Here is a 72,089-nt window from a genome sequence, read left to right on the forward strand (position 1 = left end):
ATAATACCCAATATAAATTTGACGCCGAATTATTGTAGTATATATATTATACCTATTTGCAAGTATACTAATCTTAATTTAAATATACCAATTACTAACAGTTATTATATTTATTTGTAGAAATTAAGAAAGTTTTTATTTATTTCTAATAAAATCAGTCAATAGTCATCAATTTTCTACCCCATTCAATGGATTCGTCTTAAATATATAGTTAATTTAGAAACCATAGTTAATAATATAGTGAATATAGAAACCATATATACCAAAAATTAAATAACTGTCCGCCCTTATAAACATCGGGCATGTACACGTATAATATAAAACAATACCCAATAAAGCCTATAAAAATGCTCAATTACAATTATTCTCTTCAAGTATTTAATGTGAGTATACGTTACCGTTAAATTTTTATGTATAGATATAATTCATGGCCGTACGATAAACGACGGTTGTTTTTCTGAAACGAATGATCACTCGAATAAAATATGTCACAGTTGCTACTCAAAATTACAAGCGACAGATAAATATTTATTGGGCACCTACTTACGATGTCAAAAAATTGATAACAGGATTTTTGGTCATTAATTGAAGATCTCCCGTTACAATCGTTTGTATTATTTTTTTCATAGCTTAAATAAGATATGAGAAAATTATTGACAGTGTAGGAATTTCAATGCTTTTACGCGGTACGGTTTATAGCATAAGGCAGGTAATATGTGATGAAAAAGAAAGCTAAATCACAAATGTTTTTTGTTCAGTTTTGTTCAAACGCTTTTAAAAATTTTAGCTTCATAAATTAATATTTTATTTTCAACATACAGGCATTTGGATACATATTTCAAAATGTAGTAAACAATAGTTGTGTGAAAATAGTAGTAAACTACATAAGAACATCTACTACCATTTTGACTATATAACCTTTTAGTTGATTAATTAAAAAAAAAAACTGTTGTGTACTATTTACTCTTTATAAGCACATTATTTCATATGTTAGTATATATACATATAGAACAATTAAAGTATAAATTGAAGTTCATGTAAGTAATTTCTTTATAAACTAGGAAGAAGCCATGAAACCGGGTTAGTAAGTAAAAAAATATATATTAATGCTGTCAAAAGGACACGTGCATTTTCATTCACACCGGCCGTCGAAGAACAAAAATACGTTAATGTGAAAGAATCATAATTGTTTCAATGGTTTATGAGAGTCATATCGACGCTCGTTTACATTTTATGATGGAGAGGTATGTAACAGAAGATCCAACGGCGTGCCTACACTCGTCAACCAGGAACAAATTCTTATTTATATAGAAAAAAGTTCCGTAGTCCGAGAAATCGAGAAATCTTTGAATGACATGAAGATATTATATGTATACGTTTCCATTGACAGTATAAAGATTTGAGTTACACATTCTCTTGTAGAAATACGGAAAGTGACTAAAAAAGAACAGATTTGTTACAAAAACTTATGTATACTTAATACGTATAGAGTAGTATAAATAAATGAATAAATAAAAATAAGTATATTTAACGGCATTGTAAGGTATTTAAATATATACGTGTAACTGCCAAAGTACTTTTGGGTAGGTACATATGTAAAAGGTAACCAAAATTAAATATTTAGTTTTAGTGTTATATAAATAAATAGTCTTACCATCAACGAAAAAGTTCCCTTGTGATTAGTTGGAACATTAAAATGTGTTCTTCCTTTCCCTTCCTTATTATCTAAACATCATTTCAACTTTAATGCTATATTCAATGTTACATCACAAAATGATGTACATGTGGGCTTGTAGTATACACGATGACTCTGCAGCAGTAAAAAGTGGTAAGACACCTACCTAGCCACCAACTTGGCCCGTTGCCTCAATCAGATAGTGCTCTCACGCACTACGCATTCATCTTGGGCATTTATCGCCGAAGAACGGATGCTGTCTACAACTTTTATATAAAAATCTTGATGCGTGGAAAACTGGCGCACCACTAGTTCACTCTTAATAGTTAGAATTCTTTATATATTTTTTCTTGGAATGAAGAGCGGCTTACTGAATGAGTTTTAATAGTTCAATCATAGGTAATGAATGAAATCGCCTTTTTTGTAATGAGGCTCTTGAACGGTTTTCACACTGCATTTATGCTCTTATTAGTCACAGCATTTATGGCAATTTATGGCTAACTCTTTTTTTATAGGTCCGCAAACAAGCTTACGGCTCACCTGATGTTTAGCGATTACCGTAGCTTATAGACGCCTGCAACACCAGAAGCATCGCAAGCGCGTGGCCAACCCTACCCCGAAATCCCCCCAGGAGTTCAAATCACCTTATTCACCACAGGAATACAAGACTGCTTGAGAGAAGTATTATTAAACTGTGATCTTCTGTAAGGTTGAGGTACTTTCCCAGTCGGCCTGCTCCAAATTGTGCGCAGGATATGTCCTGCTATGCCCTACCTCAGTTAAAAGCTCAACTCAGACGTTTGAAGAACGTCTTTGTAGTTTCCCAGTCGGCCTGCTCCAAATTGTGCGCAGGATATGTCCTGCTATGCCCTACCTCAGTTAAAAGCTCAACTCAGACGTTTGAAGAACGTCTTAGTAGGTATCTAAACGTATCTACTTATATATTAAAGAACAATTACCAGTGAATGTAAAAAAAAAAATATCTTTTACATTTGACTTAAATACTTAAGCGATTAAATTTCGACACAAGAATGTCAATAACTAATTACAATCGTTTTCAATTTACTTAAATATCTTTAGAAAATGAATAACAATTTATATAAATGGCTTAAGAACAGCTTATTTAAAAAAAAATTATCACTATTTATATAAAAAAAATACTTAAAGTGTATCGATCTGATAAAAAACTCTATAAACTAATCAACGCCATCGTGTCTCCAGAGATAGTTTATCTATATACAAGCTCACTAAAGATAAAATTTAAATTTTAGATTATGAAGTAATAATACACCTTAATAAAAACATTATTTTATTCTGCCATCAATCTTGTAGGTTACTTTGGATGTATTTCCATCAAGTGTGATGTTAACTATGTCCTTATTATTTTCTATTATAAGCGATGATGAAGCTTGAAGACTTTGTAAAAAAGTCAATGAAATTAAAGTTAATTAGGTTGAGTTTACGAAACAAAGTGGATAAAAATATAGAAAGCTTTTTTGACATAGATAAAAAGTTTATTACAGTAAGAAATAAAATTATAAGCACTTGATTAAAAAAATTATACCACACTTTTATATAGATTTAAGTTTTGCGAAGAAAAATATTAATAAGATGTGGAGGCTAATATTTAAGTAGGCAATTTCTTCTTTAAAATACTGTCGTAGTTTTATGCTTAAAAATTTAATAGATTAAGCGTAACGGCAAGTCTGATGTGCATCTCTGTTTTTTAGGAAAAAAATATTTTTTTAAGTTTTTTGCGATGAGTAATAAACAGAAATAATAAATATTAACAAGCGATCTTTAATTGCTTAAATTAGTTTCTTATCACTTTTAACTGGTTCTGGTACCTTTTAAGATAATAACGAGTAATCATAAAATTATGATTTTATCTGTTCTATTTCCCAAAATCATTTTTGTCATGTCTACAAATTATGTGTACATACACATTAATTTATCTAGTAAATATTTTGACAACTCGAGACGAGGTCTATTTCCGTTTTTTAAGCACGGTAAATGTCAACTCTTTCTTATATCGTGAATACGATCACCTAATCTTATCTTTTAAAGTTTTTATCCTGTGGTTATTGTGTCGAGTTGGATTTCGAGAGTTGTTTGAGATAGGAATATTACATATTTTATAAATTAATAAAGAAATAAAATAAAAAATAGTGGTTATATTGGTATTATATAAAGTTGCTATATTACATATTATAGCACTGGCTGTTACGTTAGCTGTCGCAAGTTCGATTCCCGCTCACAACAGACATTTGTATCGGCCATATAGATGTTTGTCGTGGTCTGGGTGTTGTGTTTGTGTATTATGTGTGTTTCCGGACCCCCAACACAGGAGAAAATCCTACTGGGGGTCCGTTGAGTGTGAAGCCTTTATTAATTATTAATTAATTATTCTTAATTATATCCATATTTTTTATATTACTGTCATAACAACTTAATTTTCATATGAAGGTTAGCAGTAAATTGTATGATAAGTCTAAGAAACCTCTTATAAGATATTCATACTGTTAATTTCACGGCGTCGAAGTTGTTAAACAACCAGATCGTTAACAAGACAAGGTGTCAATCAATCTTTAAATTATGATTCCTATCTATTTTAGTTAGACAGAATACATTTTGCTAATGTTGTATAAAAAATAACTACGTACTTTGTTACCAAAATAACTACGTACTTTTGTTACCCAAGATAAAAGAAAAATATATATCAATTTAGCAACTTGTTGACAGATATTAAATAACATTATAAACATGTTATTTGGTTTCTTTCACTTTCTATGACGAAAGTAAAATTAAACTATTTAACGATCAAAATGTTTGTTTTCTTAGAAAAGGGTACCATTCTTTCGTGTAATCCTAAACTCTTTTTCCGGGAGGTTCGTCGAGGGATCGAAAGTCAGGTCTCTGTTGACATCCGTTGGATACTGTTTGGTTAAAACACTTAGTGGCTACCGATTTTTGAATCTTTATTGACATTTAGAGGTCAAACTTTCCCATTGTTTAACTACGACCTTTTCATTAACATCCGATACATCAAAATGTACGACTATTAGTTAAATCATAGTTTTATAATAAACTTGTCAATAGTTTTTTTAACTGTTTGGTGTCGACGCTATTCCTTAAAATGTTTAAAATATGAGAATATTTTTTTAAAAAGTCGGGATAAATCGAAGTCAACGATGGCATATATATTATAGTTATCGTTATTAAAAAATGCGCGCCAAAATAAATGGGCTCGGGCGTCCCCGCAGTCTCCGCGTCAGTCTCCCTACGTGCGGCGGTGTAGAGTCTGACACCTGGTAGGTAGGATGCCGCCTCGTCCAGTTCGCATTCCCCAGCACCTATTCACTCCACATGAAAGCACACAAAAATAAAAAAAGGTATACACAGCGGCTGCACGTCCTCCCACTGAAAGTGCACCTCTCTAACATCCGAGGTCTGCACTCCAATCTCGAATCTGTCCACCACCACCTAGAAACAGAAAAACCGCAGCTGCTGTTCCTCACTGAGACGCAGATCAGATGTCCGGCTGACACGGCGTACCTCAGCTACCCCGGGTATTCTCTGGAGCACAGGTTCATACCTCGTGCCGGAGTCTGTGTGTACGTCCGTGATGACATTTGCATCAAGCGTCTTAAGCACCTTGAGACATCCAGTTACTCCATCCTATGGGTTCTGGTGGACACAGGACAGGAGAAAATCCTGTATGCCTGTGTCTACCGTTCGCACAGTGGAGACGTGGAGACAACTCAGTTATGTGACCATCTTACCCTAACGACGGATAAGGCTCGAGAGCGTTACCCTTCGGCACAGTTAGTCATCCTGGGGGACTTCAACGCCCACCACCAGGAGTGGCTGTACCCATACCAGGTGACCGACCATGCTGGGAGAGAAGTGCGTAAACTAGCCTTGACGCTGGACCTCACCCAGCTTGTAAATTGTGCTACCAGGGTACCAGACGTAGACTCTCATACCGCCAACTGCTTAGACCTATTTTTAACAACTGATCCAGACAGGTACTTAATAACAGTTTCTGCACCACTGGGTACTTCTGACCACTGTCTGGTAAAATCAATATCCGTCTGTTCCCCACCCGAAGAATCCCCATGTGGCCCAAGACGGGTGTGGCGATATAAGGCAGCGGATTGGGATGAGATGCGTCACTTTTTCTCGTCCTATCCTTGGCGAGAGGTATGCTTTTCTTCTGATGATCCGTCGAGCTGCGCTGAAGCCATTACCGCGGTAATACGTCAGGGTATGGAATATTTTATACCATACTCTGACGTAGCGACGAATGGAAAAGCTCGCCCATGGTTTGATGCGGAATGCTATCGTGCAGAAGCCAAAAAGCGGTCGGCATACACTGCATGGGCTGAAGCTCGAGCGCGCAAGTCTCCAAATTCTCGGAATTTGAAGAAAGCTTTTAACCAAGCCGCCAAGGCATGTAAAAGGACGTTACGCAGGACTAGATTCAACCATATCAGCCGCATTGGGGCCAAACTAGCTTCTTACCCTTCTGGGAGCAAAGCGTTTTGGTCCCTGGCAAAAGCCGTTGAATCTAACTTTTGTCGGCCGTCACTTCCACCATTGCTGAGGACTGATGGATCACTGGCCCACTCTGCGAAAGAGAAAGCGGATTTGTTTGCATCTTTTTTTGCTGAGAACTCGCGTCTGGATGTTGCAGGAAAAGCTCCACCAATCTCAACTCGTGCTGACTGCATTATGGCAGAAGTACGCATACGCCAAAAAGAGATCCTTAAAATCCTGCAAACTCTAGACGTGAACAAGGCCAGCGGACCGGATGGTATACCAGCGATAGTCCTGCGTACCTGTGCCCCTGAGTTGTCTCCACCCCTTACACGCCTGTACCGCCTGTCACTTAAGACTGGCAAAGTGCTGAAGTCTTGGAAGCTTGCCAACGTGCAGCCTGTGCCCAAAAAAGGTAGTCGTGCAGACCCTGTCAATTACCGTCCCATCTCGGTCACATCCATACTCTGTAAGACTATGGAACGTGAACTTAACAACAAACTCTTGGCCCACTTGGAAGGTAACGATCTCCTCAGCGACCGGCAGTACGGTTTCCGCCAGCACCGTTCGACTGGGGACCTTCTAGTGTATGCCACACATATTTGGAGTGAGGCCATTGACAAACACGGCGAAGCACTTGCCGTGTCTCTCGATATCTCGAAGGCCTTTGACAGGGTTTGGCACGCGAGCCTTATAAGCAAGCTTCCTTCATATGGTATTCCACCTGGCCTTTGCACTAGGATTTCTGACTTCCTGAGCGAACGTTCAATACAAGTTGTCCTTGACGGGTACTCGTCGGACCAAAAGGCTATCGACGCTGGTGTTCCTCAGGGATCAGTCTTGTCCGCTACCCTCTTCCTGCTGCATATTAACGATCTGCTCGTCCCCGGTACCTTTGGGTACGCTGACGACTGCACAGTGACGGACAGATACTTTTCGGGTGCGAGGGCTAGTAAGGATGTTATCCAGTCTTGTCGAGAGGATATGGTCAGCCGCTTGAACGTCGCCCTCCAGGCTGTCTCCGAATGGGGCGATGCCAATCTGGTCACGTTCAACGCTACAAAAACTCAGGCGTGTGTGTTCTCCTCTAAACGGAGCCCTTTACACCTGGCTCCGACTTTCCGGGATGTTTCTGTGGAAATTACCGACTCCCTACAGCTCCTCGGTGTAGAGCTATCGTCCAATCTGAACTTTGGGCAACACATCGAGTCCAAAGCAAAAACTGCAGCAAAAAAACTAGGTATTCTCTCTAAGGTCAGGCGATACTTCACTCCAGAACAGCTGCTTCAACTATACCAAGCACAAGTTCGGTCTTGTATGGAGTATTGCTGCCATCTTTGGGATGGATCCGCCAAATACCAACTGGCAACTTTGGACTCGGTGGAAAAACGAGCTAAGAGACTCATAGGTGACCCTACTCTGACAGACACCAAGTTGCAGAGTCTCGATCATCGGCGTAGGGTAGCTCGTCTGTCGGTGTTCTACAAAATATATTTCGGTGAGTGTGCGAAGGAATTACACGATCTAATTCCCCCAACAACCTTCCGCCATCGGGACACTAGGCGCGGTCGATCGTTCCATCCTTATGTCGTCGATATGCCACCTACGCGCACAAAACGCTTTGGCTCTACTTTTCTGATGCGCACAGCTAAGGAATGGAACTCGTTGCCCGCGTCTGTGTTTCCCGAACGATACAATCTGGGTGCCTTCAAGGCCAGAGTGAATAGGCTGTTATTAGGCAGGCATGCTCCACCTTCGACCGCATCGTCACTTAACATCAGGTGAGATAGTGGTCAAATGCCTGCCTATTTGTCATAAAAAAAAAAAAAAAAAAAAAAAAAAAAATCTACGATGCGACCACCACCGCCGCTTCGCACATACACATCTCTTTCTATCGCAAATACCCACGCGAAGCCGAGGCGAGTGGCTATGATATATAAGTAAGAAATATCCGCTAAGCGTAGACACACTTGATTTAGAGAAAATATTTTAAAAACAAATACAACTAAGCACTGAAGTATCCGATCCGTCAGATTCCTAAGCCAATGTCACACACGACAAGTTAAATAAAAACTATAATGTCATTGCGCAATCTCATAAAAAGGCCTATTCACACTACCCCGGTAGATGTTTTTTCAATGTCAAGCCGGGACAGGCATGCAATTTTGGACAAAAAACGGCAAAATCAATAATGGCCCCGTGCACGTGTTGCCGAAGGATTATAGATTACGTTCTTGAAGATTTTCTCAGCGTTTCGTGTATCTTCGCGTCAGGTATGAGGATGGGAATCTGTAGAGTAGTATAAGTTTTGTAACGTGTAAATCATTTAGGTTGTGTAAGAAGTACGTGCCAAAAGTTTGGTATGGTATTACTAGAAGTAATAAGGTAGTTATGTTGACAATTATTTCAAACGAAACAGAAAAAAAATTGTTGTTTTAATGAAAAAAATCCCAGATGAATACTTTTAAAAGCGTTTATTCTGTAATTAAGACAATAATCTTTGTCTTTGGCATTATATATAATACTAGCTGTGCCCGCCATTAATTTTTAATAATAATAATATTATGGAGGATACGGGTTCTATTCTCTTTGGCGCCGCTCTAGCGGTGCACCGCCTTGTCGGAGCCAAGACCCAGGAGTCTGGACGCGCTACTCATAAGAATAGCGACGTACCAGCCTGGAAGAGGAGAAAAGAACGCCGTATCAACCTGGCCAGGGCCCTCATTGGTAGGCTGCTAGCTTTCAGGTCGGGCAACACAAGGCCAAGGATTGTGCGCTCTGTTAGAATGGCCTTCAACGGGCTAGGCATCAGCCTCGATCAGCCTGACATAGCCGATAAACTAACGGAGCGCATCGACGGCCTGAAGCAGAGAATCGCGGCATGGGGAAAGCGCATTCGCAGGTACTCTGAGAGAGTTGAGCGCTTTCGACAAAATCGCCTCTTCGTGAGTGATCAGAAAAGCTTCTATAGAAAGCTGGAGAACCCGATATCGAGCTCTGCTTCCCTAAAACCGAGTACGGTTGACCTCGTCGCCTTCTGGCGCAACATATGGTCAGGGGAGGTGGAGCACGAGGAGGGCCCTTGGATTGCGGCGGTTCAGGACGCATGTGCTAAAATCGAACCGATGAACCCAATCGCCATCTCTACGGAGGACGTCAGTGGTGCGGTCCGGCGGGCTCCGAACTGGAAAAGTCCGGGGGCCGACGGTCTGCATCACTACTGGCTGAAAGGGCTCTCGGTCTGCCATGCGACCTTGGCTCGACAATACCAAGAGGCAATAGATCGGAAGACACTCCCGAACCTTTTCACTACCGGGATCACTCACTTAGCTCCTAAGTCCACCAACACCGCAGATCCCACCAACTACCGCCCCATAACGTGTCTGACCTCCATCTACAAGACACTGACGTCCGTTCTGAGCTGTAAGATCTCACGACATATTGGTGAGTTTAATATCTTGTCTGCAGCTCAGAACGGATGTCGTGGAGGCGGTCGCGGTACAAAGGAGCTCCTTCTCATCGACTCTGTGGCGGGCCAGCTTGTCAGACGCAACCGTCGGAACTTTTCGGCCGCCTGGATCGACTACAAAAAGGCTTTTGACTCGGTGCCTCATTCATGGCTCCTGAGGGTCCTCGAGCTGTACAAGATTGACCAGGCAGTTCGAGACTTCCTCGGAGTATGTATGGGGCAATGGAGCACGATCCTATGTCTCCAGGGCGAGCGACTGACGGGTGCGGATGACCCAATCAGGATACGGAGGGGTATTTTCCAGGGTGATTGCCTGAGTCCACTATGGTTCTGCTTGTCCTTGAACCCTCTAAGCACCCTGCTGGAGCGTTCGGGGACAGGCTTTCAGTTTCGGAGAGGAGGTACTAAAGTCTCCCACCTTCTCTACATGGACGACCTCAAATTGCTGGCACCTAACGCTGCACGCCTGCAGGAACTGCTGAAAATCACTACGGAGTTCAGCAGTTCCATCAGGATGCAGCTTGGAGTGGATAAGTGTGCGGTCGTGCATGTGGACAGGGGTCAGGTGACTCAATCGTCGCAGCTTAGTCTCGAATTAACATCATTCAAGACCCTTTCCGAAGCTGAATCTTACCGGTATCTGGGCATGTCACAATGCATAGGGGTGAAGGAAGTGGACATGAAACAGGCAGTTTGTGAAATCTTTTTTGGACGGCTGACAAAAGTTCTTCGGAGCTACTTGTCTGGAGCCAACAAGGTCCGAGCCTATAACGCTTGGGTCATGCCCACTCTCTTGTACACCTTTGGCATACTCAGATGGACTCAGACCGAACTTGACGCCCTGGACAGGAGAGTCCGCACAACTATGACGTACCATCGCATGCACCACCCTAAGTCGTCGGTCATGAGACTGTACATCCCGCGGAAGTGTGGTGGTCGAGGCATGTTAAGCGCTAAGACTATGCATAACCGCGAGGTGTGCAGCCTCAGGGCCTACTTTGAAACGAGACGGGACAGCGCTTTGCATGGTGACGTTTCAATGTGTGACAAAGGACTAACCCCCCTAGCCTTGGCCAAAGAGAAGTCCGGCTCTACTGGGACCTGCCTATCGCCACAGACAGGACGATACTGGCGAACAAGCCTGATATCGTGGTAATGGACAGGGCACGGTCGAGGGTATTTTTAGTGGACATCACCGTCCCGCATGACGAGAACCTCGTGAAAGCCGAGACTGAGAAAAAACGTAAATATCTGGATCTGGCGCACGAGATTGTCGACATGTGGGGTGTGGGGTCAGCTGAAATAATCCCTATCGTAATATCTGCCAACGGTTTGATCCCGGTTAGCCTCGCTCACCATCTGAGGCAACTGGGGATCCGGGACGGTTCGCTCGCAGCCAGGATGCAGAAGGCGGTGTTACTTGACTCGGCTAGGATTGTCCGCCGGTTTCTCAGCCTACAGCCCTAACCCCCGGCCGTTTGATCTCCCTGCCGGGGCGTATTCCTCCACCCGCTTATATTTATATATGTAAGTATAAGTAAATTTACTATATTATTTATATAAGTAGTTATTATAATATATGTATCTATTATGTATTGGGCGGGCGGAGTGACATTCAGTACAATAATAATAAAAATAAATAAAATAAAAGTAGCCTATGTTACTCCTTACTACGTCAGCTATCTGCCAGTGAAAGTCCCGTCAAAATCGGTCCAGCCGTTTCAGAGATTAGCCGGAACAAACAGACAGACAAAATTTATAAAAAATGCGATTATTTTAATATTACAAACAGACACTCCAATTTTATTTATTTGTATAGATTTATACAATACCAATGAACGATAACTTCTTTAAATATAGTTCGCTTTCGCTTCGCTTCAACCTGTAATATTCCACCGCTGGGTATAGGCCTATTTCGCCATGTAAGAGAAAGATCAGAGCTTAATCCATCACGCTGCTCCAATGTGGTTTGGCGGATATATTCCCTACTATTAAAAAACGATCGCTATCAGATGTACATGATAACAATCGGGACGTTAAATATAAGTAACAGGGTAACAAAAATTATGTACACTCCACCGCTTACTCTGTCGCATTTTTGATTCCTGAGCTTTACAAAGCAATTCTATACAATTATAACGGCCGAAATTGTAACTGTCTCTTAACAAAACTCCGATGTTATACTTAAAGTAAATTCTACAAAAGCAGGTAATTTTATAAGGAGACGGTGTCTTTTGTGTTCATAAAAAACCGTATACAGTTATTTCATTCAGATGTAACCCGAAGATAGGTCTAATAAATAGGTCAGCGGCATTGCGAACTAATTCATGTTATTAACCTTTCGGCGAAAAGTACTTATGAGTTATTTATAGTTTTATAATCAATAGACATACACTTAAAACATATGACTCGGGATTTTCAAAATTACTAGAATTCAATTTACGAAATAGATACAATCTTCAGACTGTTATAGTTTTTTTATTAATAGGTAGAATATTACGTGTCATTTCTGATCGGAATTTATTTTTATACCTACTTTTGTTTTATTGCTTTCCATTTATTTCATATTCGTTTTCACTAAAGATTGAACACATATACATGTAATTATGTATTATATACAAAAATCAAACAAAATATTTGTAAAGCAAAATGTAATATTACAATGAAAAGTGTGTTGACCTTTACGATTAGAAGAACATAAAGCGAAACAGTACAACATTCTATAATTTAACCTCATAAAATTTTATGATGCACAATTTTGACCCTTATTCTTATCATCTCCTTACTTAACCCATCATTAAACATTCCCATAAGCTTACTTCAGTAGTACAAAAGTAATTCACGTATGATTATTGTTTGTTTGTAAGGATACAAAACGAATGATCGAAAATATATAAATCATATGATATCTCAAAACTTAAGCATCGAAAATACCTAATATTTCTAAATTAAATTGTATGAAATGTTTGATATTTTATTATCATTTTATTTGTGTTTTATTTCTCGGCTTAAACTTAAATCTTTTTATCACTTTTCTCGCATTAATACTTCATCGTTGTAATAATAATTATAAAAAAAGAGTTGTTTTGAAGGAAAAAGCCACAAGCCTGCCCATTGTACTTCACAGTCAGGAACTGTCTTAAAATATGTTCAATGTGTAAAGTGTAGTTGTGGTGTACAATAACGTGTAAATAAATAAAAAATAAAAAAAAGTTAAATTTCTACAATATAAAGCTATATAATAACAATATTAATAAATAAACATACAAACTCGACAGTTTTTTAACATTCTTTTAATCTAATTATGCTGAAAATATACGAAAATGTCATTCTGAATATCTGCTACATGCTTTTGAAAAAAAAACGCGTAATCTCTATAAGTCCCTTCTTCTATTTTTATCACAGGAAATGTCACAAATTTTTCTCAGTTCAAGGATACAGTTTGAAAATCCGTCTGCATGCCTGCAATATCGTAGAATAACGTTTCCTGTGTATTTACTTTTGTGGTGTACCACACATGTACAAACTATTTATATCCGAATAATAACCAAATCTCATTTTATGTTTTTGTATTATTTATTAAACTATTTTTTGATAGATGTCAAGATTTTTTTAAAAAATCTTCTTTATAATTTATATTTACCGTCAACTCATCATAATATTATTCTATACTAATATTATAAAGCTGAAGAGTTTGTTTGTTTGAACGCGCTAATCTCAGAAACTACTGGTACGATTTAAAAATTCTTTTAGTGTTAGATAGCCCATTTATCGAGGAAGGTTATAGGCTATATATCATCACGATCAAAAGGAACGGAACACCATTGAAGAATGTTTCAAAATCGGGGGTTCTTTTTTCCTTTTGAGAGCTTTCGCTGTGTGTGCTACGGAAACAGTTAAAGTTCCGCAAAAATAATGTATGACAGAATTGTTCCCCTTTAAAAAGAAAAACCTTTAAAACCCGCTTAAAACAACGTTTATATTACATGTATTAAAAATAAGATAATCTTTGTAAATTATAAATTATAAATATAGTAGGTAAATGATAATATAAATATAGTTTAAGGGATTGTAAAATATTGTCACCAGGAATGTGATGTTTTTAATTCAATCGTCTGTTACAGGACTGTATCTTTTTAATAGTAATGTCATTTACTGGAAGTTTTTAATAGCAAACAATAAAAATGAAACATAGCTAAAAACAAAATAGATACATACAAGAACCGCATAATTTTTTTGTGATATTTTTTAATGAAAATAGTATAAAGTGGTAGCCTTCATGCAGGAATTTAAGCCTTAACTCTTTGGATTTTTTAATCACACAATTATATCTAGGTAGGTATAGTTATAATACACTTAATAAATTCTTAAAACTTTTACTTAACTCGAGGTGGTTGATTCTATATTTCATGCTAATTTCTATTTATTAAGCCTTTTGCACTTAAACTTTACTATATCGTGTGCAATAAAGTAAATGATAATACTATGCCGGGAGAAGTCATTGGCTAAAAATTCAATTGATACCTGATGTTTGCGAGCTTAAATCAGGGCTAACTGATCTTTGGTCTCTTTTAAATATATTCGTACTCTGTGCTGAGGGAAAATACTTTAAAGTACACGTCTCGGAAGATATTTTGAAGTAATTTATTATAAGTATCCTTGTAAGCTTCAATTTCAATCCTTCTTAGGAAAGGACAGTGGGGTGACCTTCACAACCATGTCCAATTATTATAATTACTGATCATTATCTTACGATTATCGCGACAAATAAAGAATTTCCATGTCTTTTTTTTCAGTTCATTAGTAAATAAGTAATTATTTGGTTCAATAATAATAATAATAAACAAGTTTAAAATTAAGTCACTGTATTAACTAATTGAAGACATAAATTTCAAAAATGACAGTTCATGTACGGCATGTACAGGCTTGAAAAAAAATTGACATTTTACATATTTCATCGGTCGTTCGATTGAAAACGCTCAGTGTGCCAACGGGTTATTGAAATATCTCAAGTGAACAGGATAAGGTCATTGACATAAAAGTAGCAAAAAAAATTTGGGAAAACGTCAAAGAGAACGAGTCGTGTCAGTTCGCGTGTGTCGCAGCAATGTCAGCGGCGGCGCGGGCGCATCTCCGAATAACAATAATCGTGAATGAATTGTAATGGCCGCTGGTTTAATTGATTCGGCGACCCGCCGGACCTGTCTCTGCGGTAGAGCGGAGAGGATTATTTTTACGACATCGATATTTCATATGGGAATTATTTATATTTATAGTGATTACTGAGATGAGAAATTATTTTGACATACGTAAGCTTATAGAATATTAATAAACAATCATATAAAATAATTTCGAGTTGGGAATAATTTAAAATAAATATACCTACCCTTTGTATGGTGAAATTTACTATTGCGGTATATTAATGGAAGAAGTATTTGATTTATATTATAATTTATTCAACAAACTACAGTGAAAGAAATAAAATAGAAAAGAGAATATGTTTGTATATTCTGGATGATTTTTAATTGCGTTTAAATTGATTTATAATTAAAGGAAAAAATTTCACTCGAGCAAACTGAACATCTAATCTTAATTAATATTTTAATTTTGTATAATATTTATAATACACATCGTGAATGACAAGCATGCGGGATGACTTCATCTGAACAATCTTGAAAGAACCGGACTGGTCCTGTATGGCAAATTGTCTTCCTTATACGACACGAGCGTCATACACCGAGTGAGTCTTGTCTATTTAGCTTTATTGACATTAGCATTAATAGCCTTGACACCTAATCGGAAGTTGAATCAATTGAAGGCGCAATTCTCTGCACAATAGTTTCAGGAGACAATTGCATCATCGAGTGATGCGTCGAGTCATCGGCCGGCCACTTACCGAGCGGATGTAGTTAACCGTGCCTTGATTAGCCGAGACGATCTTAAACGGCAGCCCGGGCAAGTTCAAACAATTAACTGTATACAAGTGTCCGACTCTAATGAATGATACAGACTTGCTCCATTTTATTATACAAATACCGTGACAAGACGCTGCTTACAAATTGAGATTAATTTCAGCCTAGGTTCAGCATAACTGTCCTGTCTATAAATGTTATAAGCACTTGTGCACCTAGCAAACGATTCTGATTTTTATTTTGTTTGACATATGGATGACATTGAAGTGAACCTCTATTAAGCATAGTTATATAATAATACTGTCAGAATAGAATGAATCGCAAAATAAAACAATTTTACTTAGTATTGCTATGCCTTGTGGCTATGTATATAAACAGGGCACTTAAGAGACCCTTTTTTAGATTGCAGCCTATTAAGATAAAGGAAGTAAATTTTCTTTGTGATATTCACGTATTGTGAGTACGAAAACGTAAGAGAATATGTATTGTAACGATCGCTAGAATTCACGGGTTCATTGATTTTGGAGTATGTAAACACTACTCCAGATACTATGTTTTTTATTACACCGATGTATTCTTAAGGTATTGTAATTTTCTTTCTCGTCCATTGTGAGGTGTATCCAGGTATGTACATTGACATTTCTTTGTGAGTGTACACATTGGTGACGTTTTTTTAAATAGATACTACTTTCTATAATAATAAGTAACAAGGTTAATATACCAATGTATTTGAAATGAGAAAAATTGAATGAAAATCAGGAAAATTTATGCGTTAGATACACATACGGGATTATTTGTCAAATGTCTTTTATGTTTATTATTTTATTTGATTATTAAATTTAATTAATACAAAATACAATTCAATCAGCAGCTAAATCTAAATTTACATTGTCTTATAATTATGTTGTACCTAAACCGGCACACAAAATAATGAAATAAAACGGAAGCATGATAATAGAGATACCACACAAGCGCTGTTATTGTACCTAAGTAATATATTTTGATAGTCGTATTAGTGGACGTAAATTGTACAATTTGTCATGAGACCGAAATATAAGCACTTAGCAGTCGTGAAGACGGTCTTTAGTTGATAATGATTACAGCATATCGACACTAACGCCCACGCTTTGTAAATATTAGTCCAAGATATCATACATGAGGTAGAGGAAGTATTACTAAGAATATTTCGATAAAGCTCGCGTTTTATTATGTTTAAGTAATTCTGGTCGCTCATTCATAAATTACGCAACGTGTACTAAGAAGCACATAATACGATACACTGTGCGCTTATCGTTACTGGAAAATAGTTTCATGAAAATGCAATTTCAATTGTACGTAATCTATGAAAATAGGTTCTATCATATTTGTGTTTGCTTAAGAATGAAAAAAAATATCGACTTTGGTTTACATCGGCAGCTAATACAACTTAGGTAGTCAAAAAAAAAAGAATTTAATACACATTATTAGTGATAATTCAAAAAGTACTAAACATGTCCATATAAAATTGAAATGATCTTTTGATTAAAAAAAAAAGTGAATAATCAAAATCAGTACACACAGTATAAAGTTATCTATACTAATATTATAAAGCTGAAGAGTTTGTTTGTTTGTTTAAACGCGCTATACCCAGGAACTACTTAGTCGGATTTAAAAAAAAATTCAGTGTTAGATAGCTCATTTATCGAGGAAAGATATAGGCTATATTTCATTACGCTAAGATCAATAGAAGCAGACCACCAATGAAGAATGTTTTAAAATCGGGCTGTTTTCCTTTTGAGAGCTTCCGCTGCGTGTGCTGCAGTTTCGCAAAAATCACGTATGACAGAATTGTTCCTATTCCACGCGGACGAAGTCACGGGCAAAAGCTAGTAAGGTAAACACATAAAAATACAGTCGAATTGAGAACATCCTCCTTTTTTTGTAATCGGTTACAAATAAGATAAATTACTAGAGATTTAAAAAAATGACAGGTTTCGAATTTTTTGACATATAAAGTTTCTATTGTCACTAGTGTAAGCTATAGGAGGATATTTATAAACAAACATTATTAATTAAGTTTTAAACAAACTTAGTCTTTAGCTTTGATTTAAGTAATAATTAAATCATAAATCTTTAATTTTATGTGGTTATATGCAGCGGAGTAGTGACCTTCAATATTAACCAATCTGATAAGTATCAGTTCGTGAAACCACGAGACGTCTAGTATTACACATTTAAGTTACAAGTACTAAATATGCAAGATTAACTCAATTATTATTAACTTCAATGTTTATTGTTTTATTGACTATTAATGTTGTACGACTCGCGTAATTTCGCGAAGTCGGTGTTTTTATATCATAAAGGTTTTCTTCAGATGCTCCACTTGTCACACGACAAAGCCTATTCATTCGTAATTTAGTATTATAGGGACAATTACAAGGTGTTGACGAAAGAATTTAACTCAATGCAATGAGAACCTTATTTCATAGACATAAGATTTAGGAAAAAATTGATTTCGTATTTGTAGGGACAACTTCAAACAAACATTACGTCTCCTCGGGGAGCCGCCTAAAGGTGATAATAATGGGAAATAAATGGTCAACTTTGCGGCACAATGGTAAGAATAAAGATAATGAATGAATTACACGGAAATTTCGAGGCGTGAACCATTGTCAATGCCTTGACTAGATAACAATTTGCACTTGAAGTGTCAGCCTTTGTGTTAGTGACATTAGAAATAAACATTACAATGACTACCAGATGTGTGAAGGAGCTTTTACACGTGCTTCGGCGCACGCGCAAGCCTTTGAACACATCTAAAAGGGCAATGAAATATTGGACACTCGGGACCAACTGATGAATTATTTGTTACGTTTTTCTTTTTGTATGATTAAAAATAGTATTTTTTTACCTTAGTCTTAAATACCTATATATAAATTAACGACTAATCAGATTTTAAATATATAATAAAATGCTTTATGGATGATTCTACAGGTGAAAGTAATGAGCCTATATATATAATATTATATATATTTTTTTTTAAACATAATATACAGTATGCACGATTTTTATTTTTGTGTACCCACACATTAGGAATTCTAAACATTTTTGAATATCATATCAAAAATTGACCGCTCCAGCGGGATTCGAACGCCGCCACGGTTCGCTTAAACCGAAAATAGAAATCATCATATCAAGAATTTCGCTCTGGCGGGCACATCGTTCCATAGCTTAATTGGCTAGAGCGCCGACACGGTCAGTCGGAGACGCGGGTTCGAATCCCGCTGGAGCGGTCAATTTTTGATATGATATTCAAAAATGTTTATAATATACAGTATTTTATTACGTTACGTAATTTTATTATAAGTACTCTCAAATGGTTTTAGTGATTAAAACATAATACTTTAAAAAATACAAAACGGAGTAGTATCTACTCTTACACAGACTATTCTGTCACAAGTATCAACACACATAAAGATATTTTTATATATTTTATTTTTATTTTACAACATTAGATACCATATTTTTATCATGATTTATGTGTGTTTAGGAAATTCAATTAATTCATTTTGGACCTACTTGAGCATAGTAATACATCTGGTGAGTACAAAAAGAAAACTTATTGATTCTGAATTGAATCTTCTCGTCTCAAGTACCTTCAACATATTATCATTATACATTTTACTTATTTATGACAACAACCGCTCTGGTGTGGTGGTGCCTAAATACACCAGTATTCTTTATTATTAATATTTATTTTTCTATATTATTAGTATTATTAGTAGTTATAGTATTAGGGTTCAATTCTTGTTCGGAACGGTTATTTGGATTTATCTTGTCTGGGAGAGCATGTTGAGTTGTCCGGTCTTGGTTGTTATATTTAGTGAAAAAATTATATAATATATATTACATGTTTTTTTTATTATGGTGGATAAATAGACGACAGTCATAACGAATATAAAATATATATTTTGATTAGGTACTAGTTTATTTTCGTTTAATGAAATGTAAAACCATATTTTATTACCGATTTACAAATTTCGCAACGAATCTTAGCAACAACTTTGGTTGATATCGATTGGGTACAGAACTCTAAAACAAATTAGTACAAACAAATTTGCATAAGAGGTAGCACGGCCATGTAATCTAGTTTTTATTTTTATTTTTATAATGATCAAATTGATTAACAATATCTAAAGAAACGAGTTAAAAATATTTCTCTCTAAAAGTTTAATATTCAACAATATCATTAGCTTTACTTAGTAAAATTTATTATTTTTATTTTTTAAGTTTGCATTACTCTATAATTGATTTACATTTCTCTTAATGCAAAGTAAATTTTATAACGAAACACTTGTGTTGTCGATTGTATCGATACATTTTAATCGTAATGGTAACTCAGAAGTTAAGAGATGATTAAAAAACAACAACAGAATCAAACTCAATAATAGCTCGCATTCATTTGTTGAACGGAGATGAAGTTGTTTCCTCATTAACATCGACCAATCCTAGAGGCAATACAATGTGTTGTTATTAATTTATAGAAAGTCATCGTGGGCCCATTAGTCGAGATAACCATATTGATCTCTCCGATAATATTTCGAGCTGACCACTGCTCACTGCCTCCTTCTTTGTATGTGATTGCTCTAATGATCACGTGCTGCTTGTTAGTGATGATCAGCGCTTATTATTACGATTGATTTTCTATATCGTTGATGCCACCGTCGGCATTTAGATTTATGGCGTTCACAAATTTTAATAGTGCAATTATGGATACAACTGAGCCCGCTTCCGACTAGGTTTATCTAGTTAAGACACCAGTAAAATCTTAGCGGCGTATGAACAAAAAAAAAACGCATCCAAGAAAATTAAATTGTAACTATTGCTAATGATTTATTTTTGAATATTTATCACCGCGGACACGATATCGGAAGTCACTCATTAATGTCACGTAAATGCACCCAAAGGAGTTCTGGTAATTCTTATCGTTGAAATCTCTACAATCTTAACGGTGATCTCACGAATTAATTTCTTTACACCTCATTAATGTCTTATAAGATTCATTAACAATAGAAATGCAAATCCGAATTGATATTCAGGCGAGCATTTTGGTTCTTAGAGTTTCACTCAGTCCAATTAACATCTAGTATAATGTTGTATTTTATCGAAATTTCAATGGGTTTCCAACAAAATAAATTAGGAGGGAGGCTATTAGTTTGGCCGTTTTGTGTTAGCGGCCGAGAGGTCGTATATTTCGTTTCTAGTTTTCGATCGAGTAACTTTTTCTCCGGATACACAAACGTCTTAATTAAAGTTTGGATATTTCGACGTATAAAATATTGCATCGTATCTTTTGGCTTGAAAAGTGGACACCGAATATTTAATTCGACAATGTTTTGAGATAGAGAGATCATTTCCATTCCAATAGATATCGAGATGTGTTGTAAAAAATTGTTGCGTTATCATAAAGTGAAAATAAATATTCAAATGAAAATACCGAGTCGATGCGTTTAATGCGGATAGTTCATTTACACCGTGGATTGTAAATGTTGATAAGCGGAGGTTTACATTTTTAATAAAAATTAACGCGACTATTAACAAATCAATGACGAGATTCCAATTAAGTAGCGAGCGTTGTTCAGCGCTGGTTAGCAATTCTCGCCCCCTTGTCGATTATCAAAAAATTAAATCTTAATATTGGAACGAACGCGTTGTATGAATACGATATTAATTCGTATAGTTTTTTTAAACTCAACTTAAGTCTTTTTCATTTGTTTATAGTTATAATATGTCAAGCTAAAGTTAAATTATACGCATTTAAAAATATTATTTTTAGGCTGGTAGGGCCATGAAATAAAACTAAAATGTAATCATTCCTTCAGCATCATTGCGTTCCGTGAAGCCGTACAATTGAACAAAAAATTAAAATGACCATAATTATGTTGTTAATCTGTTGCAAACATTTATTTTGTAGAAAACAGGACTTTATCTAATTCCATCAAACGAGTAATTCTTGTATATTTGTATATACCTATAAATATATATTTTCTATCCGACCCTTTCTTTTTGCAGTTCAGTTTATTTAATCAAAAGAGTTTTGCACGATTCGCAAAAGTAGGTATGTTAAAATCGAATTAACTAAATTAACCATCTAATATTTTAACATGTAGATACATTTATAGATAAAATTAAGAATTCAAAAACATTCTTTAACATAAATTAAAAGAAAAGTAGAAATTGTATTAATGAATACACAAATATGTATTTATAAAATATTTTTATTTACTACGAATATAAATACCATTATTTAAAATAAACAGTCACACTGACGACAGGTAAATGTATTTCAGACAAATACTTGTCACATTATAACCATTGACCCTTTAACCTTAAGCTAAGTTATTAAAGTTGACCAAAACGTTAGCGGTTCAAGGTATAAAAATATACATTTATACGAGGATTTAAGAGTTATAATGTTGGGAATATTTTATTTGGCTATACGTATAAATTATATTTCTAATATATATATGTATGTATAAATTTCTTCTGAAAATGCATATGTATTTTTAAAATTTTATGATCTCATAGCTATAAATTTACCGTAGTTTTCGCAGTATATTTAAATAACTATTAAATGTGAAGCTTAGTTTTAGAAGCGGCGCCTCAAAAGGCACCTGTACCCCTAGCTGTTAAACAAATAAGCAAAAAATGAACGTTTAACGTTGCCATAAATATTAATAACGCTATTTCTAACCGTTAAATGAAAAATTAGAGTAACCATGGTTGTCTTGTAACAGGATAATACTTCAGATTGTATTTAGAAGTAAAATTTTAATTTATTTCAAATGCTAGTTATAAAATAATTAATTTCTCTTATGATAAGAGTCCAATATTGCTAGATAAATAGATAATACAAAGTGTTATTATTGTCTATTTGAGGACTATTTTCATATTAAAAGAATTATACATATATATTATAGTATTTATGTAAAGTATTTTTTACCACGCACTACCTACTAAACATATATATCGAATAACTTCAAATTACGCTTGTTTGATTTAAGCCTTTAACAGCTTTCTGCTGGGTAAATGTATCTTTATGTATACAGATGAGTGATTGAAGATTTATATCATAAATACAATACCACATGAAATAACAGAAATTAGAATGTTGTAAAATTGTAAAAGTTATACACACTATTACGAGAAGTATGGTGTCTTTACGAATGCGATATATTTGCGTCAATTTTGACGATATGCAACCTCAAATTTGATTTTACGAGGTTCAAACGCATCGGGTTCGACCACAAAATTAATCAAAACGCCTATTTTTTGTACCTGTTTGTTTATAATCGAAGTATTTGCTCTTCTCTCTCTTTGTATTTGACCGCTGATTAAGATTTTATTCATGGAGTTATAATTTCACGTCAGTATTTTAACTTAAATTCTTAACACGTTTATTGGACGGTAAATTATTACACAGAAACTTATTTATTTATTTTTTTTAAATTTCTGCCTATCGTTTTATGAGCATGTAAATTATTTTGCTTTAACTATAAAATATTTGTATTGACTACTTTTTTCATGATAGAGAAATAATAGATTATTTTGTTTTACATCAAAATTTTTGTTAAAAGAAAATAAATCAAAATATAAAGTTAAAAATATATCAATCAATAGCATATTATTAATCCATATAAACAATATGCCTTATAGGCCAAAATTTGGCCAGCTGCCTTTGACCACAAGGACAAAAAATGTCCTGATACAATCAGGTCGAATTACACCGCCCAGGCACTCGACGGTGGACGAAAACTTACCGAAAAAAAAATTGCCGCAGTGTAAATAAGACGTTGTAACGAACTTGCAATTTCTACTTTTTATTGTTCTTGTTACTGTTGCTCTGTTTACAACTTTATTAAGCATATCGATAGCTTTGCGTAGTTTTAGTTTCCTGTTTTAAAGAAAATTATTAAGGTGTCGTCTACACAATGTTTAGATTATATTATTACATGGAAAAAATACTAATTTCTTATGTGCATATAGGTTTTTTTCTTTTCCAATTATTAAACAAAGTACACTTATATTATTGACGAATTTTGAAACATTCATCAATAATATATATTATCGTAAATTGTATCGTATTGCCGATGTGGTTTTATTCATGTGCCTTCTATAATTATTAATTCTTTGAAGTTTTAAAACTATCTGGACAGTGATTCTTTTGAAGGCATATGTGAATTTGCAAAGTTCATGAAATATTACTGTGACTAAGGTTCATCGATTTTAACGGATCCTTTTATTCCAAGATACCATAAACTGGTATAAAATACGAATCTAATATCGCCACCGCATCTTTCGAACAAAATGCATTTCTCTACGGCTTTTAAACTTGAATAGGACAGTATTTAGATGATATTTTTTGCAAAGGTCGTGGGTACTGTTCTCTTATTTGCCTTTTGTCGATTTGTGGGCGCGACAAAGCCACAAACATAGCCTGCTGTGCGACCCGCCGATTTTTTGTCGAAATTCCGTATTTTATTTCATTTATTGACGCTCAATACACTGAAAAAATGCGCTTCGTACGTGTACGTGCTTAAAAAAATTTAATAGAAGATGCACATGATATATCGTCTCGTGGATAGGTTATCTATTCTGTATGGAGGCATTGTGGTGAGTTTCCTTTATCACCGACTGGACTGGTCAACCACAAATTATTTAAGGACTTAAGTAAGGAATATATTTATAAAAAAATATACTATAGATTTGCGAAGCGAATGTCGCTGGTTTTTATTTAGTTACATTCGTTTACAATCAAAGAAACAAGTAGCGAATTTTCGACTTAAAGTTTCATAAATCCATAAAGTTACAAAATAATACCACGTACTTCAAAAACCTCAATACCTACATACTACTCATATACAGTGAAGGTATGCCGCTATTTTTGAATACACTTTTCATAACTCTGAAGCGGAAATGAATTATTTTTAAAATTATGCGTTTTAATAATACACCAGGTACATTAATTTTCAAGGTTCTCTGTAGTAATGTCTGAAAATCGGAACAATTTTATTGAGTTAGGCTTTCGTGGTCTTTTAGTTAGTTAACACTGATTGCAGGGGCGCGGGCGTGCACAAAACATTCCGGAACACGTGCAAGTTCGCACAATGAGAGTTTGCATTTCCGCCCGCCATGCACTTCCTTTACTCAGGTTTTACTTTTTATTGGGCATGCTTTTATATCGCGGTCTGGACGCCTTTGTGAGCCTTCATTGTGAGTAGGACATTCAGTCACATAACGAATCGTAGGTTTCGATTTCGTTAATGATATCGGAACGTTATTATCACACATGAAATCGAAAGGAAAGGAAATAAAAGAGCGAAATCGTTTGGTAAGGCGAGGGTAATCGCCTGTTAGAGACGTTAGATCTTGTTTTGATTCGCGAAAGAATTTTAATCTGGTAACGTAGAAAACGTGTTCTGAGTCAATTTAACACTTTTAATCTCACTGATCGGCTTGGAGTTAAGATAAGACTCACACCGGCAGCATGCCCTTTTTCTGAAAAATGTATTTGCACTTCTATCTCTGGGTTTTAAAACAAAAAGTCAAAACACCATTATTCACAAGAAACAATACGGGACAAAAACAAACGTAAGTAGATCAGATAGTACAAAAGGTTGTTTGGGTATGGGATGACAACGGTTTTTGTTGCAAACAGAAGTGCTCTAATGTTGTCGTTTTGCGGTGTCATGTTGCTAAGGTATAAGGGTTAGAATCGTTCGTTGCTAAAAAGAGCAAGTTCGAAATTGTCGCATGAGGCTTTGTTGTGGTCAGTCTGATTATTTTCTATCTGTGCCGTATCTCTGATGGCGTCAAAACTTGTGTCCGGATCTCCGGGTGTTACAGGAAGGTGTGCTAGCAGGAGGTCGTTACCACACAGGGTGACATCTTATTTTCCTGTAGTAAGGGTTGATAAAGTTGTGACAAATTACATCGTAAAAGGAATGATAATAATAGGAGGTCGAATTTCGTCTTCAATAATTCATGGTATTGACATTTATATATCGCGTAAGATGATTCAATCATTTGGTGTAGGTGTAACTCACATTTTAGTTTAAGACTAAATTCTTACAATATAGAAAGGGTACAAATGCAATTTAAAAAAAATCTATTATTCATTCGAAATATTGCTAAAACCGTCACAATAATGCGCGGTCATTGTAATAATCATTTATTTCTGTATGTCTATTTTTACAATTTAGTCTACAAAAATTATACTTTAAGCATTAAAACCATTTTATTAAATGTATTTATATGTAATATTAATAATATTATAAATAAATATTTTCAAATTTATGCGTGGACAACTACCGTTGACGAAACAGTGAAACAGTCTTGACTGTACTTAAATATGTAGATTTTTTGGGTACATAATTTTTTTTTAAATTCTATAAGCACACATGTTTATTACGTTGAGCAAAATTTTACTAGAAGCTTTAATATTTATTAACCGACTTCCAAAAAAGGAGGAGGTTCTCAATTCGACTGTTTTTTTTTATGTATGTTACTTCAGAACTTTTGACTGGGTGGACCGATTTCAACAATTTTTTTTAATCGAAAGGTGATGTGTGTTATTTGGTCCCACTTAAATTTATTTGAGATCTAACAACTACTTTTCGAGCTATATCTAATAATGCGTTTTTACTTGACTATTTTTTCGTCGACCTACGTTGTATTATACCGCATAACTTTTTACTGGATGTACCGATTTTGATAATTTTTAATTTAATCAAAAGCTGATATTTATCATGTAGTTACTTTTAAATTTTATCGAGATCTGATAACTAATTTTTGAGTAATCTTTGACAACGCGTATTTACTTGACTATTTTTTCGTCGATCTACATAGTATTACTTGTCGATGTAATTGAAGTCGGTTTTTTTTTTGTTTGTAAGCAAACACAATTATTTTAAATATGTATCTAATATAACTTTAACTTTTACCGTTTGCTCAGATCCATTAAGATGTGAGTACTTACGTTACAAATTAGTTATCTCTATATTCAGACGACGCAGCAACGGTCGAGTAAATTTTAACTAGTAACTCAAAACAGTTGTCAATTTTAACGGTTTCGTATAACGGAGGGACAGGTGGATACTTGGAAAAATTTAAATGCGATCAAATCTGGTCAATCTACTTTAACTTACTGTTAGTATTAGTTTGTAGTGAAAAAAATATTCTCAGTTGTATTTATTGTTAAATATACAAAATATTTTCTTTACTGAAAGATAAGGACTAAAAGGTATTTGTTTTAAAACTTATAAAAAATAATCAAATATTAGATGAGTACAAAAGATGCAATGGTATTTATTTTCAATAACAACACTGTAGGTATTATGTACAAAGTACTTTTTATAAACCATTACTAACAACGAAAATAGGATATAATTTGTTTCAATATATTAGAAATAATTAAAGAGAATAAAATATAAAGTAACTATTAATGTTTAAAAAATTATTTTGAAAACATCTGGAACTACTGCGTCTGATAGTACTCAGAGAAGGTTGATTTATACTAACTCCCTCAGATTTGCCGCGGGATAGTACTTATATCGTTAGGTGTACTACAGAATGCAGTGACATTGCATGATATCTGCTATCAAGCCGTGCAATGGCCGTGGGATAACGCGGAATTACACGAGTATCGCCATTATGTCGTTCAAAGTATGGACCATAAAGACTGCATCTCATACTTTGTATTCAAGTAATGCGTGTAATCAGCTCCTGATTGGCTTGAATTAATCGTGAGCATGCGTGACCGCTACCAGCCGAGCTGCGCTTCATGAGGCTGCCTTTATGAGAAATTGTCCAAGACTCGAGAGTAAATTAAAAATAATGGCATAATTAAAACTTACATCGTTCTTTGTGCTTACAGCGTATAAAAGCTCCGCTTGTGTTACTTTGTTTTAATTACACCTATTAGTGGTTAGTATATTAAAAAATCATTTACGTGTCGGCGTTTATTCGTTACTTCTGTTGTCAATATCACGCAATATATTTTCTTCTATATTGTTCATATAATCACTTTTAAAAACGATATAACGGTGGTTTTTTTTGTGTTAATTATTCTGAAAAGTAAAACACAACTTCGCATATTTTACTTATCGAAATACATATGTAAAACTTGTTCACCGTCGTGTTTATTTCAAACATAATCGTTACAAAGTTATGGGACTGTGGCGAAATTAACATCGTAAATTAATCAACTCTTCACTTTACATGTGGCTGAGATAAACAAATGAATAACATTCAATACTAAATAATTGCATGAAAGTCGATATTTCGAATAAAAGTCGAAAGCGACAGATCTTCAAAGCACCGAATCAAGTTTATATTTACAGCGGCGACGACACTGATAGCATGTCATTTAACTTAAGTAAGACGTTGCATAAACTGATAAATGCTCCAAATACTTGAGGACGGAGCATTAAATCATTTGATCTGAGATCAATTAATCTTGCTATTATAGACACTTCGTGAAATTAACGTCGTATCAAAGTACGTTAGCACCCATTAATGGACGCAGTTAATTTAAATTTTTCTGATATGTTTAATAATAAAACCATTAAACTAATAGCGGTGGGCGGGTGAGCGTCCAATTCGTCACAATCATTACACCGATCTGAATGTAGAAACGAGGACCACCGACGAGCTTCCGACTTTTCTATCGAAAGTATATATTATTGTGGACGAAATGATAACATTTGAATATAAATGATGGTGTTACTTTCTGTTCGAATTAATTTTACACAAGAATATCCATTATATTTTAATTTTTCGGGTTTCTAATATTTATATTCGAGCGATACAGTATTAGTTAGAAAGATAGAAAATAGATAAAATAGAATAGAATAGAAAAAAATGTACCTAATCTTAAAACATGTCTTCAAATAATTTACAATATTTTATTTAACATATTTCAAGTAATTGAGTCAATCAAACATAGTCACATATTATATTTTGAGCATTCAAATTTTCGTTAATCTAAAGCTTAATGAACAACCGCTCCTGTGTGGTGCGTATAGTCGCCTAAAACACCGACGGTTTGCGGGTTCCATTTCCGCTCAGATTGGATATTTGTATTTGTACAAATATTACTTTACGGTTTGGATGTCTGTCCTTGTGGGTCTCACCACCGAGCCTCGGAGAACACGTTAAACCGTCGGTCTCGATTGTTATTATAAATACCTGATAGCGTTCGTTATTTATAGTAGAGAACATATCCGCTTACCCGCAATGGAGCAGCGTGGTGGGTAAAGCTCCAACCCTTCTCCTATATGGAGAAAGAAGCCTATGCCCAGCAGTGTTCTGTTTAGGCTGAATTGATAGATCGAAAAGTTTAATTAATAAAACTACAGTATATAATGCATTGGCTAACGGAACAGTAATTTTCTTGACGCCGTGACAATTGGTTCCGTATCTTGCATGAAAGCTGTGATGTATCTGATTCGTTCTGCGACTACCGCCCATTAGCTACCGACTTTGATTACTGCTCTACACTTAATTCTTTATGGCTCACCACACTTACAACGATTATTGTGGGTTACGCCTCATTTTATAATTAAGACTTTCGCTTCGATTGAGTTTTTCTTTTATTTTAACAACGACAGTAAATAAAGTAAAATCAATCAGATTTTTATCATCAGGTATTTAGTATGCAAAGTACACTAACAAGATAAACTTTTTATTATTAAATGAATAGAATAGCTACGATGATAGTAAGATTTTTTTTAATCTGTTTTAAAGTTAATATCCTACTGGTATTAGATAGTTTTGCAATCAAAACTTACTTGGTCACAACTTAGCAAATCTAACTAGTAGTGACAAATGTATATTGCTCCGACCATTTCTTAGCGAGCGTTCATGTTTATGACGTTCTAAAATTACTTTAAATGAATTTCTAACAATTCAAATCAATTTCAGTGTGTCAGGAGTGGTACTACTGTTTCATTGGTTGCGTGAGGAAGCCACGTAAAGTTAGAAGCGCGGTGCAAGTGTAACATATGAAGTATAATGCCAGCAAATCTACCGAAATCACGCAGATATTCATCGTGTTATTATTTTTTATTTATTTGTTCGTTATTAAAGTTTATGTAATTGACTTCATTGATTTATTACAACGTACAAACTTCTATTGTTGTTAGTCTTGCTAGTTTTTTTTAATTAGTTTTATAAAATTAGCTATGTTTGAATTACGGGATTTAAGTAGGGATTCACTTATTTTCTTGCAGAATCTAATTGGAGTTTTGTAAAGTAGTAAAGTTTTGTAAGTGATATAATAAAGATTATAGTATTTTAAACCGAAGAACAAAATAATTAAACAAGCATTCACGTTACAAAATAAGCAGCCCATGTGTGATTTCACAAACAAATTTAAAAGAAAAAACTGAATTCTAAATGTCAAAATTAAATTATCTAATAAGCAAATTTTAATTTATTTCTTTACGGTTTAGCCTTTACACCTTAGCGTTATGAAGGGGGTAAATAAACTGAACTGGGTTTAAAGTAATCAAATAAGTTTTAGTTGTTGTTACTTTATTTAAAAAAAAAAATATTGAATCATTTCTTTGTCTATGTAGTTTTCAATTCGATGAACTTTTCAGTTCAGTAACTTTGACTCGTGCTTTACCTTGTTCTAAGCAGTCAAACAGAAAATTGGTTAAAATATTAATGCGGTCTAATCTCAAGACGATGACTTGTTACTTAGAAGTCAATAAATTTGAATGTTACTGACACAAATTGACCAAATCCGCGGCAAAATGATCTAAAAGAAACTAGAAATAATTTCTGTGGTCGGAAATACCAGAACTAAATGTATTCGTTGGACAAAAAGAATAAATTGCAGATCTTTTTTAGACCTTGAGAAAATAAATTCTTGTAATTATGTTGCTAATTGAGAGCCACGTGTAGAACAATTTACTAAGTAAATTTTTGGAAATTATTTGTTATAAAATCGTATTGCCATGTACGATTTTTTTTTCAGATTGTTCTTAATTTTGTTGCGTGCAAAAAAGACACGTTACCCAGATCAAATTAGTAAATCTTATCACTGTATAAGTATAGTTAAATGGCATCTCGATATAAATTGAAGTTCATAGCCATTTAATAATAAGTAAAGAGCGCAGTGCGGTGCTACCTTTTAAAGGTATACATTAACAAATTGCTTACGGCCAGAAATTGTGATGTTATTTATTTAAAAAAATAGTTTATCGACTCGTTAGCTGTTGACAAATGCCTCTTGATTCAGTGATTATAACGTACTTTGTCGATGTAATAGTTCTGATTAGCTCTGTGGGAATATTTTACTTTTACACTTTCATTTTATATAATAAAGATTCAGGCAATTTAAAAATTTATCTTCATTGCTGTGTACTCAGTAAGACTTGCAATTTATATTACACAATATATTATATACAACCTTTAAAACATCGAGTACTTGTATAGAATACATCCTAAGACAACGACGCCCTAAATGTTTTATATAATTGCATGTGTATGGAAAAATACTTCCTGTTCGGTTAGCCCTGTATCTGATTTAGCTCTATAATCGATCATTTCATCGCGAACGGCAAATCGATACTCCCAGTAATGAGCACCTTAGAGAACGCCATCTTATAATGTACCAGAGTCCGTTACTGGTAAAGTGCATTTAGCAAATTTTGGTTAGCACTCTTAATGAGTACCGTGAAATAATTGAGCGGAACTAATGTTCGGGATTGCTAATACTGCTCAATTGTTGGTTATTATTCGGAAGCGTGTTTGACGCGATATTTAAGAGTAGGTACTTGTAATGATTGATTTTTTTTCAGTTTAAAATTGTATTCCTTCCTACTGTTCTTTATTTTCGTGTGTGTAGTTAGAAAACATTTTCATAAAATTATTGTATTCGATAAAGTATGTTTTTAATTATAGTCACTGGAACAAATATTCACTGTATTTGCTTTATAAATTGGAATCAACCTTTGAACTTCAATCATGTGTGGTCTTACACCAAGTATATTGCATATTAACCTCTGATCTTTGACTACCAAACACAACAATATGTAGTAGTATCAATTATTACCATGGAAGTAATTCACATGCATATAGCCTGCGTAATGAAGGTTCGGTGACAGAGGACCACCGGCATCGAGTGGTTTTTTCCCTGCCTTAACTTCATTAGAGCGAAACATTGAGTGACGTGAAATCCTACAGTATCGTTTGCGTAGCGTAGAAGAATAGATTAACCTTTTCAATTTGTACAGTATAAAAAGAACCTCTACTTATTTTTTTTTTACTACGTATAATATTTACAAATGTGATAACAATGTGAAGTTGACAAATGGTGACAATTGCTAAGTAAACGTATAAATAATAATATATCCTAAATCATATACATATATATGTATCGACATACAGTTTATAACGGTATTATATTCAAAGCTTTTTAATCACTTTCTATTAAGCCATTCTGAATATCGTTAAAAGGTTTTATAGGTTAATACAGTTGTCAATCATCTCGACAGGTATTATATTAAATGACAGAATTAAGTTATTGATATGTCGATGTAATGTAATCTAGAGCGTTATTATGATAGGTTAGTTCCATAGAGACATCATTATCACTCCCATCGATTGTACATAATTTCTTCCGTTTGTTGATAACTCAAATATTTACTGTCACTTCACCTGGTTCGGTCAATGAACTTATCTGTTACTTTTGATTTATTTATTGACTTTTAAGGCCCTTACTTGTAATTTTTAAACGATACTCATTGAATTAAAAAAGTGGTATGTATAATTGAAATAAATTTTTTAATAATTATTTTAAACGGGATATTTACCGTGTTTTTTATTTTCATTTTGCTGAGCTCGATATTTCGACATTACTACGAATGTTCACGAAATTGAGTCTCGTAAATATCCCGTTTTAAATAATTTTAGTAATAAAAATAACGTGTTAATTTAAAATCTACCTGGGTGACCGAGCTTAGCTTTATTTTTTAGCAAATCGTGATTTTTGGAAATCATATTTAAATACGAATTACATATTGATAAAATATGAATAATATTTTCCGATTTTACCGACATAATAATAAAAAATAGGAAGTGATTATTGAAATAAAAAAATCATGAGTGCAATTAGAAAAAAAGAAAAAAAAAAATCTATCTGGAGACATGGAAATTTGAATCATGGTCTTCTCGGTCGACCCGAATGACCGATTTTCCCACCTGAGCTATTACAACATTATTGACAATTGCGAAATTTACCTTCGTATTCCAACGATATTGTAGCCATTTTTTCATTGCCTAAAAACAGGGATAAAACGATATTTTCTAAAAATGAATACTAGATATATCGATTCCCCTGCATACTGAATTTCATGAAAATCGTTGGAACCGTTTCCGAGATTCACACAGACACACACACACACACACACACATACACATATCATAGAAGAATTGCTCGATTAATAGTATTAGATATAGAATGATTATAATGTGGATATTACATTATATAGTATATGCCAATTACCCGTATGAGCAGCCGATGTCACATTTTAAGATGTACAACACAGATTATCTGCAGAAATGTGCTACCAACTAAGGCCAATTTCACTCCGAAAATTTTTTCAATAATCGACGACGATGGTTTTTGCAATTCTATAAGGCTTTATATGAAAGATAAATTATGTCGTTTGCTTACTCGATATATTACGATGGTATACGTTTTTGTCAGTTGAACGAACGATTTTTATGTAGTTTAATTCGATGCCAATTGCAGGATCAGACGTAATTATTTGAATAGCGCGTCTTTGATGTGCGCCGATAAATCGTGCCACGGAGAAGTTTGAGTCAACAATTATAACAACAGTGTTGTTCTTATATTTCGTGTATTTATCTATGTGTTAAAACAAATATATTTTTATTATTAAATACTAATTTCCTTAAAAACGTCCTTTCTCTTCATAATTATTATTTATTATATATTACAGTGTACTTCTATTGTAAAAATTTGATATATTTTTGATAAAAAATAATATTATAAAGCTGAGGGATTTGTTTGTTTGTTTAATAGCGCTAATTTCGGGAACTACTGGTCCAATTTGGAAAATTCTTTCAGTGTTAGATAGCCTATTTATCGACGAAGGCTATAGGCTATATATCATCACGTTAAGACCAATAGGAGCGGAGCACCAATGAAGAAAGTTTCAAAATCGAGTTTTTTTTTCTTTTGAGAGTTTCCGCTGCGTACGCTGCATAAGCAGTTACAGTTTAGCAAATTATTAAAGTTAGCATTAGCCCAAAGTAACTATGCCGTGCGGACGAAGTCGCGGGCAGAAGCTAGTTTTTAATAATCCTATTTAAGCTACAGCTGTCTGAAAATATTCCGGGTAAAGTTTTCATGCACTTTTTTATTGAGTGAGTCACAACTTGATGAACTTATAAAATTTATTTTGCTTTAATACCTACACGTATAAAAAAAGTGTCATCCGGCATGACATATTATATTTGGTATCATTACATAGTATAAAACAAAGTCGCTTCCCGCTGTCTGTATGCTTAGATCTTTAAAACCACTCAACGGATATTGATGCGGTTTTCTTTAGTATATAGAGTGATTCCAGAGAAAGATTTATATACATATATATACATGCACAATATAGTAGAGAAATACTGATAGTTTTAGATGTCTCTAATGTGATTTTGGAAATAAACACATTTTTTGCGCTTACATTGCAAATATTTATTTTATATTTTATATTTAGTATCACCATTGTATCTGTGCGAAGCCACGGCGGGTCGCTAGTAAATAATAAATTAAACTTCTAAGGGTATTCGAAGGGAAGACCGATACACATAGGGAGGAACATTTGAATTTTGGGTGACATAACTGTATGGTATTTGAAAGAACTTCAGCCGTGGTATTTTAAGTATTTTAAAAAACCGCTACCTGCTACTGATCCTCAATTCATTAAGGAACATTAATGAACTTTATTGCGAGCTGAATGATAATTTACGATGCACCGGTTACTAATAAATTTAACAGGCGGCAAATGAGTGAATCTGACGACGTGATGTATACCGCCTATACCTATTAATAAATACAATATTATATCCTGATTGTGATGTGGCCTCAAATGTTTTTCTTTTTTTGCAAATAAAAAGAAACGAGTGTGTTTTACACCACATGACTGAAGTAAAACTTACGAAACGTAACTCTCTTTCTATCTTCACTAACTTATGTCTCCCTTTCAACTTCCGTTCGCCTCACCCGATCACACTTTTTGTAACGCTCTCGTCACGCATTCACTAGCTTACTCCCGAAGTCAAGCGTGCGTAAAGAAGTTTTCATTTTAAAAAGAAAGAAGTATACAAACAATCCAATGTTTATAGTGGCACTTGAAATTACGAGAATGCGACACTCAAAAATAGCGTGCATGTGCAAGGGAATTAGGTCACACGACCATTGGTTGCGGCTCTCTGCCAAGGACAGCACTTATGTTGTGTCGGCGAAATTGGTTTAATGTTTCCCAAGACGCCTGTTTTTTTTTTTTTCCTTTAAATCGAACATTTAGATTTGGGTTATGAGGTGTGTTATTTTAAAATAATTTACGCTTCAGCCTGTAATATCCCACTACTGGGCATAGGCCTCTTTCCCCATATAGGAGAAGGATCAGATCTTAATCCACCACGCTGCTCCACTGCGGGTTGGCGGATATATTCCCTACTGTGAGTAACGATCGCTATCAGGTGTATATGATAACAACTGGGCCCGACGGCTTAACGTGCTCTCCGAGACACGATGGGGAGACTCACAAGGACTACACAAACACCCAGATCGCGGCAAACACCTGTATGGCTAATACAAATGTTTGTCATGTGCGGGGATCGAACCCGCAACTGCCAGCGCAACAGATAAAATCCATGGCTGTGACCGTTGCACCAACGCGGCGTCAAAATAATTTATCAAAACAGAATTGTAGTAATAATTTAACAATTTTAACATACTGAATCCACTAACCCTCATTGGAGCAGCGTGGTGGATTAAGCTCTGATCCTTCTCCTTCACGGGGAAAGAGGCCTAGCAGTGGAATATTACAGGCTGAAGCGAACATACTAAGTTTGTAGCGTTATAATATTTAATATTATATATTATGAATTGCAACTAGTTTTCAACAAGGAAGTCCACCAAATAAGGGACATCTTGAAAAAAGGCCAGGTCAAGAGTACCCTAAGCCGAAGAGCATGTATGAAGGGAATAATGAAAGTGGACGAGGCGAAAGAAGTATGTAAGGATCGTAACAAGTGAAAAGAAGTGGTCTCTGCCTACCCCTATGGGAAAGAGGATTATATGTATGTATGTAAGTAAGTATGTATGTATGTATGTATTTTTCAAACGTAAATTTGAACGTTTAAATATTTATATCTTAGAAGGTCAAATCCGAACTTTAAATTTATTTTGTTTAGGTAAATCAGAAGAATCATCCAAAGTTAATTAATATGCATTTTTTACTCTAGAAAAGTAATCGGCGCAAGCGGTTGGCAGCTGTCGCGCGTCTGACGCGTGCACAACGCACGAGTGGAGCCGAGCGCGCTCGAGTGCGATCGAACTTGCGCCAAGTAACCTTTGAAGGCAGGTTTTAAGGTTTTTCATAATCGAAACAATATCTTTACATGACTTTTTTTATCTCTGGTTTGTGAATTATATACATACCTATATCTTGAATATAGTCGTATTTATATATTGTATTTTGTGATGTTATATTTTATAATCATACCTAAATATATCCTTTAAAAAAAACACAATCATTTGTATTTTTTCTATTTCCTTTTCATTTTTTCTATTTCATTATTTATTATTTTGATAAAATATTTGAATTAAACAAATATAGATATGGACATTTAATTAGTTTATGTATTTTTAGTTTTTAAACATTCCGTTTATACCTATAATAGAAACGAGATCCTGCTTACTGGAGCGATTAAGTTATGTATGATAAAATAACATATCCTGTTCAAGGACTCGTCGAATAATCATCCCTTGTCAATTGTTCCTTTCAATCAACTAGTTATGCCACTAGACGAACAACATAAAAAGTTGTTTCGTTGCAAACGGATACCTACAACATTGAGTAGCGCCTAACAATTAATGGAAAGGGAATTAATGAGGTAGCCTATGATCGACAAAACTACGCGAATATATTTACAGGTGTGCTCGCCGCGTTTCCGTCGCATCTAGTCCGTCCCGTTTCTTAAAGAGCAACAAGTTTAAACAATTAATACCACCGACGGAAACATCCACCCATAATCGCCCGAGCTTCCCTTCCATTATCAAAAATTACTATTGCAATTTGAATTCGCTGGGCGGGTATGCGACGTGATCGCGTTGCAACCCACATTGTCTTTTTCAAATTAAATGCTACATCGAGATATTTAGGGTCCCTATTTGGGTATTTCGCATGTGTTATTACGTGTTTCTTTCGCAAAATGTAATCGGAGTCGAGGCACGTGTTGTTAAAGTACTTTTTGTTAATTTTTATTTAAAACTAAAACGTTACTACCGAATGAGCGTACCTGCGCATATTTCATGTTAACAGTTCTCGATGTGAGTACCTATAACTCAATCTGTATTTTAATGATACCAGTAACATTCAATATTAATCATTAATCTATAAATTTTACTTACGGCTTTATAGCGACATAATGATAGTAAGTACTATGATTTTATTTTGTGGTTGAATCATATGATTGATTGGATAGTTAATGTAGTTCAGAAATTTCAACCGGAAATTAAAGTCGAAAACCTTGCAACTGACGGCGCGAGACGACTTGAACTTAACAAGTAGGCATAGTGAACTGAGAAAGAGATTATTTTGATTGTTTAAATAAAAGTTTGCTAAACTATGTCATTGTTTTATTTATTCAATTAAATGAAAAATGAAACTGATTTTTTAACCGACTTCAAAAAAGGAAGAGGTTACTCAATTCGACCGTATATGGACATATATGGATATATTTGGACGTTCGGGGATAACTACGACGTTTATGAACCGATTTTGATAATTCTTTTTTTGTTAGAAAGGAGATATCCCAAGAATGGTACCATGATAAGGAAACTAGGATCTGATGATGGAATCACAGAGAAATCGACGGAAACCCTCGAAAATCGTAGTGACGACTAGTGCGTTTGTTAATTTTTTTCGTCTACTTAAGTCGGTTTTTTTTTCGTTTGCAAAACACAGCAAACACAGTGCAAATTGAATTTTATCTATAATGAATATATTGGATCTTCAAATGGAATTCTGTTACTAAGTACTTACTACAATTATATACAATTGTATTGAATCAAAAAAGTTAAATGAAAACGTAAGTATAACGTTTTATAACGAATAAGAATTTTAATAAAATAAATAGGCAATGAAATCAAAAACATACATGATCATAGAATAATATTCAAATAATAGAGAAACACATTGAAACTCTAGTACGAACAATACTTAGTAGATAACTTTCCTAATTTTGGATATTGTTTTTACCTACTACTGCTGTGCCCTACCTCAGTTAGTAAACTGAGGTAGGGCACAGCAGGAATTTCCTGGTCAAAATATAGAGCAGCCCGACTGGGGTAGTACCTCGACCTTACAGAAGATCACAGCACAATAATACTGTTTTCAAGCAGTATTGTGTTCCTGGTGGTGAGTAAGGTGACCAGAGCTCCTGGGGGGATTGGGAATTGGGTCGGGAACGCGCTTGCGATGCTTCTGGTGTTGCAGGCGTCTATAAGCTACGGTAATCCCTTACCATCAGGTGAGCCGTACGCTTGTTTGCCGACCTAGTGATATAAAAAAAAATACCTTCATCGGCCCGCTTTGCTCCTGGCGGTATTACCATCCTTAATAAATACTCTACAATATAAGAAAAAGAAAAAAAAAAAAACAAATCGAACGGACATCTTGAGACAAGTGCGTAAAAACAAAGGTTTAAACGTTGTAACAAAAGTAAAGATTTTAAAAGTAAACTATGTTATATTATTTATATAAAAATGTAGTGTATTGGGTTTTGTGGTGAATATTAAATAAATGGGAGTCATAATAAAAAAAGTCTTAATACCAGCATATTTATTTATTTTGCAAATTATCTATTAAGTTCCGACTTTTGGCAATTGGACATAGGTGATTGTCATCTAACTAGTAGTAGATAGAGTTAAAACTATCAAACACTTAAGATACGTCCCATAAAACGTTTTAGTAAACACAAACACAAACATGCGGGTGGAACCACGCAGAAAGTCTAGTTTAAGTCAAAATTTTTAATACTGGCAAAAAAGGTTACTAAGTGCCATCGTAGTGTGGTTTTCTTATTCTTTGCTTATTTTACAAAATTTACTACCTGTTTTATTTTATTAGTGATAAGGTATAGTTCTAAATTTCACTTTTCATAGCAATCTGTGCTTACATAATACGAGGTGATAGTGTATATTACCATATTTTTTATGTTAACTTTAAATATTGGCTATTAATAATAATAAATCTCATTTCGAGATTTTCTCTGATAATGCTTTTTACATAAAAATAAAAATTCTTATGTAAAGTATAAGCATTCTATAAAATTAGGTTTAAAGAAAACGATTATATTTTATAAAAAAATATTTCATATATTTACTTATAGTCACAACGCAATCGGTTGGTTTTTGAGGATTTTTTTACTTAACATTAACAACGACATATAAATCTTAAGTTATTAGGAATTTGTCTTAGGGTGCTAAACTTATTTATTTACATCAAAGTCTTTGTCATAGAATAGTTAATAATCTGATTTGTTTTGTTTTCTCAAAAAGAATAAAAAGTACAGAATTGCCATATTCTTAGCCCTCTTAATAAATCTGAACACTATAAACTATTTTAAACATAATGACTAGATAAAATATTAAAACTTAACCTTAAAACTTTATGACGTTGGAAGCTAAGAAAAGGCTATATTAAGGCACAGCGTGTTTTGAGTCTTTTACGATACATCTAAATGCTTAAATGGAACAAAATTATCGTTTCAGTCTTGGTACTGCTATTCCATCCATGTATGAAATGAAAGCAGTGGTCGGTTTCTCAGTCACTCGACGGAATGCATCGATGGGGTCGTTATAGTCCACCATTATCCCCTCTCATTAGGAATATACTGATTGCGCTTAATTAGAGGTTCTCTCAAAGTCTCTCGCGCTCCAACGTTCGAGTCCTTCTTGAAGCGAATACTTCTTTTTTTCACAATCAACAAGCCGCGCAATGGCCGCACTTTGATCACCGTAAATCACGATACCTGGAAAAAAATAAATTTTATTGAATAAAAATTGTAAAAAAATCATTACGAATTACTAATAGTGATTTATTAATTTCAAATATAATTCCCATCAAAATCCAACTGGTATCACCAGATGTTTGCTCAGTGCTTAGCAAATATTGTAACACGTGTGCTTCCCTCACCGCCCTTCTATTTCCTCTTGAGATTTCGTCTTCCGGCACAATAAATTAATAGGCGGTTGGCGGTTTTTATATGGCTCTACTTGTTTTGTGAAATTTTCGAAAATGAAACATTTGGCGAAATGTGTTGACAGTTATAACTGACCGGACGCATCGTATTGATTCGAGGTAAATAAACAAACCTTAAAACTGAAATCTGTTTCCACTTGTTTTAAATCGAGCAATCTCTAAGAACCAGTTTCTATTAGAATACGCTTCTTTTTATATGCAATTTTCTCACTACATGCGGGATGAACCACAATATTATTAGAAATAATTGTTAGTAGACTTGAGGAGTAAGTATGCGGGCCCAATTGGTTTTGTTAAACCAGTTTTTCTTGGATAGAGAAACTTCTAACTATAATAAAAAAGTCTACTTTGCTAAAAAAATTTGAAAGAAATATTTCAAAATTCATCTTTGTCAAAGACATTATTTTTTGCTAACTTTATTTAACAATGAATAGATAAAGTCTACGACGACGGTTCAATGCGCAGCTATAATAGTGTATATGTTTACCTTTTGGCTCGTAGCGCAAGGGTCCTAAATCTCTTTTCAAATTGTGCAACATAAAAGCATAGACCTGTCCCGATAGGTAACCGTGACTAACGAATAGCACAAAGAGCTTAGCATATTTTTAATATTTACCTGAGCTTTTTATAGAAATCCGTATGTCGCTAATAAATAAAAGCTAAAAGTGCCTTATTCGATAAAAAAAAAAAACGATAATGTGATAACGCAATGTCAACAAAGTCGCGACAAACAATGCAAACAAAATGATAAGAATTTGGAAATATCAAAGCACAGGGGCCTTATACCAACTAACTTATAGAATAATTCAAATATTTAATAATAACTAGTTTATCTTTTTGTAACCTTGCTTTCTTATCGCTATACTGAATAAAGTAAGGAAGATATAAGTTTTCACGGCCATTCAAGCTTTTATTTGAACTTAAAGAATAATACGTTTTAGTCATGGATTTCTCGTTTAAATTACTACTTCTTATTTTAATATGTTTAATAATAAAGCGTAACCAACCTTAATTCATTGTTGTTGCCACCAAGTAATAACATCAAGTAACTCTTCATCTTCAGGACTCATCGGTTCATAGGAATCGTAAGCGTCGTGACAGGTTGGCCCTGTCGAACTTTCTGATATTAGTGAAGGTGCAGGTGAATGAGACTCGTCTGAAGACGGAGGTGTTTGTGGTCCATTACCACTTAAGCCCAAACTCATTTGAGTTTCTGAGCATCCTTCTTCACTCTCATCTAATAAACGTTTCAAGCTCTTAATGTATTCAACAGCGAGCCTCAACGTATCAACTTTACTCAGTTTTCTGGAAGATCCTCTGCCACCCGCTAAAGCAGCCGTGACAGCGGAAGGAATATGTTGTCGAAGGGCTGCAAATCCATTGTTAACTTGTTTCACTCTATTCCTTTCCCTGGCGTTTCTTCGGGCCACAGACGCTGGTTGAATCGGGTAAGGCTGATGAATATAAGATTTCTTTTTACAACGCGCTGTGTCTACTGGAGCCGGTGCTAAGCGTCTCGGTGCGGGGTTCTGCAGCTGCGTTAACTTTTGGTTAACGTCGAGATTTTGATAAGTGTGAATCGCCGCCATGGGCATCACGAACGTAAAACTGTCGATATTAGGTCAGGTCGAGCGCACGTGTGCGTGCCGCGGAGGTTGCCGGTGGATTGGCGGAGGTGGCTCGCACCCCCGACACTAAGTAGTGCGCGGCGCGCGGCGGCGGTGGGGCGCGTGCCGGGCGCGCGCGCACGCACGGGCCGCGGTCCTCCCCGCCTGCTGCTCGGCTACTTGTTGCACGTTGATCAAAATACGTCGGTTCTTATTATGCCAGAGCTAGCGCAACTCGCACCGCTATTGTTGCACGTTGTTACGCATAATTATCCTGTCGATTACCATGTTCGGTAGACGAGATTCGCCGGCATCATCTATTTAGACGTCGTTAGGTAGAATGGACGCTATAAATGTTGTAGAAACTTATATTACGTTGACGATTTTAGAGCTTTTTTCCTGAAGTAAGATAATTGCTGTTAAAATAACTATGATGCTAATGGATATAAGTACAAGCATGCTTAAAAAGCAATAATGGGACAACGAGTAGATTTTATAATCATTATATCATAATCGAGTAATATTAGCTAAATTATCCTTTCCGCCAAAGAGACCTTTCATCTATACACCTATACACCCAAGAGCAGGTGCGCGTGGGAAGATCTAAATCGTACGAAAACCATTTCAAAATCAAAAATATTTAGAATTATTAGATATTTTTATCTACAATATTTATTGCTCAAAAAGAAAATGCATGCAGTATAATTTTTAGCAAAGTTTTTTACAGCATTAAACGTATCACTTTATATTATTTTAAATATTGTTACATGTACAATTTATCAACTTTGAACGTTCACGTCATACAAATGTCGACGTCAAAAGATTTGTCAAACACCCCTAAAGACATCTAGTAAAAATAAGTCTCGAATAATCGTAAAGGTTTTATACCAGTAAACATTGTTAAGTAATTACTATGATGTCTTTTACTAGCCGATGTGGTGTAAAATATATTGGCGCGATGGTTCACAGCGTCGGCTGGGAGGCAGGTGCTCGGCGTGTGCGTAACTATTATAGAATACGTCACTACTCAATCTCTCCGACTCAGATAATTCTTACTGAGGCAACTGAGAGTTAATAAATAAAGAATATCTTACATAATTATGGAAATATTTAGATTTCAAATAAATAACTTTATTGTTATTATTAATAAAAGAAATTTGTCTATTCGTTTAAAATTTCGATATAGTTATTATTATTGACTTAAATTTTTATATAAAAATTATCACCATAAATGTTTACTTATGGTCTAATATATAAAAAAAGTGCCATAGAGTAGCCAACAATTGTATAATTTACAATGTAATCTTAACCCATATGTGCTCACCGCCCCATTTTTAAAACGGCAGGTTATTTATTTTCTGTGTCGAACTAAAACTGTGGTTTGATTATTGAATGGTACTGTTCGCTTTGTTTACATTTTGACATTATAAAAAAAAAAAACGAAAAGTTGCTGGCGCCATTTTTTCTGTTTTTTGGAAGAATAGAAAGTGCAAGTGTGGTGTTCACGATGGCGGGAATAAAAAGTAAGTTTATTTTTTATTTATTTATAAGTAAAACCGTGTAAAGCAGTTTTTTTATATGTATTATTTTATATTTGATTAGTTTTGTGATAAAAATCAATTCTTTCGGTTGAGATTTAGTTTTTTAGAGGCATTATTTATAGCGCCCCATTATTGGGGCGCTGGGCACGTACTTGCATGTTGATTTCAAACTTCATAGTATATGTGTTATATTTTATTTACATTGTTTATAGCAACTTCCAGTTATATTGGTACTTTATATGTTATACTTTTATATTTATTATGTTGTTTTAGGTTGAGTTTGGCAGAAATTATCGACTTATTGGAGACGGAAGATGAGGACACTATCTACACATAGCCCAGCAACCAAATGTTGACGAGAGACTGCGATAGTTACGAAGTAAATGCGCTTGTAGGTAATATCAATCACCTGACAGGCAATCAACTACGAGCCGAGGCGCTGCTTGTATCGAGCCGAGGCGCTGCTTGTATGTGTGCGCAAATTGGGTTCACTTTTACAAAGATAAGTTATAGAAGTGGACTCGATTGATTGACAAGATATCCCTATCGGGAGATACATCCACTTCTGCGCCAAAAAGAGGTAGCACAGGTAACACTAATCCCGATCTAGGTGTTGGAGGATCTGTCATTACGAACTTGGCGGCCAAATTGCCTACAGATTTTCCAGTTCATGTTTACATAGACAATTTCTTTACATCGTTTAGATTGCTTATCACTTTGAAGGATTTTGGCCACCAGGGGATATGGACAATACGGGCCAAAGGGTCGAAAATGCGCTGCTAGAGTCAATCGACGACATAAAGAAAAAACAGCGAGGGAGCTATGATCAACACGCCTGATGTTTCATCAAATCATTGATGAAACATCAGGCATGTCCCTAGTGCGATACAACGTCAGTAACGTCGTTACCGTAGCTTCGAGCTGTGAAGGTGTTTCTCCAGTTGGATCCGCAAGCGATGGTCAAGTGCTGTAAAAGAACCCTCGATTTAACAGCCCTTTTGTGTTCAAATGTATAATCAATATATGGGCGGAGTAGATCGTCTAGATCAAAATATAGGCTGCTACCGCAATAGCATAAATAAAAAAAGTGGTATTATTCTGATGTGTGGATGTGTATAGATGTTCTTAGATGTAATAAAAATTTCTTTACAACCTCTATAACAGTTATTTTATTAATATTACTCTTTAAAATAAATGCAATTGAAAAAATTAAGGAGTGGTTATAGACGTGATCTGCCGTGCTCAGCGCCCCAAAATTGGGGCGGTGAAAATGTCCAAAACGGCATTTTTTTTTAATTTAATTTTCAGAATACCTTTATTTTTATGCTTATTGGACTTAGAATATAACGAAAAAAATATCAGTTTTTACGAAAAAAAAAGTTGAGCACATATGGGTTAATTCGAATTTATATATTTTATTCATAGATTTTTCTTAATCGTTCTAATTTTAAATGCTTATAATCTTCTTGTTATTTCAAAATAAGTGCCATCTAACATTTACTTGAACTGGGGCATTGATGTCACGGATTTTCGATTAGAACAGGTGTAGGGCGTGTGCGACATTCTCACCTTTCTAGTCAATCTCAAATCTCAATAATTACCTTGGATCATACTGTTGAAGACTGGAAATATTATGACTGATTGATATAAATAATATTTCCCTCTCTTATTGCAGAGCTAAATATATATTTATTGGTGTGGAGTCAGGTTATAGGCAGGTGTGTGGCGTGTGCGACACTTCTGAACGTTCTACGTGTGACGTCAGAACAGGTAAATACTGTGATTTCTCTGATTTTTAATGCAATCACTTCGCAGCTTATAATGTAGTTGGTTTTAAATATAATGCCAATAACAACCAGGAATAAGAATATTATAATATGTAAATCGAAATGAGACTTTTTTATTTTTTTTAAACATTTACGGGCTCTTAATTGCTCTTGCCTTTTTTGCATCATCCCGACTAGAAAAAAGGTCAGGCTCAAGGTCCAGATGGACCGGATCAGGATATAATGAGGCATGCCAGATCCGGCAAGCTCTATCAGGACCAGGTCTGGTCCAGACAAGGATAGCCTGATGTAAAATATAATCAAGTATGGTAAGGTATACTGGATCAGGACCCGGTCCGGTCCAGATAAGGAGAGCATGATTGAAAATATAATCAAGTATAGTAAGGCATACTGGATCAGGACCTGGTCCGGTCCAGATAAGGACAGCGTGATGTAAAATATAATCAAGTATGGTAAGGCATACTGGATCAGGACCTGGTCCGTTCCAGATCAGGATGACCTGTAAGGAATTACGCGAACTGAGCCTGAATCGCGCTATTAATGTTTTTAAGTGCACTTAGTATATATACAGTTACTAGAACAGTCTAGCAGGGAGTCCATTTCTACACAGTGGAACAGTCGTAAGTAATAGGAAATAATTAATTAATAGTTAATTATTAGAAGTTAATAAATAAAATTTAATTAATAATAATAATTAATTAATAACATAAAAATAAAAATAATTAATATTTAAAGTAAAAATATAAATAAATAATACATTGGAAAAAATAAACGGAAATAAATATCATAATAATTATGTTAAGTAACATATTTATAATATCAATTCGCTTTATTTATTTTTTTTGTTAAACAATTTTTTCAAAAATATATATTCGTGTTTTTTAAAAAGACCGGACCGAACCGGCTGATCAGGATGAGATGAGATTTCCTGATCTGGATCTGATCAGGAAATCTCATCTCATCCTTATCAGGTCCAGACCAATCATCTGCGTTACATGCCTTATCTAGTCCTGATCAGGCATGCCTGGTCCGGTCCTTCGAAGGAAGACGAACAAATCTCTACTCGGGATGTATTTTATTGTAATGCTTATCCTACGTGCGATTAACAAAATTTTCTTCAATAACAGTCCTAGCACTAATCAGAAAGTTGAGCTATGGCCCAAAACTAACGATATTCTGTTGCAATTTTTTTTTTTACTGAAGCTAGTTGAGACCATCCACGCAGTTTCCACATATATATATACATATATATATATACATATATATACATATACATTACAAAATTATGTATATATATTAAAGACAATTCTATTTATTAAAATTTTTAACAAAAATATTATTAATCGAATACCTCAATAGTAACTTTTATGACAACATGAATTTTATAATAAGGTTAAAATTGATTTTCAACCCCTAAAAATAACAGTAGTGCCATCTACACAACACCCCTAACACACTCACTAAAATCGTTACAACAGTTTCAACCCCGTAATTGATTCATAGAATCGTCTCAAGATGGCGCTGCATACCTACTGCATTTTTTTTTGTAACAGAGTACAATTCTATAAGGTTAAGCTACAGTGATATTTAATGTTATTCTGAGAATGTTTGAATAGGCTAAATTCATGTCCGGTTATTCGGCATCATTTTTAATCATTCTATTATCTTATAGTATAGTGATAACTCAATTAAAAATAATATTACCTATAATCATATGTAACACACTAATAGAAATCATTAAAGTAAAATTACTTTTGAGCACTTAATGCGCGTAGTGTGAAGCAACCTCGATTCGAAATGCCTGTTAAAATCTATAAGATATACCATGTAGTTATTAAAACCGATCACGATACTTTCTTCGGCTCGAGAGGCAATATATTTTTATAATACGGTAGCTTACGATTAATTAGCACGAAACCGCCGGAGGGACCTAATACTGGGCCTCAAATTAACTATTAAAAATGCAATATTCGTAACATGAATGTTTGGATCTAATTCTCGAGCCATATTTAACCGTTCAACGAATGAATTATCACACTAATACGTCGAAAAGATTTAAACTATAAGCCATTAATATTTTTAATAACCATAAGAGAAACAGCCTGCACGTGTCTTAGCACTCTTAACATATTTGAATTTCATTAATCCGTAATTATCAGACAAACATCTATAGTTATTTAGTGCATAAAACTCCATGTAAGGACGCCAATAGCTTGCATAAACTATGCATTATTTATTACCGTAATATTCGACCGTTGCACATCAACGGAGATAAGACATTCTTTAGACAATGTGTAATTTTATTCTTAAATTATAATTTAATTGGATTACAAAGAGTCTGACTTAATGGACGGAGGTAACCGGCCACCGTTATCAGAGCTCTTTGATTATGCAGACGTTTTCAGTAAGCCTTCATTATAATTACGTTGTCATTCGCTGAATTTATTGATATCTTTAATAACCGTGTCGGTTACGCGTGTTCATTCGTCACAGCTTTGGAAGAGTATGATTCTGATAAAATTATCGTCAACTTTAAAAGCTACTTGTGCAATCTTCGTCGATAATTAGATGATAAAAATGTATTTTGGTTTTTAAAGTAATATTATGTTCTTATATATATTTGGTGATACCGTCATTTTCTTGAGATATTTGTATTAATATTTCAAAGATAAAAAAATAAGAAGTCAATTGCACAAACCAGCTCTCAACAGTTATATTAAATTAAGGACGATGTGAATCAAAACTGCGAGTCAGTTGCAATATATTAGTTACAACATACAAGCCATATAAATGACAAAGCGTCGACAGCAGACACAGACAGATTCCGATTGTCATCGAAACAAACGGTGTAGTACGGTCTCGCACTTTAAATTATGCTTAGTTATGGCAATAATTTCTGTAGCTCTAGAAGGCTATCATTTACCAAATTACAATCAAAAATAAAAAGCAGTGCATTTATGTATATGGGTATTAGCGTTGTTGCGCGCAAGCGTCGCAGTCGAGTGTATAATTTTGCGTCTGCTGACACCGAGACTCTCCGCCGGTGTTGCCATTCAATAATATATCACACGCGCACGTACCTCTATAGTGTATAATTCGTATAATTTATTGCATATCTACTAGGAGTAGTAGCAAGACACGGTTAATAGCTGGTAACCACGCGACATACGCATTCGTGTGTACAGTCGGGAGCGATATGCCCGAAGCGATATCCTAGAGTAATTTGCGACTCAGTCAAATGAACTGTAAATACCTGCTTCAAATCATGATTGTTGGTAATTTTTGAATGATAGTTTGACTAAGTATCTACTAGTATGGACCTAGGAGGTAATTCACAGTTTATTCGTTTTTATTTAATGACTGCTTTTAAATCTTGCAAGTGAAATATAGAGATATATACATACACACACAATAAAAAATCGTTTATGTCACAAGGATTTTGTTTAAAGATATTTTTGTTTTATTGGATAAGAAAAATACATTTCTTTGTAACAATATTTTATTTCGATGTAACTACGGCCGAACAGCGCCTCTATTTTATTTATTTTCAGTGATAGTTTAATGTGCAATCCTCTGAGCTGGTTAATCATTTAAGTTCACACAAGAACATGCTATGGACACTGTTTTTTTGAAAAGTATCAGAATCTTTAGCTTTTATCATAAAGTTGTAAAACCTATTGCAATAAGGCTTATATTTTAATGTAAATTTAAGTATCCGATGAAGATGGAAAAAGATCATAATTTTTCTTTTTGGATTGTCAAAAATAATAATAATAATAAACGCTTCACACTCAACGGATCCCGGATTTTCTCCTGTGTAATATACAAACACAATGCCCAGACCACGACTAACATCTATATGGTCGATACAAATGTCGTGAGCGGGAATCGAACCCGCGATCGCTAGCGTAATAGCCAGTGCTATGACTGCTGAGCCAACGCGTCGTCAAATTCATTGACATTAAAAATTTTACATATGACTATAGTGATAGAATGAAATTCTGAAAAGATTTCATTTAACTCACTCTTCTTAATCACTCTACGCATCTTCAAGCGCACTCAATAATTAATTTAACCTGTCATTGCAATTAAGAATTAATTACTTTACGACGTCGTCGCTTTGAAGATTCACTTTTATTTCTTGTAGGAGCGCGTCTGATTTACGCCAACAATCTCAAATTAGACGACGTAACGATTATCCGTGTTTAAGATGTAATTCAATTGCCTCGAGCTCGCCACAATTTGCCATCAAACCATACCTGTGCCGAAGTCCGAGACACTTTAGTTCGTAAGTCAGCGGTGAAAATTTTCAACGAGCTACATTACGGAAACTGGAATCTTTGAAGACGGTTGATTAATAAAACTGCTCAACTTAATTTATTGGAATCTTATTAGCAGTAATAAGTTGGTTTGTTGTTTTTATTGGACAGGTGTATTTCAGCCATAGTTTTTATGACTGTCCCGTTATCTTGTGTCACCGGAGCGACTCAAAGCGGCTACCGATTATAACGATGTTATAAATTAAAACGTTTTCCTTTATCGGTTACACAAAGTTTTCCTAACAGAAATAGTTATGAAACAACACGAATAATTTTGTATAACATTTTAATTAATATGATAATCAAATATGTCATCGGCTTACGATGAGTCTTAAATTATAGCATAAATTACTGATAAATAAGTATAACTGTGACATGATGTTTATATTTTGGAGGTCGAACGATTTAATGAAAGTGATCGAGAGCTTCGAATGTTATCTAAACAAATTTAGTTTAGATTGTAAAGGTATTTAGATCGTACCTCAAGATTCTAAGTAGGTTTACGTTGAATTCAATTTCGCTACACGCGTAGACCGGCCTATTGTTGCGCCACAGCCTGCTATTGGCGGCCGTATGCGTAGTGTTTACGTCTGTCCTCCAATCACGGCGTGGGGTTCTAGTTAGGCATAGACATTTGCAAGCGCTTATAGACCGCTACACGTATGGTACGTCTATGTGACTGTAAGGCCAGTTTTCTAATATGATTTATATGTGTGGTCGGATTTAAAGCAGCATTATGATTTGTATATGAATAATCAACTTATAACGAGTTTTTTCTGAAATCTTCTGTAAGTAAATAAAACATTTAGACCCACTATCAGGCCTCTAATGAGAAAAATTTTCTGTGTTACGTGTAGTAGTTACGAAAGAATTTGATTATCCTGTAGCATGTGTTAATGCGGTAGAGATACTGCCCTTTGCCTCTAGTTTAAGGGTTCAATTCTCATTTCCAGTTTAGCAAATATTATATATTCTTTTACTAAATGAATATATGATATGTAAAAGTTATACATTTAAATGCTAATAATATAGATAAGTAGATCAGTCAAATGCTATTTAAAAATTAAGAAAAATATTATATTTAAAAAAGCATGACTTACATTTATATTAAGAAGCAGAAGCGTATTTAGTTGAAAGTAAACAAAAGAAAAACTATTTAAATAAATGTATTTCAATAAACTATTATTTCACTGCCTTATCTCCGAAATGTATCTAGGTAATAAATCAATGTTTAATGTTCAGTTTTTATTGTAGATTTATTCAAATCGATTAAACAATATCTTGTTTAATGATATTTATTAAATCATTAAATGTTAGTTAATTTAATAACATATTAGATATTAATTAAAATAATTAAATTGGAACATATTTATATATAAGAAAATATCTAATTAGATTCAAAGAAGAATGTCCTATAAGGTTTCCATGGAATCATCTTAGAACTTGTTCTTATTGGATATTTTACTTTGCACTCCAAATTCATGTAAATAAAACATTTTTTTTTGTAAGTGGATTTTTTTTAAAGTTTATACAATTAATATAACAGTAGTTATTCAAAATAAATTAATGAAAGTTAATCAAAAGTAATTTATCAAAATTAATTAGTTTTCTGACGTAGTAGTGAAAAAGATCTAGATTAAGACTAAGACACACAGGTTGTGGTGAGAGTGACATACAATGAGGTTGCGATCTCGATTCTAGTACATTTGTTTTGATCTACGCGTTTTTCCTGTTGGTGTCCTGTGGTTGGTAGGTATACCATGCTTGTGGAGGAGATAATGTAAAGACGGAGGTCGCGATTGCGATCCATATTGTTATCATGATTATTCTTATTCGATAACGCTATTCTCAGTAGAGAAGATAGTCACAAATCAATGTAGATTGTGTGAAAGCAGATAGGCATATTAAAGTAGAAGGGGATTTTTTTATCTAGAAATTAAATCCTGTTTTAGTTTAGTAACACTAAATTAGTTTCACGTAAAAATTGTTACACGATTATTATCATACTTTAAACAATTCGAATAAATCTTCACAGCAACAAAAGTACATTTTAAGCTATCTCCTGCTACGTCTAAAATAAATAAAAGAGCTTGAAATAAAATTAGCGTATTAAATTTGCAACATGATACTCGCTATGTAACGTTGCACTCCAGCTTTGTCCTATAAATACTTGCCGGAGTTCTCGTCTCATTAATTCATTCTCACCTTATATTTCTTGCTGGTCTTATGGTGGTTTATTTGTCAAAGCAAGCGATAGCTATCCGAAGATGCGTATCTTCGTTTAACTCGCATCAACGACGCGGTATACGAAACGATGGAGATTTGTAACATTCCATGAATTATTTTAGTTCTAATCATTCTATCTATGCCTTATTAAAATAAATTTTTAAATTTAAACATATTTTTTCTGACTTTTATTTTTATTCGATAAAATTGCTTAAAATATCGTATTTATTTTAGTATATTTAATAATAATATAAATAATAAATGTTTGCAACTTAATGCTTGTGTTACAGGTAACAGCCTATAGTTAATGTGCTATAGCTATTTTTTTTTGGTAAATTACATAGCAATAATACATGTATAAATATATAAATACACATATTACACCCAAACTCAGGCGGGAATCGAACCCCCAAACCGCGGAACAAAAAGCACTACAAACTGCGCGAACGGGCGAGTCAATAAAAATAAAAATAACCAATGAATAAAACGTTAAAGCTAATAAATAACACATAATGTCTAAATAACGTTTTTATTTAATGAATGTTTATTACAAAAATTCAAATCAATCGAATATCATCCCAAATATTAAACTTAAAGTGAATACGACAAAATTTGCCCAGAAAGGTTACGAAAGATACAAAACGCAAACACGCTCTAATAAAACAGTACCTAAAGTTGACAATACATAAAACGTATTTCATCAAAAACAATTATGAATACTCAGAACTGGATCCATTCATAAAATATGATATTTAATTCAACTCACGACAATAGCTGGCTTCTGAATACGCGAGACTATGGAAAATGTCGAAACTTTTACTTTTTTCTATAAAAACTCAATGAATCGTCACGTATTTATAATTTAACGTCATTATTCTGAACGTGTGATAATCTGTTATAAGTTGGCGCCAGAATTTTATTGTTCTCGACCGTGGAGGTTGATCCTTCGTATTTCTACGTGATTGCTTTTATTGTGGACGGACGAATAAGGCATTTTAAGTAATTTGAAGATACATAGACGACGCGTTGACGCAGCGGTCACAGTACTGGCTATTGCGCTAGCGATCGCAGGTTCGATCCCCACACATGACTTGCATTTTTACTGGTCATATAGATGTTTGTCGTTGTCTGGTCGTTTGTACTTATGTATTGTGTGTATTTCTGGACCCCGAAGAAAATCCTACTGGGGGCCGTTGAGTGTGAAGCATTTATTTATATATACGTATAATGATTTGCTCTATTTCTATAATTTTGTATAAAGCACTTCTAATATTGAATGTATTTTCGTATAGCCTTAGATCTTAAAAAAAAAAGAAGTCTTTCATTTGTATAAATTATAAATAACATAAAATTAATTTTAGAATAATTATGTCAGCATATAAATGAATAAAAATATTAAAGATAAAAGTAATTTAGTTTTATCCAAAATAATTAAAAGAAAAATTTTGTATCGAAACGGTATTTTTTTTTTTTTTTTTAATATTAATAAATCTGCTCTTAATCATCATCATAAAAAAACGTGATTGTGTCGCGTCGTAACAATTATCAAAATACACAAAGTACATAATTACAGCAATCAAAGCAACAAAATTGACCAATATAAACATTTGACAGTACGACAAAGACAATGAGATTGATGTTGCAATTACTCAAGCTACTTATTAACTGAAAACAGAAAAAAACTTTTTGGACATTATATCTGTAAAATATTGTAATGATTTTCGACAAAATATTATGTAACAACATATCTTAGTAGGAAGCCTCAAATTCAGTTCTTAATTAAAAGTTCCATCCCTTAAAAACATGTTTTTGAACCTAATTAGTAATCTAAGGTTTATAGTGCTATAAATAAATAAAATGGATCCCAGTTTTTAAGTTCACATGCCTTTTATTGCCTTTTTTTGTCTTAAATCGATGAAGACGTGATTACGACTAATTAAATTTCCTGATCCTTTCATTTGTAGTACTTCGCACTTATAAAAATCATAACACTAAAACACATCACGCAAATACAATCTAAGTGTAGGTTAAATAAATATATTTACTGTATGTACATATACGTATCGTATCCTGCACTAAAATTTAACTTTTATCATCATTTTTTGGATTTTTTTTGTAAATATTATTACCATTATACCTATTGCAATAAAATATTGCCTTTAGTTTATTATTTAGATTCTGCAAATAGTTTTAGTATCCATGGGGCTTCCCTTCATATGTGATGCATAATTTACGTATCTTTTTTAATCATTCTTCGACAATAAAGGGATAAAGGCCGATTTCTTGCTTTTTAGGAACACCGCACGAGATCGCCTGATCAGCGGGATGTAAGCCAGGAGCATTCTCTGATGTCCGCATATTATGATTTTATGGTGTTAATGATTTGTTTCGAAAATAACCGTAAGCTATTTTACAGTACATAAAATTTTGTTTATCAAATTCTACCCATTAGAAGTTTGTGTCAGTGTATTTTCTTTGTGGAATCATTTATTTGTTAAACAAAACGTAATTTTTGAATTCAGATTAACAACTATTTTACCCAGTGTTTTTATAAACAAACTATCATCTAAGAATTCTATATATATATATATATATATATATATATATATATATATATATATATATATATATATATATACCATTTTTTAAATAGACATTTAATAAGTCAATATTATTCCGAAACTCGGGTAGTAAATCGAACTTATGAACCTTGCAGCGGAAAACAGATTCAACGTTAACTGCGCCATCGGGCGAGTCAATCATCAAATTATATTACGTAAAGCATACCTAGCTGTTATATATTTACTTTTTCTTCGCTGTGCCTGTTGAGATTTTACGTTTTCTTTAGTCTTGGAGTTAATCCACAGATATAGAGAAGTACACTTGTTCATTACAGTACCTACCCGCAAAAATACAAGAGTTTTTTATACACATTTATTTTTTTCTTGATTTATCACATAATGATTTCATAACCATAACCTTATTTAAATAGAACCTTAAAGCTTTCTTAGCTACCATAATTTAATGACGTACATAAGTTTAATACTTTTCAACTATATCTTTTGTACTGGCATGCAGATAATAAAGTTATTCCGCTAAACTGTATTATAAAAATATAATTTTTACCACATATCACTTAAAGTTTTATTCTTTTTGTTACAAGCAAAGATGTGCACTTAACAAGATTACGAATGTTATTTTACTCCGCAAAAGAAGAAGCCGAGACATTTAATACAGCAACTGTATAAAGTGGCAATGAAATCAACCGACCGCTTAGTAAAGATTCTTGCCATTATCTGAGTAAAAAAATTCCTCACATAATAAAGAAGTAGCTTAATATTCAAAACAAGTAAGTGCTGGATTCAGTTCCAAAATGACCAGAGAGAATTTAAATAAGGTGCCAATTAGACACTGGTATTCTTATGAAGTCTCTGAATAATTTTATCTTACCGATACATAAAGATGGCGTCTTCATAATAATAATTGTACTTACCATAAAGTTTCTAAGGTACTATATTTTTATTATTATAGTTTTTGCATACAATTTACTCTTTAAAGAATTTTAAGCTTGCCAACTAATGGTTAAGTAATAATTCTAATTAACATACATTCTTTTTTTTACTACCTCTACTCGCATACGAACAAACGAAACTTGTTTTATAATTCGAAAAACCGTTTTAAGAATATGTAGGTACCTTTATCTCGAGACCTTTATTAGTGAATAATAAAGTCCTGTACTGATTATACTCTTTGCCATATTGACATTTACGCAAACCAAAACAAAAGTCATGAAACAGAGATCGACTTAATTTAAACAAAGATTTTAGTACCTAAAATGATGTTTCATATTCTCGTTAGTTATGAAGTGTTTTTAAATTAATAAAAGATTAAATTTTATATTTCAAAATTATACTATAGTTATAATAAGTTATATATAAAACAATTTAGTATAAGAATCGCAACCATATTTCGTAATAAAACTGCTTACCTTTTTTACATGAACGATTACGTCAAGATAGTTATTACACGATAACTTTAAGGTGAGGGTATTGATTTAATGATTGCTTATATCAAACGAGCAATAGCTGTGTGTGGCGCGTGGTAAAAAACAAATTTGAAGCGTGAAACAATAAATCATGTACAAAAAATACGTGTTACTCCAGACTGTTGTTTACACGTGGCCCGACAATGTCGCATGAGCTAAAAATGTAGACTTTAAACTTCGCCCTTAAGGCGCATATGCATTTTAACATATTTTTTTTATTCTTAATTTAAATTCATATTATTCTTAATTTAAATTTAATATTCATGCTACTTTTTTGTGATGTATTGGTGTTTATCTTGTTGGTGCAACTAAATAAATAAATAAATAGTTTAAACAACTACGCCCCGTTTATTTGTCTCACTTTACTGTTCACGCATCACACACAACATCTTACGATAATGTTGGAAAGCACTCGTTAGTTAATATTATAAAAAAAATCCATGTTTAAGTATACTGAGAATCATCTGAGAATAGTAAAATTACTTGGCTATAAAATGGTTTTATTTACAGAAATCATTTATAGAGAAATTATTGTAACTGGCTTTAAGTAAAAGTTTAAGCCATTTATACAATGAAAGTACTGTTTCATCGTTATTGTACCTTAAATAAATTGAAATAAACACGTTGCTTTCTTCATTACCCTACCGCCCAAACCGACCAGAAGCAAAAACATTAAATGACATACACCAATACACGAACGAATTCACTTAGTAAATTGAGAAATGAAAACAGTCTTTTTTCATTCGAAAACTGCTCTAATTGATATTTCATTCAACGCTCTTGCTCGTTGGGTGGCAGAATATAAAAATATTAAAAATATGATACCAGAAATGGAAAATATAGTGAGGGTCGTTGTTATGTTATTTTAATGTTAAATAATGCATTCGTTCCTTCACATCTCATAAAAAATGACATAATAATTACCTAATTTCTGTTTTTAAGTAACGATATTATTTACCTATCTAACAAAATCGTCGACCAAAATGTTGTATTACGCGCTCAATTAAAAATAACGACATGATTGATTCATAAAAACTCTTTGAAAAATACGTGGTTTGATGTCTTACTTTGAATCTATTAAATTATACGTTTCTATGATCTCTATTACTTTTGTGTGCATTTGTTTTTTCTTTATGTTGTTATCTCGAGTTTGGTTAGTAGTAATAGATGGTTAATTACGGTTATTTTTTATTCAATCAAAGAACCTTCCGTGACGTTCTTCATTAATGTTTCTTGAGGTAGTCGGATGGTGGAAATAAGAAGACAGTCTGTTGTCCTTATTAGATTTTTTATTGTGTCCAGATAATCGCATGCCTTTAATAAAAATTTGTTTCAACCCTTTCGGATGTCGGTGTATCGTTTTTATATATATTTCTTGCGGCCTAAGCAACCGATTGGATCAGTTTAACAGTGACAAAATACCTGGCCCAGTGTTCCTTTGTCGTCGGTTCGGATTCAATATATACGTCGAGATGTATCTTGTGATATTTTAACCTTATGTCATTATTAAGACATCACTTACCCGGTGGCGCAGGAGATCTTTTTGTTGATAAAATTTTGATCATTTATTCAGTACTCCGGATGAGTGCTTGGGAAAAAGCGTTATTGTTGTAATGAATTTGAATATGTTTTTGATAGAGATACTTGGAATGAGATTTATATTTACTTTCTCACAGTTTATTTTGTATACTATACATATATTTTTATTAAGTGAAATGATTAATGTATTCCATTTCAGATAGTTTTTACAATAATATGCTTAGTTAAACAGATTCGTAGTTGCCTTCTTGACAGGTTTGGCGTCCGAGTCAAAACAAACCGATGTTCAATCGCACGTTAAGCGCTACAGAACGATGAAGGAAGTATTAATTAGGAGTCCGCTCTTAATTAAATTGTAACGTCTCAGCGAATTTCCCTGGGATCCTATCTCGGTGGTCTTGCAGGTAATTGATGGCCGCACGTGATCTTTATGTTATAGGCAATAAAAGTAACATTCAAATGATTTTTAAATTAAAAGGTTATTTCTCTTTTTTAATCGTTATTAAAAGACGCAGTAAGGCTCGTAAATTTGTGTGACAGTTTTATACGAATTTAAGATAGTTACGAAAGGAATAAATGAAGTCTGTAGATTGTACGAAGCTTAAATTATGAATATGATTTTATAACACTCCAATTTATATGGCAACGTGGCTATCTGTATGAAAAATTGTATAAAAGTGACTATATTTACAAAGAATAAGTTTGTATCATTTGTATCATAAGAGTTAATTACACTATCATCTAAAACAGAAAAAAAATTCATTGAAATACGAATACTCCTATCTGCTGCGAGCAGAAATCGACGCGATCAATTCCTGCTCAAAATATGGAGCAGTCTGACTGGGGTAGTACTTCGATCTTACAGAAAACCACAGCTAAATAATATGGTTTTTCAAGCAGTTGTTGGTGAGTAAGGTGACCAGAGCTCCTGGGGGGATTGGGGATAGGGTCGGTAACGCGCTTGCGATGCTTCTGGATTACAATAGTATTCTGTTCTCATCCTCCGTTATACCTAATTTTATACTCGGGAAATTTGTTTATTTGGATTGACGAGAATAAATCCATTAATTGCAAAGTAATTTTTCACTAATATTAATAAATTGATTTTGAGCAGGAGTCAATTCCATAAACTTTAATGATAACAAAACCTTCATACCTCAGCGCCTGGATTATTTTATCACACGTTTATATGATTTTGTTGTTGTAAGGAATGTGAATACGCGAATGCCGTAGCTACCATGTCGCTCCTGTAGCTCCCTTACGAGTCTAATTTTCTCAGCACGACATACCTCACGCTGGGCTATTGTCATACCGACACTATTAATCAACTCCTAATCATATATCAGAGCATCTTCTTCGGCATTTAATTTGTTTTCAACGGTAGATAATTTTCTAATGAACCGTTACTGTAGTAGTTTGTCTTTTAAATGTACATTTTCGCCGTCTATATTACAAGAAACGTTTCACTTGCCTTATAAGATTGTGAATTGCCTTAACGATTTTCGTTTACCGATCCAAATTTTTTACATAATCGTATTTATTACTGGTAATACAAAAACAGATGATATTTAGAGAGATATACTTAACGCCATACTGAATATTTTTTTTTATGAAATTCAATTGTTTTTTTTTTTCTGTTAAGGAAGTCTACTGCAGTATAAATATTTTATTCATTGTTTTGTCTTGCTCGCCGCTGGTAATAAGAATCAAACCGAGTACAAAACGTTCATTGACAGCTTCCAATTGCCGCTTAATGACGATCGGACAAATAATGGAGTAACCTAATATAGACATGGTCTAGAACACGTTCCCAAATATGTTGTTGGATGCGGTTTGAACAAGACTATTGACTGCAGGGTTGAAAAGCTCGCACGTAGAATACTAATGAGCGGTAAGAACTATTTTAGACTATGTCATTAAAAAACAGGTCACATAAAGTAAAATGCAGTGGCTCTGATCTGGGTATCGTGCTTACGTAAAGTTTATTGGAATTAAAAGTGCGTGTTAAAAGAAAAGGATGGAAATATGATTTTGTTTATGCGTGAGAGGGATACACTAGTTTTAAGGCAGGTGTCACGATACATCTGCGCATGCGCACTGACCGGCACGTGCGTCCCCAAAGCCTTCAGTCCAAAACATTCTTGCTAAACATGTCAAAGATTTCTAATGACAAAATGTTAACCTGACGATGAAGGTTTTGGATATGCATATGTAACACGTGCTGTTTGCGTAACTAATGAACCGGTCGATAGGTAGCCGGAACTTTTCTGCATAAATACCGTTGACTGATACATAAGCTATAATTCTTTAATTGACTTATTAATGATACTTGACACACATACGAGTACGTTTTTACTTTTAAAAACAATAGAATTAACGCTTTAATTTGTTATTAGAAACTTTCGTGACACTTGTAGTTTTTTTTTTCTGGATTTGTAACACCTCTACATACTCCTAGAAGTTAGTGTGGTATGTTCTAGAACATCCAAACATGTATAAACAAAGAATAAATGACAAATTAAATATATTTAAATCTTTAATAATTGCTTTACAGATTACATATTAAACTCTAAGAAGTTATGACAAATTTAATTTCAGATTTACCATCTTACATTGATTGTATCAGATGAATTTTATTAATAACATTGCACACTTGCAAGATAAATTGCTCTCTATTCAACAATCTCGAAAGATAATTGAAAAATAAAGTAGCATCAACTTTTTTGGTATTATTAACAACATCGGACCGGCACGAGCGATCGCCAATTTTATAAGCAATTTCGAAGCAGGAAGCCCTGCGCGTGCGACAGCCTGATTTTAATAATAAATCGATAGCTTCACCGTTCGACCAGCGCTCCGTTTGTCGCGCTCTGAAATTATCGATGTCAGCGTTGATTCCAAACCTCTCGAGGCGGAGACCAACGGTTTTCGACATTGCCTGTTTTTTAGCGATTACAAGAATCGCCGATTAAGGACTTTTAAAAATTGACACTCGATCATTGCCCATTATACTTAATTGTATCTCCTCACTGTCAAGTTGTCCGTGTCTATATAATTAACGGATGCAACGGCGTAACCAAGTCCGTGAAATCGAGATATGGAAGTAACAATCAAACGTTTAAAAGTATTTATTGTGTGATTTAAATCGTAATACGCAATGAAGATATATGCACCAAGGGAAATATGTTACCATATGTATTAAAATTTTCTAGATTTTAAAAAAAATTAAATTTATACAATATTTTTTTTACTTTGTATAAAAGCGTATAAAGCATATATTTCACGAGCTCTTTCAAGAATTTAAAATTTAATATAATAACACTGTAAACTTTATTGTTTATCATAATATTGAGTTACAAAAATAGACATGTAATTTAAGCAGTTAATCGTTGAAAAAAGTCGTTTGAAATAGTTACCCAAACAAGCCGTTGTCGGCTTGTTAAAAGGCTATTAATTCAATTTTGACGAATTTCAATAAACGTTTTAACACTTTTCCCTGAAGGTATCATTAGACTTATTTCGAAAAAGATGATTGGATATAGCATTTTATCTAGCTCAAAACGGTCAGCAGCTCTGATCATAACATGAAGGCTGAATCATTCTTAGCCATTGTTATTCTTTAAATTTTATCATATATTTATAATATTATTAGTTATTATCTTAATGAGTTACTACTCATTAAGATAATAATAATAAAAATTGATGTGTACTTACTATACTAGTAGTACACATCTATTTTTTGTTCTGTCTATGTATTTTGTATTATTCTTGTAAAGATTGTAAAGATGTCATCATCACAGCCTACACAGTCCACTGCTGGACATAGGCCTCCACAAGTCTACGCCAAACATAACGTGAACTCGTGTGTTTTGCCCATAGTCACCACGCTGGGCAGGTGGGTCGGTAACCGCAGGGCTGGCTTTGTCGCACCGAAGACGCTGCTGCCCGTCATCGGCCTGTGTTTTTCAAAGCCAGCAGTTGGATGGTTATCCCGCCACCGGTCGGCTTGTTAAAGATGTATCTACGTTAAAATCAAAATCAGTTTCGATTATTAGGAATTTAATAAATTGTTTGAAGATGTTAAATAAGGTATGTACCTACTTTATTTCCGTTTCATTTAGCAAGTTAGTCTGTCGTATTAATAACATTTGTAATAATTAGGTACCTTTCAAAAGAAACGTAATTATTCATATTATCTTTTTCTTTTAACTTCCCTAAAAATATATTATAATTTACTTGGAAGATTTAATAACCTTTATGCAGAAATTATAAGCGATCACCACAATAAATGTTATGCGAAAATTTTTATATATTTTGTAACACTGTAAATTTTCTATGCATAATTTATAGTACGTTCATTCTATTTCCGTCAATAGATTCTTTAGCTTTATTCGCTATTGAAATATTATTTAATATATGAATAAATTTATAATACTAAATTAAAATATCAGAAGACATTTATATTCATTAAAACCGAAATGACCCATTGATTAGGATTCGCGGATTGCGTGTTTTAATCGAAAGGTATTCGGTTCCAACTTGATGTTGTGGCGCTAATATTTCCAACTTTCCCAAGAAAATAGATTTTGATGTTTATTAATATAATAAGTCTCTAGAAATTTGAGGCTCATGGATATTTGTGGCTACTTTTACGTATGTTTATGTGATTTTTGTACGATACATAATGTTTCCTATACCTTTGGATAACATATCACAACAATAATATACTCTTCACATTCAACGGCCTCTACTATTACTCTAGAATTCCTATTTTGGGGATCCATAAACACATAAATATAGACTGCCTAAATCGTGTACTACAGTTTAGCGAATGTCAAAATGAAGTTCACGTTTAAGAAAAATATTTTTCTGTTTGTCGCTATGAACTTATGATGAGATATATGAGATTTGGCACAAATAGCAGTGCAAGTAACCATTTAAGTCTTCAAGAGCTAATTAAATTACACAATGTTAGGGTACAGATGTAAGCTTGCAAATGAAAAAAATCTTATTAGGCATATAGGTTCCGTACGATTTACAAATACTTTTTGATGTGACTCAATGTTTTATATACTAGTTACCTCACACTCAGACACGTTTTTACTTTTACTCTCATACTTTTACCCGCTCTGTTTATCGTTACTTTTGTATAATGTAATTAAAGAATGATGTTCTATAACCTAAGCTAGAATCAGCTATAGCGACATGTATTTTTCTTTGTACCATTAAAATTTATCAACACTTCTTGGAATCTACGTGTTCATACTATAATATGTACAACAAATAGATAAGATCCTAATAAAAATAAATAGTCTTAAAATATTCTGACTATATTAGCCTTCGCAGAATTGGCCTTGATACAATTATGTTATAGGTAGGCATAGAATTTTTTTTTTAGAATTTATAATTAAGTTTACAAAATTTAATCCTTATTTAATATAAAAGTATATCTAAAATATCACGGACGTTATCTTCTAAAGTGTTCATTAAGCTACTTTAATTTTATCTCCGCGCTTAATGTTAGTCCACGCGCGGTATTTCTGATGCCAAATCGTATTAATTGGAACCTCTTACCAACTAATTAGAACGAATTGTGACTGCTTAACGCATTTAACAATCCGACCATTTTTTGCTTTTATTTTTATTTCAAAGTAAGTTATGAGTCACATTTTTATAAAATTAATATAATAACTTTTGGCACGAATATTATTCGAGATAACAGATAAAATTCTTGAATATAAAACTAAAATATTACTTGCCTCAAATCCGTGTCAAGGCCACTATTTGAGTATGAAATTTGTTTGAAATACATATAATAATATATGATGCTATTATGCTTAGTTTGCTAAGTGCAAAATTAGCAAAACTAACTTTGTAACGCTTCGCTTTTCCTGCGTGGATTACGAAGTTCTGGCTGTTCCGTTTTTTCCTATTAAAATATAGCTTGTTACTCTGTGATAACTATGAAATTCTTATAAAATACTTTTTAAAATCACAGCCTGTACTTTTTGAGGTCAACCATTGTAAACAAACATTTTAAAAAAACCTCTTCATATTAGTAGAGACGAAAGTAATAATGAAGAAGAGTTAGAGCTTATTTTGCCACTCTATTTCACTTTTTGTTAGGTAACTTACATGTCCTAGAATTTCTTCCGATAATAAATTGGGAAGCCTTGGGTTAATTCTTAAAAACTGGTTCAGCATTGGACAGTTTACAGCACTAAACAGAATTTGTCATTCTTTTTTGTTGATACGTTTCAGCTCTTATTAAATATAATGTTAACGTATAACTAGCAATAATAAATATGACAATCCTCTCCAAGACAACTTTTTAAAAGAAAGAAAATGATTGTGTTTGCTCGCAAACGTAAAAAAAAACCGACTTCAATTACATAATACAACATAAGTAGACAAATAAAAATTAACAAACACACTAGTCGTCATTACGATTTTCGAGGGTTTCCATCATCAGATCCTGGTTTCCTTATTATGGTACCACACTTGGAATATATCCTTTCCAACAAAAAAAAAAAAGAAAAATTATCAAAATCGGTTCATAAACGACGAAGTTATCCCCGAATATACGTTTAAAAATATATATATGTATATACGGCCGAATTGAGTAACCTCCTCCTTTTTTTTCAATTTGGTTAAAAAGTGAATTACAAAGTAGTAACAAATTAACTGATATTACTATTTATAAATAGGAACGAATAAATATTACATTTCGTAATTACCTCAGTTTTGGTACAGAAACTCGAATTTAGATTATTAAAGATTTAATACACGTTTTAAGAACCTGTTACAAATTACTGACATTTTTTTCAACGCTTGATGTGTGAAGAAAAACGACACTCATTTGTGGCACTCAATTTTTCATTTTATTTATAAACGTTTAATCTATACAAATAAATAAAATTGAAGTGTCTGTTTGTAATATTAAAATAACCGATTTGTACTAAATGCACATGGATGTATGAGGTACATATACCAAGGTACATATACCAAAATAACATTTTTTTACAATTTTTGTCTGTATGTCAGTCTGTCTTTTTGTTCCGGCTAATCCTTGAAACGGCTGGGCCGATTTTGATGGGGCTTTCACTAGCAGATAGCTGATGTAATAAAGCGTAACTTAGGCAACTTTTAGTTTAGAACTTTATTTATTTTATAACTCTGCGAACTGAACAATAACTTTTTTGTTAAATTCCACGCGGGCGAAGTCGTGAGCACAGCTAGTTATCATATAACACTATTACACGTAGCATACACAGAATTATAGCATGTAGCTTGTGACATAATTTGTGTCAAGTGACACTAACGACATGTAATTGAGATAAACATCCACGTTCGTCAATTTCTAAGTACCTTAAGTATATAAATAATAAATAGAAATAATAAATCAGAAATGATAAAATTCTCATACAAACATTAGTCTTCCTCTTTTACTGTCGTAGGAAAAATACAAAATATTTCTTAAAAAAGTAATGTAATACCCAATTGTGCAATCGTGTTTAGCTTTAATTAATTTTAAAATTAATATATCATCATCAAAAGAAAAATAAGTGATGATTAGAATAATAAGTGATGATACTGAGCACTTTAGGAGACGGAGCTTATTATTTTAAAAGTAAAATTAATAATAATATATACACATAGACAAAGAAGTAGAACTTTTGACCTCGTTTACAAGGTTGATTAAGTGTAATCCAGTTTAATATAAAAATTAGTACTAGATATTATTATACACTAAATTTAGTAGGTGTTATCGTAAACTTGAAAATATAATATAATATGAAAAAGTTAAGAAAAGTATTTGATTAATAAGCGTTTGAGAATTACTAAGCGAGAAATGTAAATATATGAACAGTTTTATTTTTTATTATCAGCTGTGTCTGAAACACTGCAAATAGTTATATCGTTTGTTTATGCCTTCTCAGAATTCTGACATCGGTAAAAAGTAGTTCAAAACTAAAATAAAAATAATGGACGCAACGAAAAACCCGCATAACGACTATATAATATAATAAAAGTGACTTCACTGTAAAAGTATGTTAGGCCTACCAATATAAATATTTTAAGTGCGGTCGATATATTGATTATATAAAATATCTTGTGTAAGAACTAGATTTACGTTATTTATTGATTTTGTTGTTTGTAACAAAAGTTCTATATAAATAACGTTAAGGTTAACAACAATTACCAACTATTTTATAAAATTTTTAAAAGCTTTTGATAAATATGTTTAAAAAGACGAAATAAATCTTCATTTTTTTGTAATAGAATCAACTTTACATGTGAATGCAAAAATACGTCTGGACATTTTAAAATCATAATATTAAAAAATATATGTGTAGATGTGTCAGCCGGCTAATAACAGCCTAAAACACAGACATTAAGTTACAGCCTACCTTAGGACTGGTCTTACGTGTTTGTTTAATAAGCAAATAAATCGAACAAAGTAGAAAAGCTAATGTGGCTAGTTCGATAGCTAATTTCGTCACTGCCGCTCTACTACTGTGCGAGTACGAGTATATTTTAACGGACTTGCTAAAGTACTAAACAGCATTCAATGCTAACGCGAACTGAACACGACTTAAATAATAATTAATTAATTGTTTTATATCGACCACAAAATACAAGAAACAAATTACAAGTAATAGCAAATTTAGTCTACTTTTATTTTTCTTATAATAATATAGTAATTATATTGATATTTAGGCATATTGATGTTTTTAATTTTAGAACAAAAATTCCTAATTTTTACAGACAAACGAGACAAAGTTCTCATGTCACTGTTACATAAATTAGAAAAAAGTATTGAAAATTAGCAAGGTAATAAATTTATATCTTAATTGATAATAAAATTGCCGTACATTTTTCTTAATCGTAATGTCAGAGATTTCTTGGTGGCGCTAATTTGAGTTAATGGCAGCTATCAATATTATTTATCTAATTATCTTGTTTTTTTTTTCTTTTTTAATAGTTTTTATAATATCCTATAATAAATTGAGTTATACTATGTAATTATATACTAATAGTACACTATTTTCTACTAGCATACTACTTTTAATAATGTTGTGTCACCCTGAAAATATTTAGCAATAATACTACATTTTTTAAAGTTGAATTAGTTGTACTTAAGTTACGAGTACTTATGAATATGTTCACATATTTTTTAGTTATTTTTTTAAAATATATATGACTTTTAACATCAGATAATCAATAATAATAAATTATAGTTGAAAAAACTAAAAAACCACGCTTTTATAGCTAATCGAACTAAAAAGTAGAAAATCATTTTTAATTAAGAGTTTATATTACAGTAGTAGAAGATCGAACAATCAATCATAATTAATTACTTTAAAATAAAATTATAATAAAGTTGAAGTTATTAAGAGAATAATTCAATTCAGAGTAAAAAACGTGGGGTGCATTTTACTATTTTTGTAACTTTTTTATAACTCTTCGCACATAGATATTTGTAAGTAGAATAATTGTTACATTTAATATATCAAGCACAGTATTTTGCAGCGAACTCAAATGCCTAAGAATGAAATAAAAAGGACAAATAATAACGTTTGAAAATTGTGAATAGTCAATAAATGTTGTCGTTGAAGATGGCTTACGGAATATGGACCATGGCTTACGGAACGAGTAGTCCTACAACAAACGTCTGTAACGTCGCCGTAATACCGGAAATTTAAAATAAAATAAAATTAAATGAAACAAAACAAAATGAAATCAAATGAAGACTTTTATCTCGCCATAAGGGGCCATCCATAAATTACGCCTTACCCTAAGGAGGGGTAGGGGGTCCCCGAAGTGTGACATAGTGTGACAAGGGGCAAAATGGGTGTCCAAAATTTTATGACATTACAATTCAAAATGTCATAATAATATGTAATAGTAATATTTTAAAATGTAGTAAAAATGTATAACTGTTAGTATTGAAATAATTTTATTTTTCATACCCATGTTGGAGTGATCTTGATTTTGTTATTTTAATATGTCGAAACTAACGTTATGATTTAATCTAAATATATCTAATACTATTAAATAAGCAATTCTTGTATATATAATCTGAATCTTGGAAACGGCCCCAACGATTTTCATGAAATTTAGCATGCAGGGGATTTCGGGGGCGATAAATCGATATAGCTAGGATTCATTTTTAGAAAATGTCGTTATATCTCTTTTAGGCAATGTAAAAATGGCTGCAATATCGTTAGAATTCGAAGGTAAATTTCGCACGTATCAATAAAGTTCTAATAGCTCAGGTGGTTAAATCGGCCGAGTGGCATCGACCGAGAAGGTCACGGTCCAAATCCCCATGGCTTGGAGATCGATTATTTTTTTCCTTTTTTTCTAATTGCACTCATGATTTTTTATTTAAATAACCAATATATATATATATATATATATATATATATATATATATATATATTATTATGTCAGTAAAATCGGAAAATATTATTCATATTTGTAATTAAGTAAATGTAATTCGTATTTAAAATATAATTTCTAAAAAATACGATGTTCTAAAATAACCGAGCTAAGCTCGGTCACCCAGATACTAAAAATTATACGTCACGTGGTTTGTCCGCAATGCACTCCTACTTAAATGATGAACTGCTTAAATGATTTTGATCAAATTTGCACAGCGTGTACAAATTGATCCAACTTGAAATATAGGATTTATTTTATTGCGATATATTTTATATAATTTTTACATTCAAGGAAAAAGGGGAGGCGGTACGAACTAACGGCTAGTAAATAATAATTTATATATGTAAAATTGAAAAATATGTGACTTTACAATAGGTAGGGGTTCTCACATATGAGACCATCTGTAACGGGGGGCGTCGAAAATCGTGATATACGTATGATGATGTATGTATATACACACTTAACAAACGTCAAATAAAAATTAAAATTATTGGTAGCAAAATAACTAACAATTTCAAAATTGTTTCTTTTAACATTAGGTACATTACAATCTTAGGCAAAGTAAATGCTGATTATTTGGAATGTATTTATAGGAGACCCTTCGATAACTGCTTGTCTTGAACGGAGTGGCGAAAACTGGGAAGGTGCTGTGTACAAATACTTGAGCGATGATTAAAATTACAAATATTAATTTAGACAAAAATTTATGCCAGAAATAAAGTTAGTAATAACGTTTAAATAAAAGTGTTTATAGTGAAAGTCACCGTTTAAAAACTTATATGGTAGGTACATAGGTATACACATAAACAAACGTAGTCTATTATTAACAAATTTAACGACCGCTTCGTCGTTATCTGTAACAAATTACGAGGATTATTATGGTTTTTTTAAAGCCTGTCCCACTACTGGGCATAGATCTTTTTCTCAACGTAGAAGAAGGTTATTACGGCTACAACTGTGCAATTAAAAATAGTATCTAAATTTACAATGTTTGTTGTTGAAAATTTTGTATAACTAAAATTTCGATACTTTCGCAGTTAGTTTACTTTTTTTTTCTGAAGTGAAATTTCTTAAGAATCGTGATTCGAAGCTCGATGAAACGAAAATGTGTCGCGATAGAGAAACAAATACACAAATGTGTAGGAGACAATGAGATAGATTATGTTACTGCTCAAAACGCGTAGGCGACGCGTTTTGCATGGCGTTTAAGACTTTTTTTACGAGACTATGGTCGATAGGACAAATCGCAGAGCACTTCTGCCGTGTGTATTCATATTTCAAGCAGAATTTTTCTAATGTGTCCTACCTCAAAAAAACATTAATAATTACAATAAATATTATTATTGTGTCACTACGGTCACCTCTTCCCCTTGTCCATTCAGAGAGTTCAAATAACGATTGGTTCACACGCTCAAAAATGGCTGTCATTAAATCACAATTTGATGTTTGACCCTGACGTGACAAACGATCAGAGATCAGTAACGGATACACGGACACGGTTCCTGTACACAATTACAAAAGCACACTAATCTATAATATAAAAATGAGTCGCTGAATGTGTTGCTAAGCACAAAACTCGAGAACGGTCGGACCGATTTCGCTAATTCTTTTTTTTAAATATTCCTTGAAGTACGAGGATGGTTCTTACGGAGAGAAAATTAAAAAAAAAAAAATTTAAATTTCCTGAAAAAGTCTAAAAACAACACTTTTCTATAATCCCATACAAAAGATTTGTGATAATACTTAAAAGTCACTGTTAGGCGATACGAAGTTCGCCGGGTCAGCTAGTAATAATAATAAATAATAATAATAATTAATTTATTTGTGAAATCGTTATAAAATATCATATTATCATATATAATATATATTATTTCATATTTTATACTTTACAAACAATATAAGTAATTCATTTGTATAAAATTTCAGGTACATAAACATATTTGCCATTAGTTTTACACACATGCTTTCGAATTTAATTATACTATAATTTGAAAGAAACATTACAATCACTTATAGTACGTTATATATAGTACTAGCTGTGCCCGCGGCTTCGCCCGCGTTGAAATCAGTGTGTCACAAAGTTTTACCGGCAAACTTCCAGTGAAACTCTCATCAAAATCGGCTTAGCCGTTCCTTAAACCTTTCACTTGAAGCCCTCTCTCCATTGGTGAACCCGCATGAAAATCCGTTCAGTAAATTTTGAGGGAATCGATCACATACGCTTTTGGGGACTTTGTTTTATAATACACTAACTGTTGCCCGCGACTACGTCCGCGTGGTTATGAAGATATGCATTACTATTAAGAAGTTTAACGCAAATTATTTTTTATTTCTTTCACTTGAAATGTTTATCACACTGAGTAACTTTTTAAAAGGCACGATTTTGTATAATTTAATAGTTATTTTTATAAAACCTCTCTATACACCACATCTTTAGTTTTATTTTCAGACTGCAGTATAGATAACCTATGTATGTACCTGTGTATTTCAAAGCCAGTAGTTGGATGGTTATCCCACCATCGGTCGGCTTTTTAAGTTCCAAGGTAGTAGTGGAACTGTGTTATCCCTTAGTCGCCGCTTACGACACCCACGGGAAGAGAGGGGGAGGCTATATTCTTTACTGCCGTAACCACACATTACATAACTAACAATTAAATGTGATAAAACAATCGAATGACATAGAAGCAATATTTTTGTAATGTATGTTTATCTATAAAGCTCATTATTTCTTATCTCAAGGAATAAGCAAGAAATTAATTAAGACACTTTTGACCACTAATTTGATACATAAATGATTTAGGAAACTTACTAATTAAACTAATGTGATAAATGTGTACTCTTAAATTTTATGTATCAGTACTATGATGTATGTTGTCTAATTGGCACTGTTTTATTATATATATTTTATTGCTAATTGCTTTTATAACTATAATTAGATGTAGGCAATTATACATCTAATGATTTAAATTGTAATGACGAAATGTTTTATTCCATGACACCTTGCATCACAATTTGAGCGAAATTTTTAATCATTACTACGTAATAAACGATTAGCGGAATCACGTATAATTTTCTTCACGGTATTGCAATTTTACTTATGGTATTATAACCTTTATCCCATATCGAATTAAGTCGAAAATTCTATAAAATATACATAAATAGGTTCCTGTTAATATACCCCTAGTTATAGCGCAAAGGGTAAACAGTGTGGTCTTTTGACATGAATTCCCACGCACGATACGGTTGACACGGATTACACCACATTGGCAGGGTGTAACGTTTGTCCACTTCCCATATCCGGTTATGATTTTGTCACCTTTCTCATAACTATTTGTAACTCTCATAATTATTAAATATGTAATTTTGCCTTAAACAGAGAGCGTCATAGTAAATTAGATGTCTCCATATATTGTGATAAATGCCGCAGTTTAATTTAAAGGCACATGCTTTACGATGTATAATTTGTATGTAAAAAATTATATCAAATCGTAACTTAAATATACACAAATTGGCGGTATTGATAGCCTTACAGTTTATCGCAACTACAGCTCAATGTACATCGTGTTCCAAATAAATTCTCTGTTCTTGTATCTGTTAAGATAACGACTAATTACCGATCCTCAATTGTCCTTTATTTTCCTGTCGTGCGGTATGTATCAGCGACGGACGTTCACCGCAAGGACCACCGTATTGCACTATCAACAATTCCGTCTGCAATTTGCCTTTGAAGCTGCCGGCGATCAAACTCTTATCAGTACATAGAAATGATAAAATCTCTGTCGGCTTACGAGTTTTTTATTGTCCCGCCCATTAACGCCCATTAAAACTGCAATCGATACCCACTTATTCATCTGTCGAAGACGAAAAGTCGCAACGATCTGAAGTCGAGTGTCGCATCTCTATCTCTCTTTAATTACACGAACTCATCTTGTCACTTTACAGTGTTGCTACCGATCACTAATTAAACATAAAATTACTTTTCGATAGTTTCCTTTCGGGCCGACGCGAACCAATAAACCCCTGGTGGTATTATGACTGTGACTGATTTTGTTAGTTTTAAGGTGGGAAACGGAGCCGACTGTGGTAAAAAACTATACAAATATTCCGTAGAACTAATGAGTGTGTAATTTGGTTAGGTAGGCTATGTGAGGGCGTCCATTGGTCAATAATTTGCTTCCAGATGATAGTAGTACAAAAAATGGCTATGGAAACACATTGAAATTTTTACTCTCGATCACAAACACGGTCAAGGCAGTTAATTATGTTAAAAAGTAAAGTACCCGTCCAGCATAAAACAAATCGAAGGGCGATAATTTAATTTAGAGTACCAGAACGTAATGCCTTGAAGACGGACTATAAAACTTAGCCGATTAAATTGCGCCGTAAAACGTTATATTAACCCTTAGTCGGCCCTATTT

The 72,089-nt window shown here is 33.5% G+C and overlaps 2 protein-coding genes across 2 annotated transcripts; one reads left to right on the top strand and one right to left on the bottom strand.

The window, feature by feature from the left end:
• Positions 1-5,041: 5,041 nt before the first annotated feature.
• LOC123670249 lies at positions 5,042-29,634 on the top strand. The gene is made up of 2 exons (XM_045603757.1): positions 5,042-6,491; positions 29,558-29,634. Exons 1-2 carry the CDS (start codon positions 5,042-5,044, stop codon positions 29,632-29,634), a joined length of 1,527 nt encoding a protein of 508 aa, XP_045459713.1.
• An 11,537-nt stretch (positions 29,635-41,171) lies between these two features.
• On the bottom strand, positions 41,172-41,753 carry LOC123670530 (achaete-scute complex protein T3-like). Its single transcript, XM_045604018.1, has one exon. It carries the CDS (start codon positions 41,751-41,753, stop codon positions 41,172-41,174), a length of 582 nt encoding a protein of 193 aa, XP_045459974.1.
• Positions 41,754-72,089: the final 30,336 nt, after the last annotated feature.

Source organism: Melitaea cinxia, chromosome 4 (assembly GCF_905220565.1).
Source record: "Melitaea cinxia chromosome 4, ilMelCinx1.1, whole genome shotgun sequence".
Taxonomy (NCBI): Eukaryota; Metazoa; Arthropoda; class Insecta; order Lepidoptera; family Nymphalidae; genus Melitaea; species Melitaea cinxia.

Excerpts from the sequence above, each read along its gene's own strand:
- LOC123670249 (XM_045603757.1), top strand. The coding sequence starts at position 5,042 with ATGAAAGCACACAAAAATAAAAAAAGGTATACACAGCGGCTGCACGTC. Across the intron at positions 6,492-29,557 it reads CAAGGCCAGCGGACCGGATG|TGTGTCAGGAGTGGTACTAC; the intron begins GTATACCAGCGA and ends AATCAATTTCAG.
- LOC123670530 (XM_045604018.1), bottom strand. The coding sequence starts at position 41,753 with ATGCCCATGGCGGCGATTCACACTTATCAAAATCTCGACGTTAACCAA.